Source organism: Dipodomys spectabilis, unplaced genomic scaffold (assembly GCF_019054845.1).
Source record: "Dipodomys spectabilis isolate Male_0828 unplaced genomic scaffold, ASM1905484v1 ptg000002l, whole genome shotgun sequence".
NCBI lineage: Eukaryota > Metazoa > Chordata > Mammalia > Rodentia > Heteromyidae > Dipodomys > Dipodomys spectabilis.
The window spans coordinates 33,606,265-33,678,137 of record NW_024870679.1 but is presented as its reverse complement, the minus strand read 5'-3'; the positions used below and the strand labels follow the sequence as shown (position 1 = coordinate 33,678,137).

At 39.6% G+C, this 71,873-nt stretch overlaps 1 protein-coding gene across 2 annotated transcripts; it reads left to right on the top strand.

The window, feature by feature from the left end:
• The first annotated feature begins 22,502 nt into the window (after positions 1-22,502).
• Positions 22,503-56,098, top strand: Cth (cystathionine gamma-lyase). 2 transcript variants are annotated; one of them, XM_042685215.1, is made up of 12 exons: positions 22,503-22,805; positions 26,391-26,472; positions 27,472-27,567; positions 28,433-28,542; positions 36,804-36,935; positions 38,526-38,583; positions 39,080-39,157; positions 40,743-40,895; positions 44,150-44,274; positions 47,356-47,405; positions 55,142-55,280; positions 55,582-56,098. In XM_042685215.1, the coding sequence occupies exons 1-12, from the start codon at positions 22,638-22,640 to the stop codon at positions 55,588-55,590; spliced, it is 1,200 nt and encodes a 399-aa protein (XP_042541149.1). In that variant the 5' UTR covers positions 22,503-22,637; the 3' UTR covers positions 55,591-56,098. The 2 variants fall into 2 exon arrangements, with proteins under 2 accessions (XP_042541149.1, XP_042541139.1); XM_042685205.1 differs by having other exon boundaries at positions 22,504-22,805; positions 44,150-44,271; positions 47,353-47,405.
• Positions 56,099-71,873: the final 15,775 nt, after the last annotated feature.

Genomic DNA, 71,873 nt, shown 5'->3' with positions numbered 1-71,873 from the left:
GACATATCTACAATATTTGCTATACCCATATATACAACATTTCTCTCTCATGCATACACACACACACACACACACACACACACACACACACACACAAATCAGCACCTCAAAAGAACTTCCTGAGCAATCAAAAGAATGAACACATAGTACCATAATAGCCCATATTTATTGTGAATCTTAAACCTGACAATAGGGTCGACTCTTTTTATTTTTTTTGCTAAAGGCTAGCATTCTACCACTTGGAGCCTCCACTTTCTTGGTGGTTAATTTTGGAAGTAAGTCTTACAGACTTTTCTGCCTGGGATGGCTTGGAACCATCATGCTCAGATCTCAGATCCTGAGTAGCTAAGATTATAGGCCACCAGCAGTGGCAGGGGTTAACTAACACACCTTGTGGTAAGTATTATCTTTACAATTATTGGCTGAAGAATATTATTCAACTTCAAAATTGAAAAATTAAGTCAATTAAAATCTGACTCTAGAGCTACATCCAAATCATGCAGGCTTCTGAATGTCACCATAAAAATTTATAATTGCCTAGCACTGGTGGTTCACACCTATAATCCTAGCTACTCTGGAGGCTGAGATGTGAGGATTGCAGTTCAAAGCCAGACCAAAGAGGAAAGTCCTAGACCCTCTCTAAATCTCCAAGTAATGACCAGAAAACAGGAAATAGTGCAATGGCTCAAAGTGGTAGAGCACTAGCCTTGAGTGAAAGGGCTTAAAGACAGTGTTCAAGCCCCAGGACTGACCAAAAAAAAAAAAAGTCTTATCCTTTAGCCAGGTGCTGGTGGCTCATGCCTATAATCTGAGCTACTCAGGAGACTGAGTAGCCAGGAGAGGTAAGGCCTTGAGATTCTTACCTCCAATTAACCACCAGAAAATCAGAAGTGGTTCTGTGGCTTAAAGATAGCCTTGAGCAAAAGAGCTAAGGAACAGTGTAAAGGCCTCAAGTTCAAGTCTCACACCAAAAAAAAAAAATAAAAGGTTTATACTTTAAATTGGATGTGGCTTTACACACCAAAAATCTAGCTATTCAGGAAGATGAGATTGGATTCCAGCCTTAGGCAGACAAGTTCTTATGAATCTTATCTCCACCTAACCAACAAAAAGCCCAAAGTGAGCCAAGCACAGGTTGTTCATATCTTAAATTTAGTTACTCAGTAGGCTGAGATCTGAGAATCAGGATCAAACCCAGCCTGAGAGAAAAGTCCCTGTGAGACTTTTATCACTCTTATCTCCAGTTAACCACTCAAAAGAAAAATGGAAGTGAAACTGTGGCTCAAGTAGTAGAGGGCTATCCTTGAGTACAAGAGGCTCAGGGACAGTGCCCAGGGCCTGAGTTCAAGCCCCACAACCAGAAGAAAAAGAAAACTGGAAGTAGAGCTGTGGCTCAAAAGTGGTAGATCCCTTGAGCAAAAATTGCTCAGGGATGATACCCAGGCCCTGAGTTCAAGCCCCACAATCAACACACACACACACACACACACACACACACACACACACACACACAGCCCAAAGTGGAAGTGTGTTTCCTCTGGTAAAATGTTAGTTAACCACAAGCCTAAAAAAAGAAAGAAAAAAAAAAAAAGCCTATGCTGACTTCCCTAAAAAGATTTAGACTTTATTCTAAAAAAAAAAAAGAAGAAAAGAAAAAGAAAAAAGATTTTTTTCAGGGATCTTTAAGTTGGGAATATAGCATGTTAATATTTTCCTTTTCAGGAAAACCATACAATTTAGGAACTTATATTATATATATATATATATATATATATATATATATATATATACACATTATATAATATATAGAGAGAACAGATTATAAAGTGAATGACCTGTTCTTCCTTTTCCTTTTTTCTTTCCCACTTTACACACACACACACACACACACACACACACACACACACACTACAGATAAGCCAGATGTTGGCAATTTGCTTGTGATCCCAGCATAAATAGTAGAATTGTACTCTAAGATAGCCAGTGCAAAAAGGGCTGGAGCATAACTTAAATGGTAGAGCACCAGTCTTGTGGGGGTCGAGGCCCTGCTAGGCACTGGTGGCTCATGGCTGTAATCCTAGGTATTCAGGAAGCTGAGATCTGAGGATTTCAGTTCAAAGCCAAGCCAGGGAAATTCTTGAGACTCTTATCTCCCTAAAACCTGGAAGGAGAGCTGTAACTCAAAGAAGTAGAGGATTAATCTTGAATACAAAAGGTTGGTAACAGTGCTCAGACTCTGACTTCAAGCCCCATGACCAGCATCACCGAAAAAAAAAAATCCCAAAGTATGTACAGTGTACCAAACCAACTGTAAACACTCTTAACTGAAATTTTAGCACACTCAGGTTAGCTACTGAACCGGAGTACTCATTTGTTCATTTACAAGGAACAGTAAATTCAACTTACATAACAAAAAAGTGCAGAGGTAAGTCTTCAAGAATGATCTCCAAATCCCTTGTGAGGCTCATGTGACTCCTTCAGCCTAAATTGGCTTTTGGAGCGTCCTCGCGAGCCAGCGTCCCTCAAGGACACATATGGCTGCCAGCCTTACCAGTGGCTTCATGCCAACCGAGACAATACTGTTCAGGCTACGTGTCCAGCAGAACACTGATTAGCTCAGGCATAAGTAACATCAGCCAATCCCTATAAAGGATGGGATAACACTTGTTAGTCCTGGCCAATCAGGACTCATATCTGAGTCCAAGGTGGGACTAAACCTTCCACATAGTAGAACTACTTCATAATGGGGTTTAGGTGGAAAGATAGACAAACGCCATTTCCACCAGCGATGCTGTCGCACCCAGAAGCAGACATCTAAAAAGGAAGGAAACATAACAGGAGTGTTTTGTTTGGGATTAAATATGAAAAAATATGATCATTAATTATCTATATGTAATAAGTGAATAATTTCATGCACGAATAGCATGTTTACACTGTGTGTGTGTGCGTGTGTGTGTGTGTGTGTGTGTGTGTGTGTGTATTTACAGATCTTGGGACTTAAACTCAGGGCCTGGACACCGTAAAAGTAAATGGACATTTACTTTTCATTAAAATATGAACAACACAGAATTCAATCCCAAAACTCAAGAATGTATCTGAGCTATTGAATTTACTAGACAGTACTCAGGTTAGAACATTATATTTCCTCTTGCTATGGTTAAGAATCCAGTATGCCGGGCGCTGGTGGCTCAAGCTTATAATCCTAGTTACTCAGGAAGCTGAGATCTGAGGATCATGGTTTGAAGGCAACCCGGGCAGAAAAGTCTGTGAGACTTTTATCTCAACCACCAGAAGACCGGAAATGGCGCCTTGACCCAAAGTGGTAGGGTCTTGAGTTGGAAAAACTTCAGGGACAGCGCCCAGACAATTCAAACCCCACGATTGACAAAACGAAAAACAAAAACAACAACAAAACATTCATTTAACCTTGATTAGTAGAAAAAAATTCCTTCTACTAAATAGGTATGTTTCAACTTTTAAACAGTTTTATTAGATGCTTTGTCTATTCATTGACTAGACAAGACTAAGAATATGGGTTTGATCAAACAGTATCAGCACAAAAAATTAAAATAACGCCTGGCGCTGGTGGCTCACACCTATAATCCTAGCTACTCAGGAGGCTGAGATTTGAGGATTGCGGTTCAAAGCCAGCCTGGTCAAGAAAGGCCATAAAATTCTTATCTCTAATTAACCACTAGAAAACCTAAAGTGGCACTGTGGGTTAAGTGGTGGAGTTCTAGCCTTGAGCTGAAGAGCTGAGGGGTTAGCGTCTGGGCCCACAGTTCAAGCCCCACGACCAACCAAAAAAAAATAAAAAAATAAAAAATATTAAAACAAATAAGACATTGTCCAAAGGAAATATACTCATTACCTGACTCCATAGTGGTTAATCCATGGCTTAGGAACACTTTGATTCAAAGAGATAGTCTACTTCACACACAAGAGTTCTTTGTCAAATATAAATCACAGGGCATGTAAATCTATCTATCAGTATTTTCTCACACACTTTATTTCCATTTGCATAGGTCTTAGTATTTTTTTTTCACTTCCTTTCTCAGAGGCTGTAGTGGGCACTTTCATTCTCTTTTACTGTTTCTATCCAGTGGTTATTGGTGATTCCCTTGAATTGCTCTTAAATAATCAGGAAAAAAAATAATTCTTCGAAACAGGAGTTGCCAGGGAAACCAAATCCAATATCTGGAAGTTCCTGAAGAAAGCAATTACTCTGAGACAGATAAAACACAGTGACTGATAGAAGAGGAAAAGAAGAGAAGATGCCAGAAGCTTGAGAGCCAGGTCGATGAGATGAAATGAAATAGAAAAGGCACAAATGTCTCTAAATGAAATTATATTTAAATCACCGACAAAGCTTGGAGAAAGAGAATTAAATCATTCATAGGAATGAAGTTTTCAGTAAGTGAAGAGTTTTTAGAACAGCAAAGGTAGTTATGTAAATGACTAAATGGAGTATGTGGATGGATCAATGGGCAGACAGATGGAGAGAGAGAGAGAGATTAGATGGATGGAGGAGAGAGAGATTTTAGTGAACTTGGCTTCTTGGATCTGTTTTATTTTTAAATTAAATTATTTGTTTGCCCAGAATATTTCCTACTCTATTCTCTATTAATTAGCCTAAGAATTCCCCAAGAACATCAGATCAACATGCTCCAAATAGAACTAACCTGCATCAGCAACTCTAGTGACTAAATTTCATTCAAGTCTGTGTTTCACTTTCATATGAAACGCCTGTCTTTCTTTTTGGGCTACATTGAGCCAGTCACCAAATACTGATCTTTCTACCACTTGTACAGCTCTGAAATAAAAATCATTTCTCTGGTTTTTCCAGGTGCCAGGTTTGGGTTCATACTACCACGTCTTAAAACTGCCAACAGACTGTTTTGCCTTTGTTTTGTTTTTCTTTTTGTTTAAATTTCCAACCTGTCCCTACATTAACAACTGGCATTCATTCACCATTTGAATTGCCACTTTATTGAATGAAGACACAAGGCACCCAGCTAACTTTCAATGTCAGGTAAGCAAAGAGCAAAATCTCAAATACTGCATGAATATTTATTTACAATATCTATTCTCCAGATTCACCCTTGACCAGAATTTTGCAGTGGTATAACTCCAGTAAGTATGCAATTAATTAATTAATGATAGACTGCTTTACTGAACATTATTGAGATGTACTGTGACTTATTATTTGACTGTAACTCCATATGTAAAAACAAACAAAATAATGTAAAAACAAACTAAATAATACAACTTTCCTTTATTATGACTTTGCCTATTTGAGTTATTTTATCTCCTTACCTGTTTTTCAGAAATAAGTGTTAACTTTACCAACACTCTTCCTTGGATCCTACTTCTCAGGATTCTTGTCCTGAGCGCTCCCAGACCCTTGATTCACAGCATGTCCTCATTTTCCTTTGAAGAAAAGAAAGTAGAGGCTGAGGGAGAGTTGAGGAATACAGTTTTGTGACACTAATTCTGATTCTCCAACTTTCTCATTCCAGCTCTTAATTCTTTCTCACCCTCACATTCCACTTTTATAACACCCCAAAATAGTATCACTTGGGTCCTTTGGAGGCAATATTGAGAACATAGAAAATAAGAAAAATAAGTCACCCAGGGATCCTGCCTGTAATCTCAACACTTGAGAGGCTGAGGAAAGATCACCAGTTTGAGGCCAGCCCAGGGTACATAGTAACCTCATGTAAGAAGGGAAGGAACAAGGGAGAGTAAAGAGGGATGAACGAAAGGAAGGAGAGGAAGGAGAGGAGGGAACGGCAGGGAAGAAAAGAAAAATAATGCAAGTACTTATTCAACTATTGAGGCCCCTCCAACTGCTAAAATCTAAACTTAATGTGACTCTCTGTCTGAAAGGATCATTTGACTAGAGAATGACAAAGCATTTTGTTTGGAAACTGGTTGGCACTCAAGAGCCTCATATCACAGCACTTCTTTTTTTTTTTTTTGGGTCAGTCGTGGGGCTTGAACTCTGGGCCTGGGCGCTGTCCCTCAGCTCTTCAGCTCTAGGCGAGAGCTCTACCACTTGAGCTACAGCACCACTTCCGGTTTTCTGGTGGTTTATTGGAGATAGGAGTCTCACAGTCTCTCCTGCCTGGGCTGGCTTTGAACCGCGATCCTCAGATCTCAGCCTCCTGAGTAGCTAGGATTACAGGAGTGAGCCACCAGCGCCTGGCTTCAAAGCACTTCTTAAGAGAGAGTCACCACACACTTGTCACTCAGTGTGACAAGTAAAAAAATATCTTTTTCTGATAATGGTCCCATTTTTCAGGATGGATCTGAGATAGGCCAGAATAAAAGACTAATATGTCAACTAGGCATGGCGGTACACACCTATAACCCAACACCAGGGAGACTGAGGCAAGAAAACATCAAGTTTGAGGCCAGCCTGGACCCTGTCTAAAAATTAAAAAGGAGACTAATATGTCATAATTCCAGCCTAAAATTTGTCAACACATCCATGCAGATAAAATACCTTAAAAGCCAAACAAGCAAAGGGCAGCTTGGTAAGCATGGAATCAGAACAATCAGAGTCCGTTATTTGGTTCTAATATTTAATGGCATGGTTCTGGAGCCTAATGTGGGAGGTCCACAGATTTCTGTCTGTGAGACAGATGGAGACTCACAAGACCAGAAGCATACCAAGCCACTCCTCACAAACACCTGCTACAGGATGATCAGTGCCAACTCTTGCCTCTCTAATTCTTCCTTTGCACTCCTTGATGAGGGATACATGCATCTGCTCACCATCCTTCAGCTATAGTAGAACACTCATTGTAGTTATTGCCAAGTCTGATTCAGAAAGCTAATTTGTGCTTTTTGGTTATTTTTCACATTTCTATTTCAATTTATTGTGTGATCATTTCAAAATTTCACTTTCAAATAACTTATTTCTTAGTTTTATGTCTTGGAGAGATACTTCATTGTGGTATCTGTACACTGAAGACATATAAAGCCAGTTACTGGTGGCTCATACTTGTAATCCTAGCTACTCAGGAGGCTGATATCTAAGAATTGAGGTTCAAAGCCAGCCCAGGCAGGAAAGTCTGTCAGACTCTTTTCTCTAATTAACCACCAGTAGAATCTGACAACTGACCAAAAAAAAACAAAAACAAAACCCATAAAATTAAAAGCAAAATGTTTTCAATTTCTCATATCAGGAAGATACTGAGAATGTTCCTAATGGATGTGACCTATTCTTTTTTTTTTTGTCAGTCGTGGGGCTTGAACTCTGGGCCTGGGCGCTGTCCCTCAGCTCTTCAGCTCAAGGTGAGCGCTCTACCACTTGAGCTACAGCGCCACTTCCGGTTTTCTGGTGGTTTATTGGAGATAGGAGTCTCACGGTCTCTCCTGCCCAGGCTGGCTTTGAACCACGATCCTCAGATCTCAGCCTCCTGAGTAGCTAGGATTACAGGTGTGAGCCACCAGCGCCCGGCTTGGATGTGACCTATTAATGAAATACTAGATATTTTAAACTATCCTATGGCTTTTACATGCCTATATATGCACATATACACAATTTACCACAAGTATTCTTAGTTCCTACAGTTTTAGTTATTGTTGAATAACCACAGATAGTAAAAGGAGGAGGAAGAGGACAAAGGGAAACAGAAGAAGGGAAGAAACTTGGTCGTGTAAGTTAATTTTAAACAAAAGCTAGTCAACACATATTCATCTTTATTTTGACAAAACCATCTGTAATTTTTAAACCTTATCCAATTTTTAAACATCATCTTTTCCAAGTTCTCTTTTATACTGTAGGTATACATACACACTCACACTTGTCTACCTAGTCTAGCTTTGAACCTCAATCATCAAATTTCACCTCCTAAATAGCTAGAATTATAGGTGCTAGCTATTGGTTCCCAGGTGATCTAGTTCTTATTTTTTTGTTTCTGCAGCCTCCTTCATCCAGGACTTAGAAATTTAAGGGCTATTTTATTCCATTTCCTATGCTTTTGTAGTCTTAGGTTTCAAATAACACTTTTGTTTTGTCGGTCTTGGGCCTTGAACTCTGGGCCTGGGAGCTGTCCCTCTGCACTTCAGCTCAAGGCTAGCACTCTACCACTTGAGCCACAGCACCACTTAAATCAAATAACACTTCTTGAAGTCTCACCATAGACTTTGAATGTATGAACTCATTTATTCCATATACAAACCCATGAGTTAGATACTAGGATTAGCTTCATTTACAGTTGAATGAATTTCGTTCAGTCATGTGCTTATCACATGCTCACTGGTATAGAAATCCTGAGAGTATAATTTGAAAGTTGAAATAGTTCATAAGGAACTTACCCTAGGCAAGAACAGTTGGATATTGATAATAAAATTATAAAATTGCAAAAGGAAAAGAAAACTACTCTCTCCTCACCCCCTACCACCCACTGGATGCTACACAGACAAGAACACTTTGAGTTCTATTTTAAGAAAGGTAAAACTTGGGGCCTTCAGTTTCCTATATTAGGAACTGTGTTTCCTATATTAGGGAATGTGTTTCTGTAAGGAAAATGAAAAGGAAGTGTAAAGTCTGGCCTTGGTCCCGTGGTAACTTCTCAGAGAGGTGCACAAGCAGCCTTGCTCTACTCTTAGCTGAGAGAAATGTACTTCCCTTTATCCACCTTTGTAACAGCGACTCTATCATTCTAAGCTCATCTTCCATCTACAATGTCTTCATACCACACACTGGCATTTTCACTTCATGGTTTTGTGTATTTTTAGTGTTTCTGAACCAATATCCAGACCTACTAAGCTCCTTTCTGGATTTTCTAAAGCTCTTCTAGAGGCATCAATTTTATTTTGTAGTAGTAGTACTCTAGCCATCTATTTATATAGGTGTGAGTGATCTGCCCCAATTCTCAGTAAGATATATGTTATACATTAGATTATAGCTTCAAATGGGGAAAAATGAAGGAAGGGTGACATTCTCCAAGAAACATTATACTCATTCCTTGACTTATGGAATTGTAACCTCTTTGTACAACAATTAACATTAACAACAACAACAATAAGATTATAGTGTCAACATACCATTCCAAGTTAACGTCATCCCAACATTGAGAGAAAAAGCCAAGTGAGAGGCCAAGTTCCAATCCCAATTCTAGTGTGCATGTGTGCATGTGTGCATGTGTGTGTGCCCTCCTTCATGCCATGCCTCCTGGGTATTAATTTACAAAATAAGGAGAATTCAGAGAGGTTATCTAAATCTATTTTATCCTTTAAAATGGATAACAAACAAACAAACCTGGAAACTCCTTGTTGGTTGAGTAAAGTCAGAAAGAATGAAAGTCCTAGCTGGCAAAGGTTATGGGTTTGGGGAGCCTTACCATTTTACTCTCTCCAAACCATTGTCTAAGAATTAGGAGTTGTTAGATGACATGATTTCCTGTATACATGCAACTCAGAAAGTATTAAAGGTACTGATAGGAATCACCATTTGAAAGTTTTAATTCAGGGGCTGGGAAGGTGGCTCAGTGGTAGAGCACTTGCCTTGCATGCATGAGACTCTGGGTTCGATTCCTCAGCACCATGTAAGAAAAAAGCCGGAAGTGGCACTGTGGCTCAAGTGGTAGAGCGCTAGCCTTGAGCTGAAGAGCTGAGGGACAGTGCCCAGGCCCAGAGTTCAGGCCCCATGACCGGACCACCCCCCCCCCCCAAAAAAAAATGAAAGCTTTAATTCAGGTTTCCTATATGTTCTTAGGAAATACTTTTTTCTTTTTACTATTTCTCCCTACATTAATCCTAGTATGCTAATGTAAGTCCTTGCTAAAAGAGTTCGTCTTGTGAGACTTTTTCTTTATTGGGAGACACTTTTAGGGTATTAAAATCCTGAAGTAATTCAGAAGGTCCATGCTAAACTCTGAGACAAACTTTGAAACCTCTGAGAAGTGAATGAAACAAACCCAATTTGTTTGGCTCCCATTGGAGAATGGAAAAAAATGCCTGTCTCACTTCCCTTTTAGAGAGAAGATAGATGATAATTACAGAGCATACTTGATATTTGCAAAATTTGCTGCTTGCCTTCTCCTTACCCTATTTTATGAAATACTGAGCATTGAACCTAGGGTCTCACACTGTCTAGGCAAATGTTATACCACTTGAGCTAGACATTCCGTCACCTATCTGGTGCCTCTTAATCAATCTATTCATCTCTTCTTACAGGGCAGTAGATAAGAATGTGAGGATCAAAAGTGGTTTTACAAACTCTGTCTCTGTCTCTCAGTTTTTCTGTCTTTTAGTCTCAGTCTCCCGGTTACAGTCCCTTAGCCATACTATATCTTTCTTTTGATATGTTGTTAAAGGCCATTTTAAAATTATATATTATTATCTATAGATTTATTTCTTTATCCTGTCTCCCTTTTCTCTACCCCCAATGAGACTTGAACTCAAGGTTTTGTCCCTGAGCATTTTTGCTCAAAGCTAGCACTCTACCACTTGAGCCACAGCTCCACTTTTGGCTTTTTGTTGCCAATTGGAGATAAGAGTCTCATGGACTTTTATGCTTGGGCTGGATTTGAACCACAATCCTCAGTTCTCAGCCTCTTGCATAGCTAGGATTATAAGGGTGAGCTACTGGTGCTTGGCTTCTTCTTTTTATTTATTTATTTTTTTTGTCGGTCGTGGGGCTTGAACTCTGGGCCTGGGCACTGTCCCTCAGCTCTTCAGCTCAAGGCGAGCGCTCTACCACTTGAGCTACAGCGCCACTTCCGGTTTTCTGGTGGTTTATTGGAGATAAGAGTCTCACAGTCTCTCCTGCCCGGGCTGGCTTTGAACCTCGATCCTCAGACCTCAGCCTCCTGAGTAGCTAGGATTACAGGCGTGAGCCACCAGCGCCCAGCTTCTTCTTTTTATTATCATTATCAAGTTTTCATTTTAAAGCTAGGCTAGCATCACAAATTACTGAAATTTTCATTTTTTTCCTTACAATTGCAATAGTTTAAATTCTTGTTACTCAAAGTGTGAGCTGTGAAGCAACCATACTGGTATAATTTGGCAGCTTAGATACGCATAATCTTTGGCCTAAAATTTGATTTACTAAGCCAGTAACCACATTTTAAAAAGCCCCAAGAAGACAGGTGCTGGTGGCTCACACCTGTAATCCTAGCTACTCAGGAGGCTGAGATCTGAGGACCACAGTTGGAAACCAGGCTTTGGGAAGGAAAATCTGTGAGGCCCTTCCTTATCTCCAATTAATATCAAAACCCTGAAAGTGGAGGTGTGGCTCAATTGGTAGACTACCAACTTCAGATTAAAAAGCTAAGGGAAGCTGGGCTCTAGTGGCACACACCTGTAATCCTAGCTACTCAGGAGGCTGAGATCTAAGTACTGCAGTTCAAAGCCAGCCGGGGAAGGAAAGTCTGTGAGACTCCTATCTCCAATAAACCACTCAGAAAACCAGAAGTGGCACTGTGGCTCAAGTAGTAGAGCGCTAGCCTTGAGCTGAAGAGCTGAGGGACAGCACCCAGGCCCAGAGTTCAAGCCCCATAACCGACAAAAAAAAAAAGCTAAGGGACAACACTCAGTCCCTGTGTTTAAGCTCCCCCGTGTTTAAGCCAAGAAATAAAAAATAAATAAATAAATAAAACATAAGGCCCTAAACACCAATGTTGTGGAAACACTTTTGAAAAATAACATGACATAGGCATGGTGATACATACTGGTGATTAGTAGCACTCTGAGGTGGAAGACTTCCCAGGTTGGGAGCTACACAGTGAGACCTTGTTTAAAAAATTAACTAGTTAACTAACTGAGGGCAAAAATCACATTTTGGGGAAGAAACAGGCTTCGACTTGAAATAGTGTGGTTAGTGTAATGCCCAGGTCGCAGGACTCCCCACAAGAAGACAACCGAGAGTCAGACTCTACAGCTGTTTTATTTATATGGGCTGCAGCTCGGGCCTTGTCCTACACTCTGACACAGCGGAGCCTAGGAGGAAAGCCCAGAGCTAAGGATTTGCAGGTCTTATATAGGCACACAATCAACCAGGTGTTTTGATTACCACCACGTGTTGCTTTGCTAGACAGAAACAAGCAACAAGTGATGGTCACTGCCTCAAACTTTAATCTTTCAGTTAGGATATTTTAATGGAGGCAGAATGACATTTCAGCCAAAATCTGAAGGTGGTAGAGGAATCAGCTTCAGACTATCATTTCTTTCTTTCTTTCTTTCTTTCTTTCTTTCTTTCTTTCTTTCTTTCTTTCTTTCTTTCTTTCTTTCTTTCTTTCTTTCTTTCTTTCTTTCTTTCTTTCTCTCTCTCTCTCTCTCTCTCTTTCTTTCTTCCTTTCCTTCCTTCCTTTCTTTTTTTTTGTCGGTCATGGTGCCTGAACTCTGGACCTAGGCACTGTCCCTCAGCTCTTCAGCTCAAGGCTAGTGCTTTACCACTTGAGCCACAGCACCACTTCCTGCTTTTTCTGCTTATGTGGTGCTGAGGAATCGAACCAAGGGCTTCATGCATGCAAGGCAAGCACTTTACCACTAAGCCACCTTCCCATCCCCACAAGGGCAATTTAAAGACTTTGGTTTTGGGGCTGGGAAGGTGGCTCAGTGGTAGAGCGCTTGCCTTGCATGCATGAGACCCTGGGTTTGAATCCTCAGCACCACATAAGCAAAAAGAAAAAAGCCGGAAGTGGCACTGTGGCTCAAGTGGTAGAGTGCTAGCCTTGAGCTCATAGAGCTGAAGGACAGCGCCCAGGCCCAGAGTTCAGGCCCCATGACCGTACCACAAAAAAAAAAAAAAAAAAAAGACTTCTGTTTCTACTCTAAGTGAGATGAGAAGCCATCAGACAGAGTTCAGGAGTAGTGACAAGATTTGGTTTGCATAGCTAAAAGACCTCTCAGGCTGAGGATGGAGGGAATGGGGAGAGAGGCCAGTTGACTACTAGTGTGGAAATGAAAGAGACAGACAGTGGTCAAGGCCATGGAAAAGCTTGTGCCAAGCAGAACCATGGGTTGTAACCAAATTACAAAATTAATGTTCTCTTTAATTTAGCAAAATAAAAGCGTATAGAATCATTGTTAATGGATGAAATGTCTCAATGAATATATCTAATCACAAAGTTTTGTAAAAATTATAGCCAGAAATAAAGAAATATCATTTCAGACTCATTTATAGTAAAAACTACTACTGGGACTGGGAAGAGTACTTGCCTTGCATGCATGAGGCCCTAGGTTCGATTCCTCAGCACCACATAAGCAGGAAAAACTGGAAGTGGTGCCGTGGCTCAAGTGGTGGAGCGCTAGCCTTGAGCCGAAGAGCTGAGGGACAGCGCACAGGTCCAGAGTTCAGGCCCCACGACCGACAACAAAAAAACAAAAAAACAAAAAAAACAAAAAACACCAAACCTAGTCTACTACTGACTCAATAGTTCTCATATTTAACTGGATAAAATTCCTCAATGACTTTTTCTTTGAATAGTGCTTGGATCTGAACTCTTGGTCTCATACTTGCTTGGTTTGTTTGCTCAGCTGGTTCTCTAAACCAGTTGGCCATGCCTCTAGTCTGACTTTTAGCAGGATATTTTGGATGTGGAAGTTGGGAGAGTTTTCTGCCTGAGCTAGCTTTGAACCTTTTCCTCCAGATCTCAGTCTCCTGTGTAGCCTATAGCTAAGCCTCCAATTCCATTTTTCACTTGTCAGTTGGAGATAAGCGTCTCTGGTACTTCTGTGTGGGTTAGCTTCATCCTCTCTTCTCAGGTCTAAGCTACTTGGAAGTGGCTAGGATTATAGTTGTGATCTTCTGGTGCCTGATTCACTAATCCTTAAAGTTGAATTATTTCATTTATTGTAGATTAAATAAATAAGATAGTCTCAAACTGGACATCAATGGTTCACATTTGTAATCATAGCTACTCAGGAGGCTGAGATATGAGAATTGAGGTTCCAAGCCAGCCCAATCAGCAAAGTTTGTGAGACTATTATCTCCAAAAAAGCACCAAATAAACACAGAAGTGGAGCTGTGGCTTAAGCTGTGGTAGAGCATTATCCTTAAGCACAAACGATCAGGGACAATGCCTAGAACTGATTTCAACTTACAGGCTGGCACAAAAGAAAAAAGAAAAAGGAAAATTCCTCCAAGGGATGATGGACATAAGAACAAAATTTCTGTAATATTCTCATCTATAATTCATTTGGGACCAAAGATGTTTCTTTTTTGTATTAAAAAGGTAGCTTCATTGAAAACATACAGCAGTCAATAATGGGGCAATATCAGTGTGCTTCTACTATTTATTTTTCAGTCTTTTTCAAAGGCAAAGACTAAGTCTTACTGTCCTCTTGATTACATAAGCTTTTTTTTTTTTTTGGGTCGGTCGTGGGGCTTGAACTCTGGGCCTCTGAGCGCTGTCCCTCAGCTCTTCAGCTCAAGGCGAGAGCTCTACCACTTGAGCTACAGCGCCACTTCCGGTTTTCTGGTGGTTTATTGGAGATAGGTGTCTCTCCTTCCCTGGCTGGCTTTGAACCGCGATCCTCAGATCTCAGCCTCCTGAGTAGCTAGGATTACAGGCGTGAGCCACCATCGCCCAGCTAAGTTTTTTTTTGTTTGTTTGTTTTTTATCACTTAGCAAATAGTATTGAATGTTTTCTTTACACCAGAATCAACCATGATGTAAGTGATACTAAGATAAAATTTTGCTCCCTTCTTTACAGGAACACATTAAAGAGGGATATTTAAACAAGCAATTGAGCACTGTAAGAATTATAGAGCCCACATATGATGAAGGGAAGCTAACTTTGGGAAGAGTAGCTTCAGATAAATTTGGCCAGAAGAGGAAAGCTTTGAACTGGGATGTGGAAAGCAGATGAATGTTAGTTAATCTGATGAGGAAGGGGGAGGAGAAAGAAATTGAGGACATTTATAAAGTCCTGTAATCAGATAGGATATTGGCCTATTCAAGAAAATGTATGGCCATTATCAAGAAAATGAATAACAGATGCTGGTAGGGATCTGGCAAAAAGGGAATGCTAATATATTGTTGGTGTGAATGTAAGCTTGTTTATGGAGATTCCTCAAAAGACTAAACATAGAGCTTCCCTATGACCCAGCAATCCTACTCCTGGGCATTTACCCAAATGACCACAAACCAGCTTACACTAAAGCTACCAACACAAACATGTTAATTGCAGTATTATTTACCACAGCTAAGAAATGGGCACAACCCAAATGCCCCTCAGTGGATGAATTGATCAAGAAAACATGGTATATATTCACAATGTAATTCTATGCTTCCATCAGAAAGAATGACATTACCCCCATTCATAAGGGAATGGAAAGACTCGAGGAAAACTATATTAAGCAAAGTAAGCCAGACCCAAAGAAACATATGCTGCATGGTTCCTCCCATTTGTAATAACTAGAATATGTCTATAAATCTACAAGTAAATCCAATGGGTAGTAAAAGACAAATAATTACCCTTGGGCATGATTAATTTAACAGCACTCTGAGTATTCACACAGTGAGAACAAAGGAGGATATTCTTTGGACCAGAGAATCACAATGGCTCAATAGCTATGTGGATATGACCATATAAGCTCCAAGAAATGAAAACAAGAGGTTTTCTTTTTTTTTTAATTGTATTTTTTGCAGTTATTTTTTTCTTTTAGTTTATTTCCTTTTTTCACTGTTTTTTATTTCTGTATCCTTTGTCTTGCATATAAGTTTATCTGATTTGGAGAGAGGAGAGGGAAATCACAGAAACAGTGAGACAAAGAGTTAATCAATTCAGCAGTGATACTCACTGGACACTCTGTTGGAAATTAACTATACAACTTGAGGGGGAAAGGGTCAGGAGGGTAAAAAGTTGGAGAAAATGAGGGAGGGGGTAACACTGTTCAAAAAGAAATCTACTCATTCTTGAATCTCATAGGCTCTCCTGCCACAGCTGGCTTTGAACCTTGATCTTCAGATCTCAACCTCCTAAGTAGCTAGGATTACAGGCATGAGTCACCAGTACCTGAGTTACCCCACCCCCCTTTATAAATTACATTTGTCTTACAACTTTTCATTGTTAGGAAATTGGTAACTTTGCACATGACATTGACAAAATAACTATGATTGAAAGCTGAAGGACATACAACTAAATATATAACAACTTAAGAAAAAAGAAAATAAACCCATCCTTGTCTAAAGACAGAAAATGACTGATTAGAACTAAAAAAAAAAAATCTCAAGGGGCTGGGAAGGTAGCTCAGTGGTAAAGTGCTTGCCTTACATGCATGAGGCCCTGGATTCGATTCCTCAGCATCACATAAGCAAAAAGAAAAAAGCCGGAAGTGGCGCTGTGGCTCAAGTGGTAGAGTGCTAGTCTTGAGCTGAAGGGCTGAGGGACAGCGCTCAGGCCCAGAGTTCAGGCCCCACGACCAGACCAAAAAAAAAAAAAAAAAAATCTCAAGATGATTGTGTGTGTGTGTGTGTGTGTGTGTGTGTGTGTGTGTGTATACACTGATACCAGGTCTTAAACTAGGGGCCACACATTTCATTGTGCTTTCATATTTTATACTGCCACTTTAGTCACACCTCCAGTCCAGCATTTTGCTGGTTAATTGCGAATACAGGCTCAAGATTGTAGCTACAATTGTAGGCATGAATCACCTTATAGGCATTAATTATCTGTATAGCTTTAAAAGGAATTCATTGTAGGAAGGTAAGAAATAAAAGCTAATTAGTTTCTCAAGCACTGTAAAGTAATGAAATTTAAAAGGATTTAAACCATTTAAATTTATTACTTAATATTTTGTATTTAGAGTTTTTGATACAAAGTATGTTGTGCTTTGACTTGCTTTTATTTTAGCTCAGAATCGAATTCTTTTTTTAAAATTTCATTTTATTTTCTGTTCTTTTGTGATGTGTGTGTGTGTGTGTGTGTGTGTGTGTGTGTGTGTGTGTGTGTGTGTGTTTGTCTTGAACTCAAGGCCTTACATTCTTGCTCAGCTTTTTGCTGGTTAATTGGAGATTCGAGTCTCAAAGATTTGTCTGTCTGGGCTGGTTTTGATGTTCTCAGATCTCAGCCTCCTGAATAGCTAGGATTATAAGCTTAAACCACCTGTGTCTGACTCTTTTTCTTTGTATCATTCTCAGCTTTGAACATACGTTTCATGCTTGCTGGGCAGGTGCTCTACACTTGAATTATTCCCTAGCCCTTTTTTTCCTCCTTGTTTCTTTTCTTTTTTTGCTCTTCTCTTTACCTTTTCTCTTCTTTCTTTCTTCCTTTCTTTCTTTCTTCCTTCCTTCCATTCTTTCCTTCCTTCCTTCCTTTCTCTTTGTTTCTTTCTTTTTCTGGTGCAGGGAATGATCCCTAAGCTTTTGTGCTCAAAGCTAGAGCTCTATCATTTGAGCCACAGCTCCACATCTGGCTTTTTAACTGGTGATAAAAGTTTCCTAGACTTTCCTGCCCAGGCAGGCTTCAAATTGTGATCCTAATATCTCAGCCTCCTGAGTAGCTAGGACTACATGTGTAAGCCACAAGGGTTTACCAGTATAAGCCACCTTTTATTTTTTCTGTTTTTTCTTAATTCTTTGTTTCATCCTTTACTTCTCTCTTTCGTTCTTTGTTTCCTTCCTTTTTTTTTTTTGTCGGTCGTGGGGCTTGAACTCTGGGCCTGGGAGCGCTCTACCACTTGAGCTACAGCGCCACTTCCGGTTTTCTGGTGGTTTATTGGAGATAGGAGTCTCACGGTCTCTCCTGCCCGGGCTGGCTTTGAACCGCGATCCTCAGATCTCAGCCTCCTGAGTAGCTAGGATTACAGGCTTCTTTTGTTTCCTTTCTTTCTTTTTTTCTCTTTTCTGACCTGAGCTTATTCTCTATTTTACTGATGAAAAATTATTCTTTCTTTCAAACAGTTAATTAAATTATCACACAAAAACCAAAGCTGCCACTCTTTCAAGTACTGTACTAGCCGATTGTAGTCATGACTGTAATCCCAGCACAGGAAGGCTATATAGCAGGAGCAGTAGGAGAGTTCCAGACCAGACTGGGCAATATAAGAAAACTCTGACTCTTCGGGGCTGGGAAGGTGGCTCAGTGGTAGAGCACTTGCCTTGCATGCTCGAGGCCCTGGGTTCAATTCCTCAGCACCACATAAGAAAAAAGCCGGAAGTGGTGCTGTGGCTCAAGTGGTAGAGCGCTAGCCTTGAGCTGAAAAACTGAGGGACAGTGCCCAGGCCCAGAGTTCAGGTCCCATGACCGGACCCCCCCACCCAAAAAAAAAAAAAAAGAAAACTCTGATTCAAAGCAAAATAAAAACTAAAATACCAAAAGTGTTACCATAAGCTGCTTTTCTTTTGGAGGTCAGGGAAAGCGTCTATGAGAACAAAGTGCTGTGAGGTGTACAGCAGTGGGAAGGTCAATCATTGGACCTTGTGAAGAAAGGGTGAAAAGGTCCTGTGGGGGGTGGGGGGGGGGAAGAGAGCACAGAAATGGAAAGGGCCTAAAATAGGCTTTACAAAAATTATGTTTTGAGCCAGGTACCAGTGGCTCATACTTGTAAGCTGAGCAACTCAGATGGTTGAGATCTGAGACTCACTGTTCAAAGCCAGCCCAGGTAGGAAAGTCAGTGAGACTCCTATAGCTGATTAACCACCAAAAAAACTGAAAGGAGAGCTAGGGCTCAAGTGGTAGAGCTCTAGCCTTGAGCAAAAAAAGCTCAGGCACAGTGCTCAGACTCTGAGTTCAAGCCCTAGGATGTGCTTAAAAAAATCATATTTTGCCTGATGGGGATAGTTCACACCTGTAGTCCTAGCTACTCAGGAGGCTGAGATTTGAAGATCACAGTTTGAAGGAGGATCAGGAAATCCAGTGAGACTCTTATCTCCAATTAGTCAGCAAAAACTTGGAAGGAAGTGGAGCTGTGCCTCAAGTGGTATAGTACTGCCTTGAATGAAAAAGCTAAGAGACAGTGCCCCTTGTTCAAGCCCCAGTACCAGCACAGATACACAATAAACTAATAAATAAATAATAAAAATAAAGGAAATAAAAAATAAGGAAATACAAAGGAATTTACGTTTTTATTGTCAATCTATTGACTTGTCATAATTTATTTTTTTATTTTTTTGCCGGTCTGAACTCAGGGACTGGGCTTTACCCCTGAGCCTCTCTGTGCTCAAGGCTAGCACTCTACCATTTGAGCCATAGCTCCACTTCCAGCCTTTTCTGTTTATGTGGTACTGAGGAATCAAACCTAGGGCTTCATACATGCTAGGCAAGTAGTAAGCCACATTCCCAACCCCAGAATGATTTTTATACACATATGAAAGCATAAATATCTGTTTACAAATAATGTAAGATAACATATAGTCTTTGAAGAACTAAAAGTATGATTAAGGTTGTTTTGTGACTTGCTTTACTGTCTTAGAAACAAGAAACCAGGATATACTAGTGCCTGTTCTTTCTGCTTCTTCATGTAAAGTAATCTTCACAGAGCTGTCCCATATTGCCTGACCAGTCATGGGTAGGTGATTAGGTTGCTTCCCATTCTTTTGCTGTTAAACATAGCTAATAACATAGAAAACATTCCTAATCATCTCTTCATGTGTGTTGAAGGGTCAGTTCCTGAGTTAATCCCTCAAGAAAAATTGTGGGCCACTCATGTGAATATTTTCAATTCACAATAGAAAATATTAACCCCTACTTATTAAAGTCTTTACTTTTTTGACTCCCAAGTACTATATCATGTCACACAAATATGAATTTATGCATTGTTGTAAGAGGCAATTTAACAGCTGCTTTTGCTGGTTTACGCAAATTAACTGAAAGTCCCACAACTTTGTACCTGTGTCCTTTGATCTCAGCTACAATCAGTCCCCATGCAATCAGTCACCTTGGGTTCCAGGAAACAGAAAAATCACTGACAAGTATTGACACCAGATGCAGGTGAAATCTTAGCTCTAATCACTTGTGGTGTTACACTTTCTGAGTTCCTAGATATTTTGGGCATCCCTTCCAGGTAAGAATGTCTCCTGCCATAAAACACACACTTACTTATCCTTGAGATAAAGAAGGCAATCTCTTTTAGAAGCAAAAATAGTGCTTCTGTGTTTCTATGTTCCTTGTTTCTGAGTTGCCTTCACCAGGCCTTATTTTCCCTAACTTATCCTGCCTCAGTATCTCATGTAGAAGGAAAACCCCCCTCAAACAGGCAGAGCTCTTTCTTAGCACCATCATATTAAAATGAATAGACAAAGACTCAGGACACCACTTTGTTCCTATTCTAGTAATAAAGTCATAACTTCTCCAGAACTTCTCCAATGACCAAGACTGGGACAATGGTCACCAAGCCATGCTGGAGACATGGACTATTTTAACTATTCATACATTTCTCACACCCTACCCCAAATTCTCCCTGTTTTAACCTGAACCAATGTCTACACCAGGAAAATGGCTGAAGATGTACTTAAGTGCTATCTTCCCATGGGTGCCTTGTAACAAATCTTTCTCTATCCTTCACCATGCCTCTTTTTTTTTTTGCATAAGGGAGCAAGTAGTGGATCTAATTTGAGACTCCTGGCCTTTTGGCTTGGGGTCTAAAAATCCAATTTCACAGTTACACATACAAACTTGATAGTTTGGAATGCTTTGTAATTGACAACCGGCCATATTTTAAAAAGAAAAAAATGTATGTATCAACATCTATTAGTGTTTATGGACAATTCATCCCTCCCACATATAAAAATTGAGTGGGTTTCTGGAACCTCCTGTGCCCATAGGTATTGCTCTTCTAGTGTTCAGTGGGTAAGTGTCCTTGAAGCTAATCTGAAAAGCAAATTGACTCTTTCCCTCTCTTCACATTTTTCTCTCAAACTGCACATTTTGAAGAGTTGGAATTTTCCTTCTTTCTAAATTCACTTGATAACATTCAGATTTTCAGGTAATAATTCTAGGAACAGAAATACTCTTAAATTTTCTAGTGTCAGTCCCTGAAAATAGTCACAATAGTAATTAGGTCAATTGTTTGGGGAGCAAGATTTCTGTTTGTTTTAAATGCCTATTATCACAAGAGGACTCCGGGGCTCAGGTGAGTGGGAAATGTAATGATAGGAAGCTTCATCTTTCCTACAAGGATGTTGCTGTTAATTGTGTAACAATAAAAGCATTTTGTGTAAGGATCTGAGGTTTCAAGAGGTTTCTCAAAGCCACAATATCTGTCTCATCTGGGATTTCCTCAAAGTACTTCAAAGAAAAATAATGATGCTTAGAAAAGCTCGTTTGGGTAGCTTTTAGTAAGCTACTGAAGTTCTACTTAGGCATCCTTATGAGAGGTACTTAAAAACTGCTTTTTTTTTTTTCTTTTGGTGCAAAGCATTGACTCTTTACTTGGGCCTATGAATTAACTGAAAGCAGATTAAACACTAGGTAGCTAGGTATCAGACTCCATTTAGCAAGTAGGTCCTTTGTCCTGAGTCTTTCTCCCTTGTAGTCACTTTGCAGTATCCAAGAAAGGCTGGACCACTTGCCAGGCTTCCGTGACTTTTTGGAACAGGGAGGGCCTCAGCGGAGCAATCCTGAGACTGTGGATTACCAGATTGCCTGAAGCCACTTCTACTCACCTCTGAACACAGCTGTTGAAATGGGATTTAAAAAAACAAAAACAAAAACAAAACCTTTTGTTTCTTTTTTTTTGGAGTTCATTTCGATAAAGAAATGGGACTCTTCTACTCACACCTTTAACTATTCACTCCCTGCTCCCAATTCTCCCCCATTTAACTTTAACCCATTAAACCAATGTGTGTACCTCTGAAGAATGCTGAAGATGTCCCAAAGTCCTCTCCTCCCATGCCTGCCAAGTAATAAATCTCCTTTCTCTGCCCTGAACCCTCGTCTTTATAATGGAGGAGAATAACCAGGCCTGGGATCTAAAGCTCTGATTTCAACTTCATTGCAGTAGCTTCTCTATTATTTAAAAATGTGCCCCTCACTCCCGTCTGAAGCACTGTAAACACTGGGAATTTATAAAGTTCAGTGTACCTTAAAAGACTTGCACTGTGCGTAAAGGTTCAATTTGCCAATTCTGCTAAGGCCACAGTTTTTCTAATGAATCTTCACGCAATCCTTTACGTCTTTCAACCTTACCATCAGGACAAAGGGTGAGGTCAAGGGCACAGGCTGGCTGAAGGAGGAGGTTATTGGTGCAATCTGTGTACAGGTTTTTACTTTTCCACACTCAGCAAGCTTATCTCCACTCCGTGTGAACCTCTGTCCTGGCGTCACACAGACGCCTAGTTTACAGGAGCTGGCCTTGGCCAGTGGTCAGGATTAACGCCCGCAGAGACCAGCACCCACAGGACGCAGGCACCCTGCAGCACCACATTTTCTGCACGGGGAAGGGGTGGGTCGGCGACGCGCCAGGCAACGCCTCAACTTCCAGCCAATGAGGATCGAGAGATTCATCAGGGGCTTCGTTCATTGGGCAGAACTGCCCCCGCCCCGCGGAGATGGCAAACCCTTTTCGGTGACTGATAAATACCTTAGAACCCCGAGTTTGTCTGGGGTTTGGCTTTTGAGTTGGGTCAGCCACACTCCTTGAGCTCTATTTCTCTGGATTTTTCTGTCTCTAGTCCTGATTTCCCAGTTACACCTTTTCTGCTTTTTTCACCTTTCTCCTTCCTTCGCTGCTCAGCATGCAGAAACAAGAGGAGTCCGCGCACGGGTTTCAGCCCAGCTTCCAACATTTCGCCACGCAGGCCATCCACGTGGGCCAGGAACCCGAGCAATGGAACTCCCGCGCGGTGGTGCCCCTCATCTCAATGTCCACCACGTTCAAGCAAGGGTCACCCGGCCAGCACTCGGTGAGCTGGGGGTTGTGGTCTGCTGGCTGTCCTAGCAGGGCTGGGTGGGAAAAATACAATCAATACAGCATGTATTGATTGATAAGATTTACAAATGGGGAAAACACTTGAAAGCATGTTTCTAGACCACAAAGCAATTTGTAGCTGTTAGGTTTTTACAAAGAGATAAGTGAGTAAGAACAGCACCACGCACGTGGTATTCAGGTAAGGGGTAGGTTTATTCATCGTTCTGGCTGGCACCAGGCCATCTTGGTCCTCCACGCCGTGGGGAAAGGCCTGGGAAAGAGAGCTGGGAGAGCTAGGAAAGAGAGAGAAAAGAGCTAGAAAAGAAAAGAGAGAGCTGGGAAAGAGAGAAAGCTGGGAAAGAGAAAAGAACTAGAAAAGAGAGAAGAGCTAGAAAAGAGAGCGTCTGGGAAAGGTGGGAAAGAGAGAGCTAGGAAAGAGAAGGGAGCTGGGAAAGAGAAGAGAAGGAAAGAGCTGAGAAAGAGCTAGAAAAGAGCAGAGAGTGCAAAGCATGTTTCTACACTGTCTCTGTGGATCAACCGACCTAGTGCGGGTATTTCTTTGGATAAGCAGGACTAGAAGAAGCAGGTTATCCAACTTGCTGTTATAGATTTGGGTTGAAATTCTTGTGATTTTGGAAAAATTTTTGTCTTGAAAAATGAGTCATAACTTCTTTGATTACCTTTAGCAGAATGGTCAGATATCTAATAAAGAGTCAGCTTAAAAAGGTAATAACAAACATTAAGATTATTCCCAGTGTCTGCGTTATTAGTTATGGAGTATCTACATACGCCAAATATATACATACATATTATTACTAGTATTATATGCAGTTATTATTAGTATTATATACAGTGACTATCCAATCCTAATAGCAGCCTAAAGCATATTACTGGTAGAGTTGAGTTGCAAAAATCTCCTGAACCTAACCAGTATGGTACATTGTACTGTATTCTAACAATGCTAGTAACAATTTAATCCATTGCATCACTTACTTATGCACTGTGGCTTAGTGATTAAGAGCACAAGTCATATAGTTAAAGCACATAGGTTTAAACAATGTCATCACCCTTTCTGAGGTGGATAACCTTCAGGAAGTTATTGAACCTATCCAAACCTCAAGTTGATTTTACATGCATAGGATAATAATAGTACCTACCACATAGATTGTTAATGTTTGTAGTATGGTACACAATGATTACTCACTGAGTTTTCATCTACACTGTTCTATTTGGTCATCATAACACCTGGGTTAGAGGGTAGGACAGTTTACTTTTTATAGAAAAAGAATTGACCCAGACTCATGCATAAATGGCTTTTATGTAGATGAGAAAGGCTTCTTTTATCTTCTTTGGTGGTATGCTGCATAGGTCTTAGAATATTTAAAAGTTGCTGAGTCTCAGAACAAATTCATTTAATAAACTTTTTATAGTTACCAAACATTGATTATGCTTTCAAAACCACTTCTGTGTGTTATGTAAATTAAGAAAATATTCTTAAAGAGTTAGCCCTCTGTATTATGTGGTAAGCTTCTAAGGATGTTTCCACAATTGGTTGGGATATTCCCAGCTACTGCATTATGGAGTACAGATGTGTAGACAATCACTTTTCCAAGCTTGTAGCTTGTTCCCAATATAAATTTACTGGATGTATGGCTCCCCGAGCTTTGGAACCTAGTGCATATCACTCAGGTATGGTATGAATAATGAAAGGTTTTCAGAAAGCAAGCAGGAATGTGTAAGTTGATAATATTCTGCTTAGTACCTTTAAACAACATCAGGTAAAAGCATAAAGAGAATTTGAAAAGTTGAATGAGAAGTTTCTAATTCTTTTGTTCCGTTTGAAAGGCCACTGAACATAAGAGGCAATTTGCCACCAAAATGTAGTGCTTTTCCTCTCACTAGTGAATGTTTATAGAAAGATGGGGTTCCTTTTTGTGGCTACTGTCATAAAATTTCACGCTTTTAAAAAAATTTGGCCTGGTGGGTACAGCTACAAGTGACACTAAGAAGGTTGGTGAAGTGTGGTGGGAATATTCTTAAGCCTTATAATCTCTGTCTGCTCAGTGTGTCCAAAATGGGGAAACAACACAACAAAACTTAGAAATTACTATTACTAATACTGGGCACTCCAGAATCAGAAACAAAGATGTCAATAATAGTTGTATTTTGGTATGTGCTGTATTAGTCAGGAGAAAATTATAAGACTTTTCTTTTTCTTGACCCAGTCCTGAAGCTTGAACTCAGAACTCTGAGCTGCTTTTTTCTCAAGACTAGCACTCTACCACTTCAGCCACAGCTCCATTTTGGTTTTCTGGTGATTAATTGGGAAGGAATTAAGAGTCTCATAGACTTTCCTGACCCGGTTGGCTTCAAACAGCCATCTTCAGCCTTATGAGTAGCTAGGATTACAGGTGTGAGCTGCTGGTGCCTGGTTTAAGACTTTTAATTAATGTTCAGGTCCTACATTTGAACTTCTGGCTCTGACACCTCTCAGGCCTCATAACATTTGGCTTCATTTTCCTTGAAGCAGATCATGAGGTTCAATAAAATGACAAGATGAATGTAGATATTATAGTATCATAGCAGAAAAAGAAGCAACGCAACTATTTAGAAAGTATTGCATAGAAGGGCTGTGCCAAGAATTACTTTCCATTTTTGGAATCATTTTTTTTTTCTTCCCTTTTGCTGGTTCTAGGCTTGAACTCAGGAACTGAGTTTTGCCTCTGAGCTTTTTTTGGCTTGAAGCTGGTACTCTGCCATGTGAGTCACAGCTTCACTTCTGGATTTTTGTTTTTGTTTTTAGTAGTTTATTGGAGACAAGAATATCATGGACTTCCTGCCATAGCTGGCTATTAACCATGACCCTCAGATCTCAGTCTCCTGAATAGGTAGTATTACAAGCATGAGCCACCAGGTCCAGCTTGGAATCACTTTTATAGGGCAAATATTTTTAAAAATTTTTATTTTATTGTAAAGATGCTGTTCAATTACCTTACATGAGCCAGGTAATTGAGTACATATTTTGTAGAGCATTGATGTTGGGCAAATCTTTCCCTAACTTGCATTGCTATTTCTTAGGAAATGAAATGCAGGTTAGAGTGAAGTTGCTCTGTGGCTTCATGTAATTCCCTTTTCCTAATGGCTCCAGAATAATAGATAAAGTTGACTCTAACATAATAATAATACTATACTGGTATTAAGAATTGCCATTTGCCTACTGGTTAACAGGTACCAGGAAACGAGCAGCGATAGTCACCACAGTTTTATGAACTAGGTAGCTGTAATTTCCTCCCATGGTACAGATAATTAAGATTACTCTTGTGTTATTTACCTAGCGTTATTTACCTAGACACAATCTGCTCATATGTGGTAGACACATAAATCTGGCTCAGTTTGGCTACCATAAGAGCCTCTCTATATCACCACAGCCACGACTCTGTCATCTTTCTCTCTAACACTAAAACACATTAGACTTATTTTGGTTGACTTAGATTGAACACATAGTTATGGAGTTATCTTCATTAAAACGCTGATAATAAACTTAATGTCCTTAGATGAACTCTTACTTCATTTTTTTCAGGGATTTCAATACAGCCGTTCTGGAAATCCCACTAGAAATTGCTTGGAAAAAGCTGTGGCAGCACTGGATGGAGCTAAGTATAGTAAGTGACTAATACTTTACAGGAGAGATTTTTAAATGTATAGAGACCATCACAGAGGCACAGAATGTACAACTAGAAAGAAATAAGAGATTTGCTGGCTCAAAACTCCTATTTTACTAAGACTTGGACTCTGACAAGGATATTTCAATGGGTCTGATATACACATGTGGAGTCAGCTAGAAATAAATATGTATAGTGTCAAAATTCGAATGTTTATTATTTAGTATTCATGGGACTACATTTTTCATCGAAAGCTGTTGGTGTACTTTAAAAAATACAGTTTGTAACTCTAGTTATGAAGATATAAACTTTCTTATATTCTGTTTCATTCACTTAATAATTTGTGCTTGAGAATAGCACAAGAGTTCTTTGTAAAAATGAGTTAATCTTGATAATGTGCTCTCAGAGTCTAGGAATTAACTCCTTGGACATTTTTTTTTTTGGCCAGTCTTCAGGCTTAACTCAGGGCCTGGGCTCTGTCCCTGAGCTTCTCCGTGCTCAAGGCTGGTGCTCTACCACTTGAACCACAGTGCCACTTCTGGCTTTTTCTTTTTATGTGATCCTTAGGAATCAAATCCAGGACTTCATACATGCTAGGCAAGCACTCTACCACTAAACCACATTCCCAGCCCCCTCCTTGAACTTTTTTATTGTCACTATTGTTTGTTCATGTTGTGAAGTCATCTTTGTAGTTTTCATATAGATGATACTGAATAAGGGCAGAATAATGAATAGAAAATAAAAGTCTATTTATCTGTCATATACATGCATATATATACATATTATTTTAAAACTATCTTATTCTTGAATTATAAACAGAGGTTTTGTTATGACCTTAATTAGGACACCTCTGGCAACTCAACAATGATGGCTGACTCATCAGCTATCACCAGGCAGTGAGTGACATAAAGTAAACAAGTAAACACTGTGGGTGTTTATTTGTTTGGTTTTATTTGCTTCAAATCTGTCTTTTTGGCTTACTCTTGATTTTTATATTAGGTTTGGCCTTTGCTTCCGGGTTAGCAGCTGCTATGACGATTACCCAGCTTTTAAAAGCAGGAGATGAAATTATTTGCATGGACGATGTGTATGGTGGTAGGTAACCTCTCTCATTCATGCGTTGGTTGATATTCTAAATATAATAACATGAGCTTTGAATTATATTAATAATATTGCTCTATTTATGATCATTTATTTTCTTTGAAAGATATGAGAGGTTCAAGAGAAGTAAAGTCTAGGCTCTGAAACTGCTAATGAAGAGATTGTTTAGTATTAATTATATTAATTTAAACTGCTAGAATGAGAATGTAGCCCTTGATCAACTCTCAAACATATTCTGGTCTATAGAAGAAGATAGTGGGTAGAGAGAATATATTCTAGTACTCTTTTTTGTACTGGTCTTGGGCTTGAACTCTGGGCCTAGGCACTGTCTTTGAACTTTTGTGCTCAGGGCTAGTGTTCTACCACTTGAGCCACAGTTAGACTTTTGGCTGTTTGATGGTTAGTTAGTGATAAAAGTATCACAAGCTTTCCTGGCTGGGCTGGCTTTGAACTTCAATTCTCAGATCTCAGCCTCCTGAATAAGTAGGATTACGAGTGTGAGTCATCACCTCCTGACTACTTTAATCATTCAATACATATATATATATACTTATGTATTGTATTTTACATATAATGTATATAATATATAAATAATATGTAGTACATATAACATATACTATATATTAAAGTATACATATATGACCTTGTTTGTGTTTATATATATATATATGTTTTAGGTGCAATGTCTTCATATAAGAGTAAACATGTACCCTTTCTCTTTCTAATCCTGGCTTATTTCACTGAATATGATAAGAACAAATTTTTCTTAATATGATGTTCTTTTCTTACTATTTTAAGTGTTGTAAAGAACATACATTTCTTAATACAATGTTCTTTTTATTTTATCTGATTATCTTAGGTATGAATAGATACCTCAGGAACGTGGCAGTTAAATTTGGATTAAAGGTTTCTTTTGTCGATTGTACAAAACCCAAATTGCTAGAGGCAGCAATTACACCAAAAACCAAGGTAATTTACTAGTTTTTAGTTTAGTCTTTTTGTTGTTGTTGTTGGTGGTGGCCGTGGGGCCTGAACTCTGGGCCTGGGCGATGTCTCTCAGCTCTTCAGCTCAAGGCTAATGCTCTACCACTTGAGCCACCTTGCCACTTCCAGCCTTATGTGGTCCTGAGGAATCAAACTCAGGGCCTCAAGCATGCAAAACAAGCACTCTACTACTGAGCCACCTTCCCAGCCCCCTTGTCTTTTCTTGTGATACCTGTTTTCATAATTTCTGGGTAGCAGAGGATATAATTTTTTTTGGTTGTTGTTGGTGGTGATCATGGGGCTTGAACTCTGGGCCTGGGCACTGTCCCTCAACTCTTTAGCTCAAGGCTCGTGCTCTACCACTTGAGCCACAGCTCCACTTCCAGTTTTCTGATGGTTTATTGGAGATAAGAGTCTCACAGAGCCGGGCGCTGGTGGCTCACGCCTGTAATCCTAGCTACTCAGGAGGCTGAGATCTGAGGATCGCGGTTCAAAGCCAGCCCGGGCAGGAGAGACCGTGAGACTCCTATCTCCAATAAACCACCAGAAAACCGGAAGTGGCGCTGTAGCTCAAGTGGTAGAGTGCTCGCCTTGAGCTGAAGAGCTGAGGGACAGCGCCCAGGCCCAGAGTTCAAGCCCCACGACCGACAAAAAAAAAAAAAAAAGAGTCTCACAGACTTTCCTGTCTGGGCTGGCTTTGAAACTGGAGCCTCAGATCTCATCCTTCTGAGTAGCTAGGATTACAGGCATGAGCCACTGACACCGAGCCTGAATAAAAAAGTTTTTAGAAGCCATTGGAAATACATATTATATATATGCATAGGCTGATATCTCACAAGATTATAACCTATTATAAATTCATACAAGAATTTCTGAATGAATTCAATTTCTGGTTCTGTGTCATAGTTGATCTATTGTTTTGTTTTCTTTAAACAAACTCTGCAATGTGTGTGTGTGTGTGTGTGTGTGTGTGTGTGTGTGTGTGTGTGTGTGTGTATGCCAGTACTGGAGTTTGAACTCAAGGCTTGGACACTGTTCTTTAGCTTTTTCACTTAAGACTGGCTCTCTATCTCTAACTCTTGGTGGTTAATTGGAAAAAAGAGACTCATAGACTTTTGTGCCTAGCCTGGCTTTGAACTACAACATTCAGATCCCAGTCTCCTGAATAGCTAGGATTACAGGTATGACCACTAGTGCCTGAGTTCAATTTCCTCATTTGTAAAAAGTAATTGTTCCTTCTTCATGGAAAAGTAGTTGTGATTAAATGAGATAATGCATAAGAACTGCTTGTTATAAGTGTCTGATATGGTAACTGTTAGAAATGTTCAGTTGAAATTGTTAAAAACAAAAATGGGATGGTGTAACATAATGGTAGAGCCTTTGGCCAGCATGTGAGAGGCACTGGGTTTGATTTTTCCGCACTACACAATTATTTATTTATTTAGTATTCAGTAGCACTCAATTCTTAACTGTCTCACCAAGCTAGTATTAGTAACAAGTCATCACAGAGACTAGAATGTACAGAAGTTTGCTAAACTGCAAAACCCTAAGCATGATGACTCAGGACTCTGAAGGATATTGCAGCAAATAATAGAAATAAAGAATGAACACCTCCTCCTAGCCCCTTCCCCCACTCCCACTCCTGGGAAGCTTGTATGCCACCAGAAGGTGTTTTGTGCCTGAGTGAATGGCAGGTGTGCTATTCTTTCTTGGGATCACATTTAAATTCTGTGGTTGTCAAAGGAGCAGTATCTTTTGTAAAAAGTCAGCCTTTCTCAGCTTTTTGCTAAGATCGAAGATTATGTTCAAATGAATGTTATAAAATTAAAATCTTTTCTTATACAAACAACTTCTTTGTAAATTAACATAGTAGTGGGGGCTGGGAAGGTGGCTCATTGGTAGAATGCTTGCCCTGGGTTTGATTCCTCAGCACCACATAAGCAGAAAAAGCTGGAAGTGGCGCTGTGGTAGAGCACTAGCCTTGAGCTGAAAAGCTGAAGGACATCGCCCAGGCCCAGAGTTCAGGCCCCAGGACCGACAAAAACAAAACAAAACAACAACAACAAAAAATGGTAGTGGGTGAGCTTTCACTATTTATATTTTCAAAGGTTTTGTTATTTTATTTAATCTTACTTGGGGGAAAGGATGCTTAATAAAATAGCAGGTCTTTCTATGGGGAGAAAATAAACTGTGAGTAAATTAAATTTTGTACAAAGAATTTTAGATAATTACTCTTTGCTGACTTGATTTAATGGAATTTTTCTTCTGAAGTACCAGACTTGGCATTGTAAGGCAAATATTTTACTGTTATTTTTAAGGCGTTTACAAAGGAGTAACAATTTTATAAGTTACGTTATGAGTAGAATGTGGGAGACATTTTTATTTTTATTTTATTTTTACAGTCCTGGGGCTTGAACTCAGGGCCTGGGGACTGTTCCTGAGCTTCTTTTGCTCAAGGTTAGCACTTTATACCACTTCAGCCACGGCACTACTTCCAGCTTTTTCTGTTTATGTGTTATTAAGGAATTGAACCCAGAGTTTCATGATGCTAGGCAAGCCACAATCTACCACTAAGCCACATTCCCAGCCCTTAATTTTTATTTTATTTTATTTTTTGTAAAGATTCTGTACAGAGGGGTTCAGCTATGTGAGTGAGGCAATGAATACATTACTTATCCATCATTGTTTCCCCTTCCCTTCTTTGTTGTTGTCTCCCACCATCCCTTCCCTTCCCCACCTCCCACACTCCTCCTAACCCCCTCATCCCTCCCACCCGAGCTTGTAAAGTTTGTTTCCAATATGCTGTCTTGTGGGTATGCTTGTTGCAATGCGTCATCCCGTGTCCTTCAGTGTTTTGTTATTCCCCTTCCTCTCCCCAGATTAGACAAATGTATGTACAAGATGCAGGATACCAAAATCTAGTACAGTGACAACAGGGGATGTGCCATAGGGGAAAGAACATACAAAGGAAACAACAGCAGCAACAAAAAATAAAATCACGAGGTACATTTAAAAAATAACAATGAAGACAGACCTCTTGTGTCCATATCTTGGGGTTCATTTCACTTAGCATCATCTTATATGGTAATCTGTACATGGCTTTTGAACTTTTCAGCTCATCTGATAAGATTATCCTATATGCATACTAATTATTGCAAATAAGGGAAAGTTGAAGAGGAGTAGAGAATGGACATCCTTGTCTCATTCCTGAGTTTAGATGAAATGGTTTTAGCTTTTCGCCATTAAGAATAATGCTGGACAATGAGATGTACAAGTTGTTATGTCGAAAAACGAACTTTACAACTTTGGTGGGGGGAATGGGGGCAGGGAGGATGGGAAGGGATGGGAAGGGGAAACAAAGCAGGAGGCTACAATGCTTGATAAGAAATGTGCTCATTATCTTACCCATGTAATTGTAACCCCTCTGTACTGTATTTTCACAATAAAAATATATTTAAAAAAAAAAGAATAATGCTGGGTGTAGGTTTCTCACTCATGGTATTTATTGTATTGAGAAATGTTCCCTGGATTCCTAGCTTCTCCAGAGCTTTCATCATAAAGGGGTGTTGGATCTTGTCAAATGCTTTTTCTGCATCTATTGAGATAATCATGTGGTTCTTATCCTTACTCTTGTTGATGTGATATATTACATTAATTGATGTGTGTATATTGAACCAGCTTTGCATTTCTGAAATGAATCCTATTTGACCATGGTGAATGATTATTTTGATGAGTTGTTGAAGTCAGTTGGCCAAAATTTTGTTGAGAAGTTTTGCATCGATGTTCATCAAAGAAATGGATTCTCTTTCTTTGATGAGTCCTTGTCTGGTTTTGGGATGAGGGTTATGATGGCTTCATAGAAGGAGTTTGGTAGTGAACTTTCACTTTCAATTTCAGTGAAAAGTTGGAGGAGTATTGGTGTGAGCTCTGCTTTGAAAGCCTTGTGGAATTCAACAGTGAACCCATCTGGTCCTGGGCTTCTCTTGGTTGGAAGGTCTCTTATTGCTGTTTCTATTTTGATGCTTGATATGGGTCTGTTAAGTTGGTTTGACTCATCTTGGTTTACTTTGGGCATATCAAGATTTGCTAGAAATTCTTCCATTTCATCCAGGTTCTCAGACTTATTAGCATAAAGGTTTGAGAAATATTCTCTTACAATGTTCAGAATCTTCATTGTTCCTGTAGTGATGTTTCCATTCTCATCTCTGAGTTTGTTTATTTGGGTGTATTCTCTTCTTTTTCTGGTAAGATTTGGTAAGGGTCTGTCAAGTTCGTTAATTTTTATTTATTTATTTATTTATTTTTTATTGTGAAAATACTGTACAGAGGGGTTACAATTGCATGGGCAAAGTTCGTTAATTTTTTTAAGAACCAACTCTTTGTTTTGTTGATTCTAGGTTTTTTTGGATTCTAATTCATTTAATTCTGATGTAATTTTATTTATTTGTTTCTGTCTATTGGATTGGGATTTGGCTTGTTGCTCTTTTTCAAGGAACTTCAGGCACATCATTAAATTGTTAGTTTGAGATCTCCAATTTGTTGATGTAAGAACTCAAAGCTCTGAATTTTCCTGTGAGTACTGCCTTTGCCGTGTCCCAGAGGAGCTGGTAATTTGTATGCTCATATTTGTTAAATATTATGAACATTTGAATTTCCTTTTTATCTTTTTGGTGGTTGTGGGGCTTGAACTCTGGGCTTGGGCACTATCCCTCAGCTCTTCAGCTCAAGGCCAGCACTCTACTGCTTAAACCACAGCGCCACTTCCGGTTTTCTAGTGGCTTATTAGAGATAAGAGTCTCACGGACTTTCCTGACCGGGCTGGATTTGAACCGTGATCCTCAGATCTCAGCTTCCTTAGTAGCTAGGATTACAGGTGTGAGCCACCAGCGCCCAGCAGCCTCTGTCTTTTAGGATTTTCTTTGGTGGCATTTGATGTTGAGTTCTAATTTTATTACCTTGTAGTCTGAGAGCATTCAGGGCATAATTTCAATGTTTCTGAATTTGGACAGATTTTATTTGTGACTTAAAATGCAGTCCATTTTGGAGAATGTTCCATGTGCTGCTGAGAAGAATGCATAATCTGTTGCTGATAGGTGAAATATTCTATAGAGGTCTGTTAAGTCTAGTTGGTCTATCCCATCCCTTAAATTTTGAAATTGTTATTTTAAAAGTGATATACAGAGAGGTTACACTTTCATAAGTCAGATAATGATACATTTATTTTTGACAATGTCATCCCTTCCTTTGTTCTCTCCCAATCTTACCTTCCTGTCCCCACCCATTCATTTCATTTCATGTTCATTTTCAACATAATGTCTACTGAGTACCACTGTGTATTTGTTCACTCTTTGTGGAAGGCAAATTTTTAAGTTAATGTAAAACTTATTTTTAACTTATTTCTCATTTTTTTTAATTATCTGTAGGAGCAATTTCTTAGCCAGGAATAACTCTTTATAAAGATTCTTATAGAATAAGCACTATTTTAACCACCTCACTTTTTAAAAATAGTGAATTAAGAAGTGTGAAGTGTATTAAACTATATTGCTTGTCCACTTTACTAAAAAACGATAATCCTACTAACGAAAAAGCTGTAGATGGTGTATTTCAGTACACGGGCACCTGTATTGAATTCTCTTCTGTTCTATGGTCTTTTCAGTAATTGTTACTTGAATTGTAGGTAGGGTTTGGATTCTATGGGTAAACATTATATTTCTTAAGTGAATTATAATCAGGCTTTCTGCTGTTTGTCACTTCTTTCTTTAATTAAGCCTAATTGTTATAATTTAAGCCCTAAGTGTAAAATTTTAAACTTTCTAGTGCATCTGGTAAAAACTATTTTAGTATCATATGTATAATTATCTGAAAGGTCTAAGGTATGTTCTTTCTTTAACAAGATAATTGGTTATTTATTTGTTTATTTTTGTTGGTCTTGGGAGCTTGAATACAGGGTCTGGACATTTACTGTCCCTGGGCTTTTTTGCTCAAAGCCAGCACTTTACCACTTTGAGACACAGGGCTACTTCTGGTTTTCGGTGGTTAATTGGAATAAGAGTCTCTTGAACTTTCCTTCCCAGGATGCCTTCGAAACACCATCCTCAAATCACAGCCTCCTGAGTAGCTAGGATTACAGGCTGACACTTGATTTCTTTAATTTCAACTTTCTGTCTCCAATAAAGTGAATAGTGCTCCAAGCTTCTAGAAGTGTCTGGCATTCTTTTTTTGTCAGTGTGAATTTTTTTTACAACTTAAAAAAAATTGTTCTTTTAAAGGTGATGTAGAGATGCATACAGTTACTAAGTCAGGTAAAGAGTACATTTCTTTTTGGACAATGTCGCCCCTTCCCTCCTTCTCTCCCAGTTTTTCCCTCCTGTCCCCACTCACAAGTTGCATAGTTCATTTTCAACAAAATGGCTAGTGAGTACCACTACTGCATTTGTTCACCTTTTATCCCTCTGTTTCTGTGCTCCTTCAAGTCCTCCCTGCAAAGACAGATAATCAAGCAAACAAGGGGGAAAAAAATCCCAAAAACCTCTTGCTTCTATTTCCTGGAATTCATTTTGAAAAAAGTTATTTTATATGATCAGATGCACAGAGGCATTGCACCTTTGTGTTCCTCCTCTAAGCACATCTTTCTTTGGTCTCACTGTATGTGAATGTTTAGAATTCTGTGTAATTTATAATGTCTCAGTGTATTTTAGATCTAGCTTCCCCATATGAGAAAAAAATGTATGCCATTGTCTCTCTGAGCTTGAATTACTTCACTCAACATGATTTGTTCCAGGTCTATCTATTTCCCTGCAGATGACATAATATTATTCTTCCTAATGGCTGTGTAAAATTCCATTGTGTAGAAGTATAACATATTTTTGACCCACTCATTTATTGTAAGGCATCTAAGCTTTTTCCATAACTTGGGTATTGTGAATAGTGCAGCAATGAACATGGATGTGTAAGTGTCTTTACAATATCCTGCCTTAGCCGGGCGCTGGTGGCTCACGCCTGTAATCCTAGCTACTCAGGAGGCTGAGATCTGAGGATCGTGATTCAAAGCCAGCCCGGGCAGGAAAGACTGTGAGACTCCTATCTCCAATAAACCACCAGAAAACTGGAAGTGGCGCTGTAGCTCAAGTGGTAGAGCGCTCGCCTTGAGCTGAAGAGCTGAGGGACAGAGCCCAGGCCCAGAGTTCAAGCCCCATGACCGTCAAAACAAAAAAAACCAAAAAAACCCAAAAAAACAATATCCTGCCTTATGGTATTCTGGGTAGATGCCCAGGAATGATATGGCTAGGTTGTAGGAAAGATCTATGCTTCATTTGTTGAGGAACCTCTAGACTACTGTTGATAGTGGTTGTACTAGTTTACATTCCCACCAACATTGTAATCAAGTCCTTCTTCCACACATCCCTGCCAACATTTGTTGTTGGCCAATCTAACTGGGGTGAGATGGAATCTTAAAGTTGTTGTGATTTGCATTTCTTTTATGACCAAGAATGTTGATCATTTTCTCATATGTTTCTTGCCATTCTTACCTCTTCCTCAAGGATATATTCTTACACAATCTGTATTATTTATTTTTGAGGAAAAAAATCCTGACTGAACTATGACTCTGGAATATTTGTCTTTTTTATGGAAAATATTTATGCTAATTAACTTTGGTATTTTTCTGCTTAGTTATACATTATCTCATTGGTCATTACAAAAGCTCTACCATGTAAATATTGCCTACTCTCATTATTCAGGTGAAGAAATGGAGGAAGGTAAAAGATAATTTATTTAGCTATGATGTCTCAGAAATATTTAGGAGTAGACAGGATTTACATTTGAGCTTTCCAATTTCATTGTTCATATGTTTCAATAATATAATGTCAAAGCCTCCTAGGTTGTTACATATATGAGCTGTCCTGGCTGTTGGTGGCACACACTGATAATCCTAGCTACTCAAGGGGCTATAATCTGAGGATCATGTTTTGAAGCCAGCCTCGGCAGCCGATCCATCCAATTAACCAGTAAAAGCTGGAAATGAAGGTGTGTGTGCGGGTCAAATGATAGAGAACTAGCCCTAAGTGGAAAAAGCTAAGCAAGAGAAGAAGGTCCTGAGTTCAAGCCCCATTACAGACAGACAGACCCCCCTACACACACACACACACACACACACACACACACACGAAAGAGAAAGAGAGAGATTTGTATGTTTTATTTCTTTGTGTAGTTTTTACAAACTGCTGTCATTTGTTGAATTATTATAGCTCGTTTGGATTGAAACTCCCACAAACCCTAATTTGAAGATAACTGACATTGAAGCTTGTGCACATATTGCCCACAAACATGGAGACATTATTTTGGTTGTGGATAACTCTTTTATGTCTGCGTATTTCCAGGTAAATGACAGTAGTACTTTTGTTTGTTCTTTTAGTTATGATTAATAGACTACATGGGTTAGATGTAATTAAGAAATGAATGACTGTTTGCATTAACATTATCAAACACCTGAAATCCGATCTCTGTTATTGATTAGAAGAAAATTAAATTTGAATATTTTGTTCTATTAGTTAATACCTTTTTAAACCTATGAAACCATGTAATACTTGTATTTTTATTTATTATTTTTTAAAAGTTATTTTCTTTTAGTGCAGGTCCTGCCACTTGAACTAGGGTCTGAGTGCTGTCACTGAGCTCTTTTGCTCAAGGCTAGCACTTGAGCCACAACTCCACTCTCAGCTATTTGCTGGTTAATTGGAGATAAAGAGTCTCATAGACTTTTCTGTGTGGGTGGCTTCAAACTATGATCCTCAGGTCTCAGCTTCCTGAGTAGCTAGGATTACAGCTGTGAGCTACTGGTGCTAACTGACTTAAAAATCTAAACAGATTAGTTTATATGTATTTGATGTAAAAATCACTGAATGCTTTTATAAATTACTGTATGTGTTTAATGAGTTGTAAAATGCCAGAATCCCTGATGTTTGTGACATGTTTAGATACCATTCATCGAACTGCTATAAAGAAACAGGTTTCAGAGATGACTTGACCATGGAACTTGTAACTTTAAATTCCACATTAGAGTCTTAGATTTCTTTTTTTCCTTTCTTCCTTCCTTCCTTTCTTCCTTCCTTCTTTCCTTCCTTCCTTCTTTCCTTCCTTCCTTCCTTTCTTTCTCTCTCTCTTTTTCTCTTTCTTTCTTTCTTTTTTTTTGTTTTTTGGTCCAGTTGTGGGGCCTGAACTCTGGGCCTGGCCGCTGTCCCTCAGCTCTTCAGCTCAAGGCTAGCGCTCTACCACTTGAGCCACAGAGCCACTTCTGGCTTTTTTCTTTTTGCTTATGTGGTGCTGAGGAATCGAACCCAGGGCCTCATGCATGCAAGGCAAGCGCTCTACCACTGAGCCACCTTCCCAGCCCTCTTTCTTTTTTCTCTCTTCTTTCTCTCTTTTGTTCTTTCTTTCTCTTTTTCTGTTTCTTTCTTTTTCTGTTTCTTTCTCTCTTTTTCTTTCTTTCTTTCCTCCTTTCTTTCTGTTTCTCTCTTTCCTTCTTTCTTTCTCTCTTTCTCTCTTTCTTTCTGTATTTGTTGTGAAGCTTGAATGTGGGGTCTGGGCTTTGTTCCTGAGCTCTTTTGCTCAAGGCTAGTGTTGTACCATTATAAGCCACAGCATCATTTCCAGTTTTCTGGTGGTTCATTGGAGATAAGAGTCTCATGGCCTTTCCTGCACAGGCCAGCTTCAAGCCATGATCCTCAGATCTCAGCTTCCTAAGTAGCTAGAATTACAGGTGTGAACCACTGGTAGCTGGCTTCTAGTTTTATTTTTCATGTGAATTTGTTGGGAGGGAGTCGAGGAGAAAATAATATCAAACATGGTGGAAAATTTAAGATGTATATGCTTTTGCAAAGTTAGTATTGATGAAAACAAGAGTGGAATTGAAAAGCAAAACTTTAATAAATATGAATTTAAATAAATGATGAAACATTTGTGTCTTTCAGCGACCTTTGGCTTTGGGAGCTGATATTTGTATGTGTTCTGCAACAAAATACATGAATGGTAAGATATACACAGTCTACACAGAATCTTCTTTTTCCATGATGAATGAAAAATTACGTAGAGCTTGATATTTTATGCCATTTTCTACTACTACAGGATTTTCCCCTATGACTCCTGTAGAAATTTTTTTTCAAAAAATTCACACTTTGATTAAATGTTTGACTTCATTTATAGTAGACAGAATGATGTTCATTCATGATTCATAAGAAAGGACTCAAGTTTATTATAAAGATTTTTTTATTCAGTGATTTTTATTTTACTGCTATTTATGTATAGTATTATTTCTGTTAAGCTAAATCATTTAAACATATTTTCTAGGATTTTCTTAAGTAGTTCACTCCACCCCAAGTTATGAAATGAAGAACAAACATAAATTGTTTTAAATATATTTTTACCTTCCATGTTGGGGATGGAACCCAGGGCTTTGTGCATGTTATGCAAGTACTCTACCTTGGAATGATACCTCAATCCCTGTCAATGTTTTGCTTTGTTTTAGGTCACAGTGATGTTGTCATGGGCTTAGTTTCTGTTAATTCTGAAGACCTCCATGACAGGCTTCGCTTCTTGCAGAACAGTAAGTAAATAGTCTGGATTTCCTTTTAGGCCACTAGTGACTCCATTTGAAATTTGTATCTACATGAATGTTACAAAACATTTAGAGAAAAGAAAACTCTGGCTTTTGGAGGAACTGAAAAAATAGTTATAAAATATTACAGTTTATATATCATCTGAAGCTTTATGACATGATACAAGAAGTAAATTTTGTATCATTTTTAATTTAATTTAGTGGTACTGGGGTTTGAACTCAGAGCCTCAGGCTTGCTAAGCTGGTGCTCTGCCACGTGAGCCACATCTCTAGCTCTGCTTCTTGATGGTTATTTTGGAGATGAGTTTGGTCAACTTTTCTGCTGAGGCTGATTTTAAACTTTTATTATCTAAACCTCAACTTCCTGAGTTAAGATTACAAGTGTCTAGTTTTCTGTATTAATTCTTTTTTTTTTTTTTTTTTGTGCCAGTCCTGAGACTTGAGTTTGGGTCCTGGGTGCTGTCCCTAAGCATTTTTAATCAAAGATAGAACAACTACCACTTGAGCCACAGCTCCACTTCTGGCTTTTTTGATAATTAATTGGAGATAACAGTTTCACAGACTTTCTTGCCTAGATTGGCTTTGAACCATGACCCTCAGATCTCAGTCTCTTGAGTACTAGAATTTCAGGTGTTTAATACCACCTGCTCCTGGCCTTTCATATTATTATTAATCATGATTTGTTTAAGCCTAAATGAATTTTCAGTTTTAAGACTTACTAGATTTTCTCTGTGTAGTATTAGAATTTTTCAAAGAAATGCAAAGTTAAGTAATGGGCAGTATATCATGTCACTGAACTCATACAAAGGACTAATTACTTTATATTTGAAAAGTTCATCTTATGTGGGAAAAGTTTTTTTTTTTTTTTTTTGTATGTATGCTCCTGGGGTTTGAACTCAGGGTTTTGCACTTACCTAGGCAGGTATTCTACCACTTGAGCCACTTTACCAGCTCTGGATTTTTACTTCATTTATGGATATTTTAGAGCACATTTATCTTTTTTTTTTTCTTTACAAAGTTTTACATCTATGTTTATTTTTTAAAAAAATAAGGTTTCAATTGTGAAAATACTGTACAGAGGGGTTACAATCACATGAGAAAGGTAATAAGTACATTTCTTTTTTTTTTTTTTCACATTTTAGAGTCCCTTTATTTGTCTTGGCTGTGCTGCCAATCTTTAAGAGATGACCTTCTTTCACTCATGTATGTCTTTTTTTTTTTTTTTTTTAATTTAATTTTATTTTATTTGAGAACATACTATACAGAGGGGTTACAATTACATGGGCAGGATAATGCATACATTTCTTACCAAGCATTGCAGCCTCCTCCTTTGTTTACCCTTCACCTCCCTTCCCAGCCTCCCCCCTCCCCCCCCACCCAATCATACCCCCCCTCCCCCCAGCACATTTATCTTAAGCGTGTTTCAGGAGTGACTTTATAAATCAGCTTCCCTCCTAAAACTGAAGCATTGAGCCTCACTGTTACTACCATGTATTATGAAAAAAAGAATCAGAGATAATTTTCTGGTCTTCACAATGCCTTCAAATTAACCCAGGATGTATTTATTTCTCAGCTCTTGGAGCTGTTCCGTCTCCCATGGACTGTTACCTCTGTAATCGAGGTCTGAAGACACTACAACTTCGAATGGAGAAGCATTTCAAAACTGGAATGGCTGTGGCCCGGTTCCTGGAAGCTAATCCTGTGGTAGAAAAGGTTATTTATCCTGGTATGATCATTTAACTTCTAAGCAGATGTTGTATATGCCACAACTTTTTAAAGAGTTATCCTGAGCATTTGTTCATGTAATTTGTAAACTAGGTACTTTCATATGTTTATGCTTTATTATTATTATTGTTTATTATTTAGGTGTCAGACCGTACTAGGTCTGGCAAAAAGTGACATTGTGGCTATGGCATTGTATTCCTTATAGTAATATGGATGTTAAAAAAAATTGTCTTGGCCTGAGCATGGTAGTACATGTCTATAATCCCACCAGTTGGAAGAGAGAGACAGGCGGAATTTGAGTCAGAGGCCTGCCTGAGTTACAAAACAAAACTTTCTCAAAAAAAAAAACAAACCAAACCAAATGAAACATTAGTCTTAAATGGTAAATATTCCAGTGGCAGTACTTAGCTGTAAGGGATTTATGCACGCCTATTCCAAGATTGCAGCACTGTTGTTGAGAGTTGATTTGTTTGTAATTTTTTTTTTTTTTTTTTTTGCCAGTACTGGGGCTTGAACTCAGGGCCCTGGCACTGTCCCTGAGCTTTTTTTGCTCAAGTCTAGCACTCTACCACTTGAGCCACAGCGCAACTTCTGTTTTATTTTCTGTTTATGTGGTACTGAGGAACCGAACTCAGAGTTTCCTGCATGCTGGGCAAGCACTATACCATGAAACCACATTCCCAGCCCTTGAGAGGATCTTTTTTTTTTCTTTTCTTTCTTTTTTTTTTTTTTTTGGTGAGGATCAGTTGTGGGGCTTGAACTCAGGGCCTAAGTGCTATCCCTGAGCTTTTTTGCTCAAAGCTAGTGCTCTACCACTTTGAGCCATAGCTCTACTTCTTTGTTTATAATCTTGTCAGTCTTATGTTCAGCATAACTCTGACTTTAATATGAAAAGTTTGTCCCATTGAAACCTGACTATTAGGTACCAAATTCTCACTTTTTTTTTGGTCATGGAGCTTGAACTCAGGGCTTGAGCTCAGGGCTTGGGTGCTGTCTATGAGCTCTGTCACTCAAGGCTAGTGCTCTACCTCTTTGAGTCATAGCACCACTTCTGATTTTCTGGTGGTTAATTGGAGATATGAATCGCATGGGCTTTCTTACCTGGGATGACTTTTAACTTAATCCTGAGAGCTCAGTAACTAGGATTACAGGTATGAGCCACCAAAGCCCAGCTCAAATTCTCAGTTTTTATTTCAGTTTGGTGAAGAAAATGCTCATGTGAAGTTTAACAAGTAAAGTAATGTTACTCTGTGTGTGTGTGTGTGTGTGTGTGTGTACTTGAACTCAGGGCTTGACATACTACCTTAGCTTTTCTGTTGACTCAAGGATGGTATTCTATTACTTGAGCTTCATGCTTCCACTTTGAGCTTTTTGCTGGTTAATAACTAGACATAAGATTCTCTTGGATATGTCCTACCTGGGCTGGCATTGAACCTAGATCCTCAGATTGTAGGCCTCTAAGTAACTAAGATTATAGGCATGAGCCAGCAGCATCCAACCTACTTTACTCATCTTTAAATTATGGTGCTTTTAAGTGCGTTTAGAACCTTTTAAGATAGTAGTTTTGAGTATCATTGAGGACACAGGATAGTCAAGACTGTGCCAAGTAGCAGGCTGGCCTGGGCCAGCCATCGGCTCACTGTGTAGCACCAACTAGGTCATCCTGCTTCAGCCTACCAAGTGCTAGGATTATAGGTACAACACTCTGCCTGGCAAAACTTGTGGCTCTTATCATAGTATGGTAATGTTTTGAATATATATTATATATAAAATAGGGTTTTTTCTTAAAACAAAGGACTGTGTCAGGGAAATTAGATAAGCCAAGGTAGAAATAGATAAGACTAAAATGTCTTGCATATAGTTTAGTAAAGAGCCGGGTAGAGGGAGAAGCATCTTGAACTATGTCCTGAAAATGTAACACTTGTTAAAAAACATTGGATGAGGCATTTCACCCTCATTCAATACATGCATACTAATTACCAACAGTTTTAATAGGAATCAGAACCCAATATTAACAAGGGAAATAAACTTTCCTCGTGGAACTAGTCTGTTGGATAAGACAAAATAAACAAGAAATTATAGAACGATATACATGAACAAAAGGGGAGTCCAGGGTAATATGACAGCATGTGCGGAGGTCCTTCAAGAGAACAAGCCCCATGGTTTCCATTTGCAATATCTAGTATAGGTCTGGAACAAGCAGAAACGGTCAGATAAGATGATGTTAAGCAAAATGAACCCCAAGATAGAGACACAAGTGGTTTGTTGATTCCTTGCTATTGTTTCTAACACATTTATTTATAAGATACCATGTGATTTTTTTTGTTGCTTTGTATATCCCTCCCCCACAGTATAACCCCTGTTTTCACTGTATTTGATGTTGGTATAATTTGGGGAGGGGAAGGGAAAAAACAAATTGTTTAAATAGGGATACAGATTGACCCATTGCAACAATGAGATGTGCAATATGCTATGTCGAAAAACAAACTTTACAATTTAGGTGGGAGGGGTGGTAGGGGGAGTAGGGAGGGTAGCCTAGGAGATGGGAGAGTTGGGATGGTAGGGAAAAAACAAAGGAGGAGGCAACGATGCTGGATAAGAAATGTACTCATTACCTTGCTCATGTAACTGTAACCCCTTTGTACAGTATTTTCACAATAAAAGACTTAAAAAAAGAGAGAGAAGGGAGCTCAGTTCTCCTGGTGGAAAGGACATTGATGTATGGAGATGACAGGAATGATAAATTGGTATAACTTAGAAAGGTAGCCAGGTGCTGGTAGCTCCACCTGTCATCTTAGATGGGAAGATTCAGGTTCAAAGCCAGCCCATGCACAAAAGTGTAAAAGATTCTCCTAAATTAGCAAAAAGCTGGAAGTGGAGGTGAAGCTCAAGTGTTGGAATGAAAAAGCCAAGTAAGAGCATAAGTCAAACCCTAGTACTAACACACACACACACACACACACACACACACACACACACACTCACACATGATAAAATAAATAAAACTGGAAAGTAGGGGCTTGGAAGGTGGCTCAGTGGTAGAGTGCTTGCCTTGCATGCATGAGGCCCTGGGTTTGATTCCTGAGCCCGACATAAGCAGAAAAAGCTGGAAGTGGAGCTGTGGCTCAAGCAGTAGAGTGCTAGCCTTGAGCTGACGAGCTGAGGGACAGTGCCCAGGCACAGAGTTCAGGCTCCACGACCAACAATTGCATGTTTGATGTTAAAACAGTCTTTCCTTGCCCTTTGTGATTACAGGGCTGCCCTCTCATCCACAGCATGAGCTGGCAAAACGTCAGTGCACAGGCTGCCCCGGGATGATCACCTTTTACATTAAGGGCACTCTTCAGCATGCCAAGACTTTCTTCAAGAACCTGAAGGTAAGCTTTCAAAACAGGTTTTAAACTGTAGGGGTCAGACTTCCATACCTCTCACTGTAGGTTTCATACTTTCAGGTCAGACCTATAAACTTCATCATGAAAGCATTGGGTGAAAAATGATGCAAACTAGAATGGCTGCGCAGCAGACATCTGAGTTTGTTCCTTTGCTTAGCTTTCCATTTCCTGCAATTGATTTGAGAAGGACACATCCTTGTAAGGCATAGGTTTGCAAACCTTCTTAAAAGAGAGTACTTTTTCAAAGGAAGGTGTGAGACCTCAGAATCCTATGCAGTGTAGTTCACAAGTCCTTCTTACAAATGGCTTTCTAAACTCTGCACCTCCCAGCCTGCCTCAGGTGATAGAGAGGAAAGGTGTTAGGGAAGAGGATGCCTAACAGTGAAGGAAGAAAGGCCTTTGTCTTAATTTTCAAAAGGCAGTAAGTTCTCAGTAGTCTTGCATGACAGGCCTGTAGAACACCACTGATTGTGCTTATTTGACCTCTTGGAGCAGATGAGAGTTAAATATGACAGCCATTAGACTATATCAAAGTCAGATTAATCAAAGCTCTCCTATCTCAGGACTGCCCACCTCTAAAATTAGAAAGAAAGGTTTAATTTAATACAGCTATATGAGGATTTTTTTTAATGTTTTATAACATTAAACCAAGCATGGTTGCACACACTTATAGTCGTAATTACTGGGAGACTGAAGCAGGAGGACCACTTGACTCCATGAGTTTGAGACAAGCTTGGGCAATGTAGCAAGATCCTAGCTCAAAAGAAAAAAAAAAGCTTGGCGCTGATGGCTCATGCTTGTAACCCTGGCTACTCAGGAGGCTGAGATCTGAGGATCATGGTTCAAAGCCAGCATGGGCAGGAAGGACTATGAGACTTCCATCTCCAGTTATCACAGAAGAAGCTGGAAGTGGCGCTGTAGCTCAAGTGGTAGAGCTTTGAGCAAAACGAGCTCAGGGACAGAGTGCAGAGCTCTAAAAACAAATCAGAATTCTTTGGTAATATACCATCTTGGTCAAGTTCATCAGTTTATGTTACTATTACAAAATACTCAAAGATGGATAGATAAGTTTGCTTTTCATTACTATCCCAAAATACCTGAGATGGGCTACTCTGTAAAGAATTTTATTTAGCTCTCAGTTTTGGAGGTTAAGAGCATATACATTGGGTGTCCCTATCAATTTGGTGTCTGGAGAGGGCCTAGTAGCAGATAGCATCACAAATGGGAATGAAAGAAGGTTTCAGGGGTCTGATGTGCTCTTGGATCAGTTCACTCTTATGAGAACTCAAGAGCTATCTAGGTTAGTCATGTCTCCAATGACCTAACCTCCCCCTAGACCCTCTCTTAATGGCCCAACCTTCAGTTGGTTGCTGGTGGCTCAGGCCCATCATCCTAGCTACTCAAGAGGTTGAGGTGTGAGACTTTATTTCCATTTAACCAGCAAAACAATGGAAGAGGCTGGGCACCAATGGCTCATGCCTGTTATCCTAACTACTCAGGAGGCTGAAATCTGAAGATCACAGTTCAAAGCCAGCCCTGGCAGGAAAGTCTGTAAGACTACAATTAACCACCAGAAAACTTGAAGTGGCGCTGTGGCTCATGTGGTACTTGAGCTCACCTTGAGCGCCCAGGCCCAGTTCAAGCCCCACAACCAAATAAAAAAGAAGGGGAGACATGAGTTTAATGGTAAAGCAACAGTCTTGAGTGTAAAAACCAAATGAGAGAGAGCAAGGCCCTGAATTCAAACTTCAGTACATATATACACACATATATTCACACACACACACACACACACACACACACACACACACACACACACACACACTATCATCCTGAAGATCAGGCCACCAACCATAGCTTATAAAAAGGCTAGTTAGGTCACAATGGTTGTGGTTAAATGGTTTAAACCAAATGATATTGAAGCTGGTGAGAGTCCTGTCTGTATCACATCATGGCAGAAAATGACATGCAGAGGGACACATGTGAACAAGGAATCAAGACACCAGAAGTGCCCTAACTCAATGTTTACAATACTTACTTGCTTTCTTGGAAATTAATCCAAGACACCTGACTTACTCCTAGTACAGTACCACAGGTCCACTTATCATGATAGTGCTCTTTCTCTAGACCTCACTTCTAAAGGCTTCCCTAACACAATCCCTCAGGAGGCCAAGGCTCTGTGAGGCATGTGCCTCTTTGGGGCCAGACTATACGGAATACTAAATACAAAACTGACTATTTTGCTAAAACCATTTAGTGTTTTTTGTTTTTGTTTTTGTTTTGTTGGTTGTGGAGCTTGAACTTGGCCATGGCACTGTCCCTCAGCTCTTCAGCTCAAAGTGAGTGCTCTACCACTTGAGCCACATTGCCATTTCCAGTTTCCTGAGTGGTTTATTGGAGATAAGACTCTCCCAGGCTTTCCTGCCCAGGCTGGCTTTGAACCGTGATCCTCAGCTCTCAGCCTCCTGAATAGCAAGGATTACAGGCATGAGCCACCAACGCCTTGCAAAACCATTTACTTTTAATCAGGCGCTGCAGACTGGCACCAGTGACTCACGCTTATAATCCTAGCTACTAAGGAAGGTGAAATCTGAGGATTGTGGTTCAAAGGTAGGCCAGGCAGAAAAGTCCATTAGACTCTTATCTCCAATAAAACTACTCAGAAAAACCTGGAAGTGCTGCTGTGGCTCAAGTAGTACAGTGCTAGCCTTGAGCACAAAGAGGCTCAGGGTTAGCACCCAGATCTTGAGTTTAAACCTCAGGACCAGCAAGAGAGATAGAAGAAAAAAAAAATCAGGTGTTGGTAGCTCATACTCATGGAGCTGAGATCTAAGGATAACGGTTTTAAGCCAGCCTGAACACAAAAGTCTATGAGACTCTTATTTCCAATTAATCAGCAAAGAGTCAGAAATGAAGTTGTGGCTCAAGCTGTAGAGCACTCTCTTTCAACAGAAAAGCTCAGAAAGAGTGCTTACGCTTTGAGTTCAAGCTCCAGGGCTGGCACACCCACACACAAAACAATTTCAGAATTTGCTGGAAGTTCTAAATTTATTTTTTCTTTGCTAGTTGTTTGCTCTGGCTGAGAGCTTGGGAGGATATGAAAGTCTCATTGAGCTTCCGTAAGTATCTGTATATTTTTCTTTATTATTATTTTTGTTGTTGTCGAGACTGGGACTCCAATTTGCTTTCTGATGCTTCCTTTCACTCATTTGCTGGCACTCTACCATCTGAGCCACATCACTAACACCTTTAATAATTTTCTTTTAAATTAACTAACTCTCCCTTTTCTGTCTTTCTTCTTTTCCTCTCTACTCCTCCATTTTGTTGCCCAGGTTGGTCCCAAATTCCTGTGTTCAAGTGATTCTACCTCTTCAGATTCCTAAGTGCTAAGATGTAAGCCAGGACCATCACACCCACCTGTCAGTCTTAGGTTAGTTTTACTGGTTGTCTGAAAAGAAAATGTGACAAAATTGCGCTATAACTGAAGTTATTTCACAATAAAAACAGCATGACACTAGGTGATGGATCAGAATGTACTGTAACTCAGGATGGAGATCCTGTTTGTGGCTAGTGGTGGTTACTTATTAGACAGCTGTACCCTATACCTTCACAAATGTTGTATCCTTCTCTTTTCTGCCTGAAAGAAATGCCAGCTGTAATTATATTCTAGGATCTCTACCTTCTGCCTCAGTGCTACTTGGACTTGGAAGGAAGGCTGGAAAAGCTCTTTTCATGGCTTTTTGGGAAATAAGAAAATGTGTCTTTGGTGGTGAATCTCTTCTATGCCCCAGTGGAGAGAGAAAAACCATTACTAGATACTGCCAATCTCTGTAGGATAAATATATCATGGCTCCATGTAGTCTGAAAATTACATTGAAACTCTACTTTTGTGTTCTAGACTATTCTCTATCTGACCCAATCAGTTCATCTATTTTATTAAAGCACCAGAAGATATTAGAGCCAGAAACAACATAAAGTCAAGCAGTTTATTTGATAGAAAAGGAAACAATGATCCAGAAGGTTTAGCTGATCCACTCAAATGTCACAGAGAATATGTTGGCCCTTTTACTCTTGAGGCTTTGAGTATACCAAAAATAGTGATTGGAGGTAAAAGGACTCTAGATATAGAGTTGAGATGCATTTGTGCCATTTACTCAATCATTGCACTTCACTTTTTAAAATCCATACAATGGGATTAACAATTAAAGTATTGATGATTATTTATTACCTGTCCCACCAAGCATTCCTGAACTCTATGTGGCTATGACCAGATATTGTACTTATTATACTAAGATAAGTCAATAATATTACTTAATAATTTTCAACTGCTCTAAATGCACATGATTTTTTGTTTTAATTTTCATACGCATTGATGAAACAGCTCTGTCTTAGAAGCATTGTATTGAGTAATGTCAGGGATGTTAGAGGATATTTCCTGCCTTCTCACCGTAGTTTGTAGTTATAGAATAGTCAAATAATCTTACAAAGTTAAACTACATGGTGTCCAAATAATGATTTGAAATGGTTCAGACAATAGAGTGTTCGTGGCTTTCAAGATGCCTGCTAAGAATTGTGGATGCACAAGAGGGCACACTGAGCATATGAAATTGTTTTGTTTTTCACAGTAATGAAAGGTGTATGGCTTTAAAGATCCTTCCTTAAAAATGATGTGTCCTGATTTATTTAGGCTTTAGTGTAAAGTTTCTTGGCCCTCAGATTATCCAGTGTAGGCTATAACCCTAATGCCAGGGGACGAGCGAATTTAGGTCAGGACCTAGCTATTCTGTCAGCCTTCATTCTTCACCTCCCATCTCTGCTGTAAGTCATCCAAGAACTGCAGTCAGGAAGGGAGGAAGTGGAGCCAATGTACTGGGTTAAGTTTAACACCACAGGTTATCTCTGTGGCCCCTTAACAGTTACTATCTTCTCTAGATCGTAATTTCCTATCTCTTTGGATTATTTTGAGAACACAGGGCAAAAACCCTAAGCTAATGTTTTGGTTTATATTGTCATCATAAACGTTTACTACTGTGAATTATTATTTATTAGGCATCTAGTACATTCTAGTGCTTGCTTTTTATTTTTTAATAAGCTTTTTTATTGTAAACACATTGTACAGAGGAGTTACAGTTACATGAGCAAGGTAATGAGTACATTTCCTAACAAGCATTGCTGCCTCCTCCTTTGTTTTTCCCCTCCATTCCTTCCCTCCCACCTCCACAATTACACCCCCCCCATTGTAAAGTTCATTTTTCAACATAGTGTCTTGTACATCTCATTATTACAATGGGTCAATCTATATCCCCATTTAAACATTTTGTTTTTTTTTCCCTTCCCCTCCCCAAATTATACCTACACCAAAACAGTGAAGACAGGGGTTATTCCGTGAGGGAGGGACATATAAAGCAACAAAGAAATATCTTATGGGAGGCTGGGAAGGGATGGGAAGGGGAAACAAAGGAGGAGGCTACAATGCTTGATAAGAAATGTACTCATTATATTGCCCATGTAATTGTAACCCCTCTGTACAGTATTTTCACAATAAAAAATAAATAAAAAAAGAAATATCTTATAAATATATTAGAAACAATAGCAAGAAGAAAAAAACATTTGAGTCCTTATCTTGAGGTTCATCAATTTAAACCATTTCTGCTTGTCTCAGACATATACTGGTAATTGCAAATAAGGGAAACCATGGGACCTATATTTCTTTGGGCCTGGCTTACTTCACTTAATATAATTTTTTCCAAGTCTTTCCATTTCCTAACAAATGGGGCAATGTCATTCTTTCTGATGGAGGCATAGAATTCCATTGTGTATATAGACCACATTTTCTTTTTTTTTTTTTTTTAATTTAATTTAATTTTATTTGTGAACATACTGTACAGAGGAGTTACAGTTACATGGGCAGGATAATGCGTACATTTCTTACCAAGCATTGCAGCCTCCTCCTTTGTTTACCCTTCACCTCCCTTCCCAGCCTCCTCCCTCCCCCCAATCCCAATCCTTCTCCTTCCCCCCCCCCCCCCGCCCCCCCCCCTTGCACCAACGTTGTAAAGCTCGTTTTGGACATGACAACTTGTACTTCTCATTGTTGCAACAGGTCCACCTGTATCCTTAAACAACTGGTTTTTCCCCATCTCCTCCACAAGTTATACTGACATCAAATATAGTGAAAGCAGGGGTTATACTGTGGGGGAGGGACATACAAAGCAACAAAGAGATAATCTTATAAATGTGTTAGAAACACATGCATGAAAGAAAAAAACATTAAAATACACATCTAAGGGTTCATTTTCCTGACATCACATTATCTGACCTTTTCCGCTTGACTCATACATATACTAGATATTACAAATAAGGGAAACCATGGGACCTACGTTTCTTTGGGCCTGGCTTACTTCACTTAATATTTTTTCCAAGTTTTTCCATTTCCTAACAAATGGGGCAATGTCATTCTTTCTGATGGAGGCATAGAATTCCATTGTGTATATATACCACATTTTCTTGATCCATTCATCTACTGAGGGGCATCTGGGTTTAGACCACATTTTCTTGATCCATTCATTTACTGAGGGGCATCCGGGTTGGTTCCATATCTTAGCTATGGTAAATAATGCTGCAATAAACATAGTTGTGCTGGTAGTTTTAGTATGGCCTTGTTTGTGATCATTTGGGTAAATGCCCAAAAGTGGGATTGCTGGGTCATAGGGGAGCTCTATGTGGAGTCTTTTGAGGAACCTTCATACTATTTTCCAGAGTGGTTGAACAAGTTTACACTCCCACCAACAATGCAGTAGGGTTCCTCTCTGTCCACATCCCCTCCAGCATCTGTTGTTATTAGAGTTCTTGATTATAGCCATTCTAACTGGAGTGAGGTGGTATCTCAATGTTGTTTTGATTTGCATTTCTTTTATGGCTAGGGAGGTTGAGCATATCTTCATGTGTCTATTGGCCATCCTTCTTTCCTCTTCAGAGTTTTTCTGTAAGTCTTTAGTTCACTTATTTATTGGGCAGTTGTTTCTTTGAGGATTTTGTTGTTGGGGGATTTAATTGTTTGAGTTCCAGATATATTTTAGATATGAGACCATTGTCCATTGTATGGCTAGTGAAGATCTTCTCCCAATCCATGGTCTTTCTATTGATCTTGCTAGCTATGTCCTTTGCCATGCAGAAGCTCTGCAATTTCATGCAATCCCATTTGTCAAACCTTTCTTTGATTTGTTGTGTTTCTGGGTTTCTATTAAGAAAATTTCATCTTGTGCCAAGGAGACCTATCCTGTCCTGTAATGTTTTCAGGATGTCTGCTTTGACTCTGAGGTCTTTGATTCATTTGGAGTTGATTCTGGTGCAGGGTGATATATAAGGATCTAGCTTTAGTTTTCTGCAAATGATTAACCAATTTTGCCAGCACCATTTACTGAAGAGGCTATCTTTCTTCCATTCTATTTTTTTGGCTCCCTTATGGAGGATTAGATAGTTATAGGTCTGTGTTCATTTCTGGGTTTCAATTCTATTCTATTGGTCCTGAGGTCCGTTCTTGTGCCAGTACCAAACTGTTTTGATTACCATGGCTTTGTAGTAGAGTTTGAAATTTGGTATTGATATTCCTCCAGCACTATTCTTTCTGTTAAGGATCGTTTTTGCCATTCGGGGTCTTTTATTGTTCCATATGAATTTTTGGATTGCCTCTTCTATTTCCTTGAAGAATGAGGCTGGAATATTGATAGCTATCACATTGAATTTGTAGATAGCCTTGGGAAATATTGCCATTTTCATGATGTTGAACCTTCCAATCCAGGAGCATGGGAGTTTTTGCCACTTCCTAATTTCTGTTTTGATTTCCTTTTTCAGGTTTTTAAAGTTTTCATCATAGAAGTCCTTCATTTCTTTGGTTAAGTTAATTCCCAGGTATTTTATTTTTTGTGGGGCTATTACAAATGGAGTTGCTTTCCTGATTTCAGCCACACTTTTCTCATTGTTGGCATACAGAAAAGCCATTGATTTTTGAGGGTTAGTTTTATACCCTACTACTTTGCCAAAGTTTTGAATCAGCTTGCATAATTTGGGAGTGGAGTCCGTGGGATTCTTTAAATACAAGATCATGTCATCTGCAACGAGGGAGACTTTTACTGCATCTTTCCCTATTTGGATCCCTTTTGTGTTTGCATCTTGTCTTATAAAGCAGAACATTTTAAAGGAACATTTTATGTGTAAAAACTTCATTAGAGGGGCTGGGAAGTTGGCTCAGTGGTAGAGCGCTTGCCTTGCATGCATGAGGCCCTGGGTTCGATTCTTCAGCAACACATAAGCAGGAAAAAAAGCCCTAAGTGGCGCTGTGGCTCAAGTGGTAGAGCGCTAGCCTTGAGCTGAAGAGCTGAGGGACAGCGCCCAGGCCCAGAGTTCAGGCCCCACAACCGGACCAAAAAAAAAAAAACTTCATTAGACTGGTAAGCAAGATTCCTACCAATTTACTCAGACCAAAACTAAAGGGTTTTTCCATGAGTCTGAAGTGAGCTACAAGAACGCAGCTTAAATAGATTTCATAGGTGTTGTACAGTGAGAGGATGAGTGTTGATGTTGGAAATACGTGCACTGGGGCTACACAGGACTGGAAATATGCCCTCCTGTATGCTGCCTCAATTTGCCAAGATGTGTCATCTCAACTCTGGTAATCCTTTTTGTCCACACTTGTTTGACATTCTATGTAGGTTGTTATTTTGCCTTAAAAGTACCCAGGCTTTAGCTTTTATTTCATTATCCAAGGGAGAGAAAATACTTTTTTGTTTTTACTACAATGCCTGATACATATCAGTGGTGTACTTAAAAACATTAATGTACTGTATTGTTATCACTCAGGTGATGCACAGAGGGATTACATGAGTCAGGTAACGAGTACATATCCTTTCCTCAGCATCTTCTGTTCTAGTGGTGTACTTTTAAACACATGGATAATGATAAGTTTCTAATTCAAGGCCTCTACATTGTGGCTTATAAGATGGATTCTTGATACTTTATGGTTGCTAATTGTGGTCCTGCATTTTCTTGATCTGTCCCAGAAGGGGTAGTTCTAGAGTAATCCATGACTCATACTAAATTAGTTCCAAAAAATCTTGGTCCAACAGGCATTGGCCCAACATGCATTTTATATATGCCCAGCATACTGGTAATTTGGTTTCTGACCAAAGCTTCATTTAGGCAGGTAGTGAAATGTACATTTTTAAAGATAGCTTGTCTCTCCTGTAATAGTAACAGGTATCTTCAGTGTCTGTGTTTTTTTGTTTGTTTTGTTTTGTTTTTGGTCAGTCTGGGCCTGGCACTGTCCCTGAGCTCTTCGGCTCAAGGTGAGCACTCTGCCTCTTGAGCCACAGCACCACTTCCTATTTTCTGGTGGTTAATTGGAGATAAGAGTCTCATAGACTTTCCTGCCCAGGCTGGCTTTGAACTGTGATCCTCAGATCTCAGCCTCCTGAGTAGTTAGGATTACAGGCGTGAGCCACCAGCACCTGGCTTGGTGTCTGTTTTTTAAGTATTACTAACAAATAGTATAAGTAGGTTTTAAAAATTGTCATTTTCACTTCAAATTCTGATTAGAAGAGATAAATTTGATCTTCCTTTTCTTTTTCTTTCTTTTTTTTTTTTTTTTTGGTCAGTCATGCGGCCTGAACTCTGGGCCTGGGTGCTGCCCTTCAGCTCTTCAGCTCAAGGCTAAGCACTCTACCACTTGAGCCACAGCGCCGCTTCTGGCTTCTTCTGCTTATGTGGTGCTGAGGAATTGAACCCAGGGCCTCATGCATGCGAGGCAAGGACTCTACCACTGAGCCACCTTCCCAGCCCCCCTTCCCTTCCTCTTTCCCCTCTTCTTCCTTCTTTTCTTTCTTTCTTTTTTTGGGTCTGGTTGTGGGGCCTGAACTCTGGGCCTGGGCACTGTCCCTCAGCTCTTCAGCTCAAGGCTAGCACTCTATCACTTGAGCCACACGCCACTTCCGGCTTTTTTCTTTTTGCTTATGTGGTGCTGAGGAATTGAACCCAGGGCCTCATGCATGCAAGGCAAGCGCTCTACCACTGAGCCACCTTCTCAGCCCCTTTTCCTTCTTTTTCTTTCCTTCCTTCCTTCCTTCCTTCCTCCCTTCCTTCCTTCCTTCCTTCCTTCCTTCCTTCCTCTTTCTTTCTTTCTCTCTTTCTCTCTTTCTCCCTTCCTTCCTTCCTTTCTTTCTTCCTTTCTTCCTTTCTTTCTTTCTTTCTTTCTTTCTTTCTTTCTTTCTTTCTTTCTTTCTTTCTTTCTTTCTTTCTTTCTTTCTTTCTTTCTTTCTTTCTTTCTTTCTTTCTTTCTTTCTTTCTTTCTTTCTTTCTTTCTTTCTTTCCTACATAGCCCTGGCTGGCCTTGAACTCAATCCTCTGCCTTAGCTTCCCAAGTGTTGGGATTCCAGGTATGTGCTACCATGGTTGGCTGATTTTTTTTTTTTTTTTTTTTTTGCCAGTCCTGGGGCTTGGACTCAGGACCTGGGCACTGTCACTGAGCCCCTATTGCTCAAGGCTAGTGCTCTACCACTTGAGCCACAGTGCCACTTCTAGTTTTCTGGTGGTTTATTGGAGAAAAGTGTCTCATGGACTTACCTTCCCGGGCTGACTTTGAACCATGATCCTCAGATCTCAGCCTCCTGAGTAGCTAGGATTACAGGCAGGAGCCACCAGTGCCTGGCCCAAATATCTTTTCCCTGAGAAAAAATTATAAGGGCATAAAAAAAATGATGTTTGGAGCAGAAAAAAAGTGAAGTTAATAGAAAAAAAAATGGGACAGACATATACTTCCAATAACACAATATGGAGATAAAAATTTATTCATATCTTCCAGGGCAATCATGACCCATGCATCAGTGCCTAAGAGTGACAGAGAGAACCTTGGAATTACTGACACATTGATTCGACTCTCTGTGGGCTTAGAAGATGAAAAAGACCTGCTGGATGATCTCGATCAAGCCTTGAAAGCAGCAGTAAGTTGTTTTTTGGTGGTGGTGGTGGTGGTGGTGGTGGTATGTGTGTGTGTGTGTGTGTGTGTGTGTGCTTGTGTGCCCATGTGCCTGTCTGTGCTTACCCTTGGGGAAGGGAGTAGTCATATGTTTATACAGTGGTCTCACTGTGAACTCTAAAGGTTTTTGCCTTCCTACAGTAGACATGGTGGATACATGTGCAGGAAACTCAAATGTAGATTTAAAGGGTGGAAGTATTCTGATGGGGAAGGTAAAGTCTTTGCCTCAGATTTAATATTGTATTTTTCTTGTGCACTCTCTATAGCATGCTTAAGTGAAGATTACAACTAGCAATCCATACTGCTGTTAGAAGCTGCTTCTCAAGAAGATGGGGAATCTTCTGAATAATTGAAGGGACCACTAATGAGCCTTTGCAGAATTTTCAAATGGGAATTGGAAGGCACTGTATGCCTTTTCACAACTATAATCATGTAGAGATTTTCCCCAATGTAAAGTTTCTACTATCTTTTTGCTAATTTCTTACACCTGTGAGATTTGTGGTGCTTTCTGGGATCATGTTGTTTTCATTGCCTAAGATTTAAGTTTAGAGTATACCGTTAATTAATCTTTGGTGTGTTGTGTGAAGCTACATTATTAAACGAATGTTCTTAAACTGAATGTGGTTTGTACACATTGTTGAAAAACATGATTCCAAGTGGTGGTTTACACTCAATTACCATAAGCCAAAAAATCATTTTTGAAAAGTCTACTTGAAATTTTACTGACTTAATGTTGTACTTATTCCATGTTACTATTTTAAATAAATATAATTATCAAATGTATCCTGTTGTGATGTTTCTTGATCAAAGATGATTCTTTTTGTGAACTCAGAGCCTCATGAAAGTGTTCTCCCATTTGAGACATACTTTAAGCTTCTATTGTGATATTCCTATATCATATAACAGTATCCTGTATTCTTGGGTCCTTTTTGCGGGGGAGGGGGAAGTCAGTAACTTGGCTTGAACTCAGAGCCTGAGCACTGTCTCTTGGCTTTGTTTGCTCATGGCTCTATTTCTTGAGCTGCACATGGCTTTTTTGTTGGTTAATTAATGGTAAGAGTCTCACAGACTTTACTGCCTGGGCTGGCTTTGAACTGAGATCCTCAGATCTTCAGATCTCAAGTAAGTCAGATTCTAGCATGAGCCACTGGTGCCAGGCTCTTGACTCCTTTTTAATACCAATGACTACTCTTAGAGGTCTCAGCCAAATATTAATTTTTATAAATGTAAATGACTATTAGCATCAAAGCTTAATATTTTCAGATTAGTCATAAATTATATACATGGTAGGTTAAAGTCTACTATTATATTTTTTACATATTTATCTGAAGTAGTAAATTTATTTGTTTATTTGTTTTTTTGGGGGGGGGGGTCCGGTCGTGGGGCCTGAACTCTGGGCCTGGGCACTGTCCCACAGCTCTTCAGCTCAAGGCTAGCGCTCTACCACTTGAGCCACAGAGCCACTTCCCGCTTTTTTCTTTTTGCTTATGTGGTGCTGAGGAATCAAACCCAGGGCCTCAAGCATGCAAGGCAAGCGCTCTACCACTGAGCTATCTTCCCAGCCCCATGAAGTAGTAAATTTATTGAACTAAAGAAAGAATATTTAAATAGAATCTTAGCTGGATGCCGGTATCTCACATCGGTGATCATAGCTACTCAGGAGATGGAGATCTGAGGATCCTGGTTGAAAGCCAATTGGGTCAGGAAAATTCATAAGACTCTTCTAGCATTTTGCTGGTTTATTGGATATAAGTTGATCTGTGACACAAATGTTAGAGAGTACCTTTGAGTGAAAAAGCTAAGGGACAGTACCAACCCTTAGTTCAAGTACTGGTATAAAAACAAAAGAGCAAAACAGGTCCTTTTATAGTTAATGGGTATGTTAATGTCAATAGTCCTTAAGTCAAAAATATAATATTGGGTTTTTTTTTTGGTGCTGGTACCTCTGCAATAGTGCTTTTTTCTTGTTGTTTTTCTACAAAATTAACCTTAATTTTTTTTCATGGAGAATTTAGGAAGTTAGAGGGAAAATAAAAACTTTTTACAGATTTCCATTATAGAAAAGTAGAAATCAGACATTTGACCTTCATTTGAGCAGCTTAAACTGTCCAGCTAGAATACTTTACCTCATACTACAGTGAGGATACTAATGATGTTGCTTCATGGACCTTTATGAAATCAAGTGACATACATGCATTGGTTTGTTACTCAGAAAAAAACCTCTCTCCAGTGTCAATTTTTTGGGGGTGCATGCTGTCACTAAGTTATATGGATAAGGTTTTGAATTTTGAAGTCATGCCAAATAAAACTATCCATCCCACTCTGTTACAATTTAGATTCAGAGCAGTCTGTTGCTGCTACTAAGAAACAGACTAGTTATTCATTTGATTATTCATTGTTCAGGTTGGAGAGAGGGTGGTTCTCATTTTATCTCTACAAGCTGTCTTAACCAACTGGTTTGAGAATTAACAACAACAAAGAAATGTGAATGTTAGAGAAAAACTGCTAGAAGAACTGTCCAAATATGTAGCTGAAGGACTGACCTCCATCCTGTTTTCCCAGGTGCATACAGATAGCAGGCAAACCACCAAAGATATGCACAGAATGTCTGACACAGGCAATCTGACCTGAGCCTGGGTGTAAACATTCCATGGTAGGCCTAGCCTGTAAGGTTCAGAGGCCAAGCTGTGAGGCCAGGAAAGGGTTAAGAGGCTGGAAGACTAAAACCTGTATCCTGTGAAGGTCAAAGTGACAAGGCAAGACAGATGTAGAGCAGTTTGAACATTAAAAAAGCTTGAGACCTTGGATAGGGGAATACTTACCCTATTCTCTGCCTGCACCTGCAGTCACAGCCCCCGCCCCCCGCCCCCCACTAAACTCATGTAACCTCTGTCTCCTTGCTCAGACTCCATAAAAACCCAACTCTTGTCCCAGCTCTTCACACAGTTTCCAAGCCCGCGGGAAGGCTGTGCCCCTCTCTGCCATATCTCAAGAAACAGTCTTTGCTGGTCGAAGATGGAGTCTGGCTTGTTTTCTTTCTTTCTCCAGACAGCAGTTAATACATACATACATACTTACCTATATATGTAGTATTGTCTGGTTCTAGGGCTTGAATTCAGGACCTGTTTTGGGCTCAAGGCTAGTGTTCTACAACTTGAACCACAGCTCTACTTCTGGCTTTTTTGGTAGTTAATTGGAGACAAAATTCTCATGGATTTTCCTGCCCAGGTTGACTTCCAATCATGATGCTTACAGCTCAGCCTTCTGAGTAGTTGGGATCATAGGCATGAGCCACTGATACCCAACAATAAAATATTTTTTACACATGACAAAGATTTACTTTTAAATAATTAAGAGTACACCAAATAACATGTAATAAGTTCTTAAGTCCTATATCATCTAGTAATTTTGATTCAGGTAAACTAACATCAGCCCAAATAAGTACCTTAGTATTTGTTGCTCTAGCACATAGCCAGAGTGGACTCTTTTAAGGCTGGTTGCTGTTTGTATAAGTTACAAATCACTACTTACTACTTTTTCATAGATAAAGTTCCTGACCTTTAAGAAGTGTAAGGAAAGAATTATTTAATCCTTTTTTTTCTTTAAAGTATTATAATTTTTTTGGTTTGATCCTATAAGATCTAAGAAAGAAAAAGGTGTAACAGGTTGCTTGAGCTAAAAGGCATAGGAAAAGACAACATATACTCATTAAATCCTTAAGAAATAGGAGGTCTAAATAGGATAAACACTAAATTTATATAAAGAAGCTAGACTGGCTACTCTGCAAAAAGTGAAGGGACCTACTACCGCTACAGAAATAATTTAACGTGAAGTAAGGAGGTCAGGTCTGGCAGGCGCCATATTGGCCATGCGGTGATGGTAGGGCCTGGCATCTTGTCTTCATGCTGGGGGAAGGAAACACCCTCACCCATCACCTGTCTCCCACGAGTCAGGGGCAGGAACTTGGCTGATAGGTTACTGAATCTGTCAGTTCAGTGCCTGGGACTGGGAATTTCCTGTAGATCTGACTCCTGCTTGGACCATATTTAGATCCGGGCCAGCCTAGCTGCCATTAGGCCATGCCATGGGTCTCCTGGCTTGGTCTCCAATCATCATGGTGTCTCAATTTAGCCTTCCATTGGAGCGGAATTGGTTTGTTGGTATATTTTTTGTTCTTTCTTTCTCTCTAGCCTGTTTCCTAATCATGTTAAGTGTATTTGCATGCTGAAGACTTTTGTAACAACTATCTGCCTGCAACCTGCTGTGTAATAGACTCCAATATTCCATCTTTTAAAATGTGGCTTCTGGAATAATGCACCTTACAACAAATGTCTTTCACAGATCAGAGCTGGAGCTTTGCCAACACTCCATATTCCGTGAGAATGTCGGCTACACCAACCCATGGAAAAGCACTTCTCTTGTCTTATCTGCAGTAAGTCTCATGAATTTCTGGCTGGATTGTTTCTAGAACTTCCTCCTTGTTGTGCCAGAAGTAGTTCTGGAGGATGGTCATCGTTTCCTTGGTCTCCTTCTCCACCTCACCACTGCAACTTCCATGGGATCCCAGTGTGCCTTGCAGGCCTCGGACACCTAGGCAGCATGCTCCTCCACCTGTAGCAGCTGCTAGATTCACTGCGACTAACCATGGCCTAGCCATGGTGGCTGAGACACAGAGGCTGAGGAGAGGGAGTCTCAAAATGTTTCAAAAATATAAAACAGGCTTAAAAGTTCAATCACAATCAGAAAGCAATAATTATCACTATAATATTATGCAAAAGTTTGAAATTAATCTTGCTATAAAGGGACCAGAAAAAGAAAATTTGCTGGAAGCTGGGCGCCGGTGGCTCACGTCTATAATCCTAGCTACACAGGAGGGTGAGATCTGAGGATTGCAGTTCAAAGCCAGCCCAGGCAGGAAAGTCTGTGAGACTTTTTTTTTTTTTGTCAGTCATGTGGCTTGAACTCTGGGCCTGGGCGCTGTCCCTCAGCTCTTCAGCTCAAGGCTAGCGCTCTACTGCTTGAGCCACAGCGCCACTTCCAGTTTTCTAGTGGTTTATTGGAGATAAGAGTCTTACAGAGTTTCCTACCTAGGCTGGCTTTGAACCATGATCTTCTGATCTCAGCCTCTTGAGTAGCTTGGCTTACAGGTGTGAGCCACCAGCTCCCTGTGGTGAGAATCTTATCTCCAATAAACCACAAGAAAACCGGAAGTGTCACTGTAGCTCAAGTGGTAGAGTGCTAGCCTTGAGCTGAAGAGCTGAGGGACAGCACCCAGGCCCAGAGTTCAAGTCCCATAACCCACAAAAAAAGAAAAAGAAAATTTGCTGGAAGAGAAAGATGAAAAAGAATGACATTGATCAAGATGCATTGTCCTTACAAACTTCCATGTGGAATTAAAACACCTGTGTACAACTACTTAAAGATAATATTAAAAAAGATCAATAGATTAGAAGAAAAGATTTTAAGCCAAACAAATTGCTGTTATGAAGATTTTACATTTGCTAGGAAACCTGAGGGGTTAGGATGGGGGCAGATTATGAAAGGGGTGACACAGACCAAGATTCATTATATGCGCTAATTGCCATGAGAATGTGAAGCGCTGTACAATTATTTCATCCATAAAGGATGACAGTCATCAAAATTGTGCTGTTGCCTTGAAAAGGTGACATGAGGACTCATTATTGAGAGAGAATTGTTAAAAAGGACATTGAAAGTGGGCACTGAGCTCATTACAGCAGGTCAAACAACAGAGCTCATTTCTGGCTGGATCCTAACCTAAGCTCTCAGTTCTGTGAGAACAGCACAACAGAGCTAGCTCATTTCTGGCTGGATCCTAATCTAAGCTCTCAGTTCTGTGAGAACAGCAATGTAGGATGATCCATTCCACCATCCTCTGCATGCTGTCTTAGGGAAAATAAGAGAAGTATTTATTTTGACTGCCTCTGTGCTCAATATGTTGCAATCAAATCTGGTCTTGCTTTGTTAAAGCAAATGACACTTTGAAATTCCTTGCCTGATTTTTTTCCCCCAATTTACTTTATTGTTTTAGAGGTGATATACAGCTGGGCTAACTTTACCTACATCTGGAATGAGGACATTTCCTTTCGCATAGTGTCATCTGCTCCCCCATTCTCTCCCATTCCCTTCCTCCCATCTTTACCCACCAGTTTCATCAACGTCCGGTGCAGACATTGTGCTCCACTGCTGTACTTTTTCACCTTTTGTTCTCTGTTGTGTTTAGTTTGGAGACAAACTCACATAAAGAAAGAAAGGATGAGTTTTGTGTTGAATGTAGTGGGTAAAGCAGAAGGGATTCATAAGTTATAGTCACTTAATGAGCTAATGTGCTTGCCTGATGCTTGTTGAATATTTTTGTTGTTGGAAGATGAACTTTCTAGCCTCAGAGCATAATTTCTTACCTCAATGATCAGATGCTCAGAGAATGGATCACCTGGAGTTTATGACATGAACATCTGCTGCCACTCCCAGTGAAGTCGCATTGTTTGTACTTTATTATTATGTCTGTATGCTGGAAGATAAAATTGATGCGGAAGAGACTCCATGAGACAGTTTACTGAGAAAGGCAAACTATGTAACTGGCAGGAAGAGTGATACATGATTGAAATTAGATGAAAGCATTTGAGCTGTTTTTAAAAACCATATTATTAGCTGAGTGCTGGTGGCTTATACCTGTAACCTTAGCTACTCAGTAAAATATTCTGAGAGTCAAGAAGTCCACGGACGGGGCTGGGAAGGTGACTCAGTGGTAGAGTGCCTGCCTTGTATGCCTGAGGACTTGGGTTCGATTCCTCACCACCACATTAGCACAAAAACTGGAAGTGGCTCAAGTGGTAGAGTGCTAGCCTTGAGCTGAAGAGCTGACCCAGAGTTCAAAGCCCCACTACTGACAAAAAAAAAAAAAATCCCCGGAGGCACAGTTAAAGATGACAAAGGAGTTTTATTAGCCAGCCAAGGCTGTGCTGTCCTGGATTCCGGGTTTTCAGAACAAAGAGCAGCCTTGGCCCACCTCTAGTAGGGTAGGGTTTATAAAGGCAAAAGCCACACACAGGTGGTGATGTGGTTTTGCAAGCAAACAAACTGATTCATAGAAGCGAAATTTGCAGTTAGCCTTATCATAAGCAATTAAAAATAATTTTTTTGCAAATTCTTTATTGTGATCAAGTAATTACACAATTTCACAAATTTCACAGTATTGTGAAATAGTGATGCTTAAAGTCACAAACACGTTCTAACTTTCATGGGGCAAGTTGTCTATCGTGGTCTATAAAGTTTATGAGTTCTATGAGCTTTGACAATACAGTTATTTCTTCCACATTGGGTGATGTGTACATTTCTTTTGTTTTGCATAGCATCAGCTGGTCCCTCTTTGCCACTTGTTCCCTCCCTCCCATCGCTGCTATTAAGATGCGTAGTTCATTATCAATGTCCAGTGCAGCTAATGGGTCCCGCTGTTGTATGTTTTTCCCTGATTCCCTCTAGTTCTGTGTCCTCCTCCTAGTTTCCCTTTGGTGTGCACATATATACCATACATGTGATCAGCTGCATGGGGTTATTTAGTAGTGATTCGACCACATGAGTGGAGGTTCTTTGTTTCTCAAGTCTTGTTAACTTTGTCATATCACCTTACATTTTGGATTTAACATCCACTTATCAGGGACACCATGTGCCATTTGTCTCTTTGCTCTTGGCTTACCTCACTCAACATGATTTCTTCTAGTTCCATTTCCCTGCAAATGCCATTATTTTGTCCTTTCTAATGGCTGCATAATATTCCATTGTGTGTAGATAGCACAATTTTCAGATCCGTTCATCTGTGGTGGGGCATCTGAATTGTTTCCATATCCTGATTATTGTGAACAGTGCACAAGCAATTAAAAAAATTTTTTTTGGCTGTCATGGGGCTTGAACTCAGGGCCTGGGCACTGTCTCTGAGCTTCTTTGGCTCCAGACTAGCACTCTACCACTTGAGCCACAGCTCAACTTCTGACTTTTTCTCCTTATGTGGTACTGAGGAATTAAACCCAGGGCTTCATGCATGCTTCAAGCACTCTACCACTAACCCACATTGCCAGCCCATCATGAACAATTTCATAAGCAATTTTTGAAAACAATTTCATGAGGTCACATCTTGGAGCCATTTGGGGCAGGGAGCATTTCTGCAGCTCTCCCTGGACATCAGAAATAACACATAGCCCTGGGCAGGGGGAAGGAGAGCAACAGTTGTGATCAGACCCAGGTGGACAGCACTCTGCTGGTGCTGCTGGAGGCCAGAGGTACCTGCAGTTTCAGTGCCCAGGGCTAACACAAGCTACATCATCTAATTTGGGGAAAAGGTTGAGTGTCTTAAAAAAGAGCATATCTAAAACTGGGTCTTACATTCAGGAGGCTGAGATCTAAGGATAGGGGTTGGAAACCAGCCTGATCAAGACAGTCCCTGAAACTCTTACCTAAAATTAACTGTCAACAGATGCAGGTGAAGGGTTGTGAAATTTTCCTCTAAAAGTAGGAAACTTCATTTAAGGTCCTTGACTTCAATTGCAGAATAAAAATTTCTGGACAAGTCATAATGGTAAGAAAACTTGGTGGAGCTTTTATTGAGTAAGGAAGCAAGCAGGCAAGCAGAAAGGCAGGGCCACACTCTTAACAGAATGTGGGTGCTCTCAAAGGGAGAGAGACACACAGCGCTTTGGCATCAGGATATTTATATGATAAAGGCAGGGGACCTGACTTCCAACTTATGAAAAAGTAAGAGTTCACCTTTGCTGTCAATCACTCTTGATGTCGTTGCACTTTCTAAGTTCCTGGCTCTTGTTTACCATTCTGGTTATTTATATCTTGGGTCTATCCTTTTATTACTTTGGGGGAGCATTTCTCTTAGGAAGGGTTACATCTTGCCAAGCATTTGTTAATTCCTGGGGTGAGAAATGCATCTCTCAGGAAGGAATGCATCCTGTTGTCTCTCTTTGACATGCAGATAGTGATTCTGTTTCTAATTACCTTGCTCCTGAGATGCCTTCTCTAGGCCTCATTCTCCCAAGTCTACCCAGCTTCAGGATTACTTTGAACATTATTTGTAAATAAAAAACATAACTAGATGCTATGTTTTGTTTTTTGTTGTGGTGGTGAAAATTGATCTAGAACCTTAAATAAGGTAAGCATGTGTCCCAATCCGCAGGTGCTATATTTTTATGAACTCATATTTTTGCATTTCTTTACCTTCTAATAGAAAGGGGTTCTCAAAATTGAAATACCTCTTGACCTGCAAAAAAAGCATTGCATTTCTTTGAACCAGAATTTCCATTCCCTGTTTCTATTACTACCCATGAAAACCAATTTCATCCTTTCCTAGCATGAAATGTAATTTTTGCTTCAAAACATTTTTTGGTCTTCCAAGTTAGGAAAAATCTCTTTCCTCTGTTTTCCAGTATTATTGGTATGTACCTCTCAATGTCTTTATCCTAGGCTGTAGTTTTCATATGAGCAAGGCCCTTTTCTTATTCTTCTGTAGCTGATATCTTTTAGAAATGAAATTTTTTAATGAAGTCTTTTGATTACTGGCTTATTTATTTGTTTGCTTTTTTATTGTGCTAGAACTGGCACTTAAACTCAAGACCTTGAGTTCTCCCTTGGCTTTTTTACCCAATGCTGGTACTTTACCATTTGAACCATTTCTCTAGTCCCAGTTTTTTGTTAATTAAGTGGGCTATTTTGCTCACAGCTGGTGCTCTACCATTCAAGCCATGCCCCAGGTAACTTTTTGGTAGACTAACTGGAAATAAGAGTCTCACTGACTTTTCTATCTGGGCTGGCTCCAACCACAATCCTTAGATCTGAGCCTTCTGAGTAGCTTGGCTATAGTACTTTCTGTTTGGGGGGAGGGAAGGAGGTGAAGGATGGTGAGAGTCGTTCATGGGGCTTGAACTCAAGGTCTGGGTGCAGTCCATGACCTCTTTTTGCTCAAGGCTAGCACTCTACCACTTTGAGTCACAGAACTACTTCTGGTTTTCTGGTGGTTATTGGAGATAAGAGTCTCATGGACTTTATTTCCTGGGCTGACTTCAAACCATGATCCTCAAATCTTAGCCTCCTGGGTAGCTAGGATTACTGGCACGAGCCACCAGCGCATGGTTTATGATTACTTTCATGAGAGGCATTTTTTATTAAATTTTATGATTCCCTTTCTCTCTCTTCTCTTATTCTCTTCTCTAGGTCATGTTGATAGACTACAGAAAAGTCTAAGGGACTTTGTTGCTGGGGTTAGCTTTGAGCCAAACATGGGAAAGGGTGACATTGTCCAAAAAGGTATGTACTTAATTATCTGACTTCTGTATATAACCTTTGTAATAACAACAAAAAATAAAATTAAATAGCACTAGCTTTTTGAGGAAAGTTTTCAGTTGGAGACATACAGAATTACAGACTTCTGGGAGAAAAATAAATCACTGGAGGAAAGAGATGATACTGAGAGCAAAAGAAATATAACTAGTCATTATACTTAGATAAAAATCATTATCCTTAATCAAGAGCCGTATGCTATAAATGGGAACAATCAAATTATAAAAGAACTTCAAGAAATTAAAGCAATGACTGCTAAATTAAAACAAATTCAGAATGAGGCAGGATAAACTGAGGAAAATGAAGAATCCTACTTTTAGAGGGAAATTTCACAACCCTTCACTTGCATCTGTTGACAGTTAATTTTAGGTAAGAGTTTCAGGGACTGTCTTGATCAGGCTGGCTTCCAACCCCTATCCTCAGATCTCAGCTTCCTGAATGAAGAAAAGCAACAGGATGCATTCCTCCCTTAGGGGAATGCTCCCCTAAAACGTAAGCAACCTCTTACCCAAAATGTAGACAACAGGATGCCTTCCTTATCTCAAGAATAAGCATGTATTTTATGGAAGGATGCATTCTTACCTAAAGGAAATGCCCCAAACATCCAGGAACTCAGAAAGTGTAACACCAAGAGTAATGAGAGCAAAGATAAAACACCTATTTTTGCATACTTTTGAAGTCAGACCCCTGCCTTTACCATAAATACTTCTGTTGCCAAAAGAGTCATGTCTCTCTTCCTTTGAGAACACCCACATTCTGTTAAGAGTATGCCTCCTGAGCTGGGAATGTAGCTTAGCAGTGGAGTGCTTGCCTAGCATGCATGAAGTCCTGAGTTTGATTCTCTCAGTACTACATAAACAGAAAAAGCTGTAACTGGTGCTGTGGCTCAAGTGGTAGAAAGCTAGCCTTGAGCACAAAGAGGCTCAGGGACAGTGCTCAGGCCCGGGAGTTCAGCCCCAGGACTGGCAAAAAAAAAAAAAAAAAAAAGTACCTCCTCTTTACTGCTTGTCTGTTAGTCTGCTTTTTGCCTGTTTGCTTACTTGCTTGCTTCCTTCCTCAATAAAGCTCCACCAGGTTTTCTTACCATTATGACATGTCCAGAAATTCTTATTCTGTGATTGAAGTCAAGTACCCTAAGTGAAGAGTCCCTACTTTTAGAGGAAAACTTTCATCTGCCTCTGGTGACAAGATCAGCAGGATACATTAAGAAAAATAACAAGGGGCTGGGAAAGTGGCTCAGTGGTAGAGCGCTTGCCTTGCATGCCTGAGGCCTGGGTTCGATTCCTCAGCACCACATAAGCAAAAAGAAAAAAAAAGCCGGAAGTGGCACTGTGGCTCAAGTGGTAGAGCGCTAGCCTTGAGCTGAAGAGCTGAGGGACAGCACTCAGGCCCAGAGTTCAGGCCCCACGACTGGACCCAAAAAAAAAAAAAAAGAAAAATAACAAGGCGATTGGGGCTGGGAAGGTAGCTCAGTGGTAGAGTGCTTGCCTTGCATGCCTGATGCCCTGGGTTCGATTCCTCAGCACCACATAAGCAAAAAAAGAAAAAAGCCGGAAGTGGCACTGTGGCTCAAGTGGTAGAGCGCTAGCCTTGAGCTGAAGAGCTGAGGGACAGTGCCCAGGCCCAGAGTTCAGGCCCCATGACCGGACCCCCCCCCCAAAAAAAAAGAAAGATAGAAAAATAACAAGGCGAACAAATACATAATAAGAGACAAAAGGATAAAGGTTTAACCTTGGAGGGCTCTATATTCTGCTAATAGAAGCTCCAACAGTAGAGAAAAAAGTAAAGAGAAGGGAAGAAATTTCCAGTTTAAAAAGCACCAACAAACTTCCCAGAATTGCAACACTTGAAATTGCCCATAAAATTCCCAGTGTTTAAAAAAAAATAAAAAGCTCTTTCCAAGGTTAATCATGACATTTTAAATACCAGGGGAAAAAAAAAACCACTCCAAAATATTTCCAAAAGAGAGTTGATTTACAGAAGATAATGTATAGGAAACACAGGGAAGCAGCAGATGGCTCAACAGGATATTTGAAAACTGGAATACACAATTTCCTGTGTCACAGATCATCTGTCAGCGATTCCAGTGGCACAGGAACTGGCGTCAGACAGGAAACTCCCAAAATGTTACCTGCTGTCTATCTGCGATCAAGAATATAATGACAAAGATGTTCTACAAAATGATAAACAATTTTGGATTTAATTTTGACCTAAAAGAATAGTTTGTCTGGATTGGAGTGGAAGGAGAGGGGTCAGTAGGAAGGTAGTTTCTAGTTAAACTGACAGAACTGATGTTATCTATCAGGTTTGATGTGCGTTCATTTTCTAGTGCTTCAGGAACATATAGAAAATGAAACAAATTAAAAATAACTGTATGAAAGTAATGTAATCACAATACTTGACTCGTGATCAATATTTTCATAATTGTTTGTTTTATAGAACATCATTTATTGACTTCAAGTATAAGAAAAGAGAATAATATCAGAAATTAAGTTCTTGAGTAGCCAAGTCAGAAATAAATACAGTACCTAAGTATAGACTATAATTCAATTTAGAAGACATCCATGATAATATAAAGTTAAAGTAAAATATAAAATGATACATGTAGATTATGGTTGTATGAAATTTTTATTTCTTCTATTTGACCATATAAACAGTTGTTAAATGAGCTATTTGATGTTAGCTATCTAATCTATCCCTACCAAACTGTCTTCTGCCTTGGTTATTTCCATCTCATACTCTGTTAACAATAACAGAATCATTTTATAATAGAGGAGAAAGTAGAAAATATAAATGCCTATTTTCAGGTCTTGTTAGAAAAGCACTCTACAATTGAGCTACACACAGCCCCAAACAATGCATTTTAATGGGTTCCAGGCAGCTCTAATTCTTATTAGGGTGGCTTTTTAATCCTTAAATGCCTAAGAATATATATTAGTATAGAAAGTCAAGTCATCAAAACTATTTTAACTTTTGTGGTGTAAAACGAATTCTAAATATATATATTTATCCTATCTACTGTTTTTTCTTTACTTGAGTCTGCTGTAAACGTATCATTTCTTTTTCAATTTTTTTATTTTATTTTATTTTATTTGAGAACATACTGTACAGAGGGGTTACAATTACATGGGCAGGATAATGCATACATTTCTTACCAAGCATTGCAGCCTCCTCCTTTGTTTACCCTTCACCTCCCTTCCCAGCCTCTCCCCTCCCCCCCTTCAATTTTTTTTTTTTTTTTGATAGAACTGGGGTTTTGAACTTAGAGCTTCATGCTTAGCAGGCAAGAGTTCTACCATTTGGACCTCACTCATAGTCCTTTTCGTTTTAGCTTGTTTCTTGCATAGGGTCTTGTGCTTTTGTCCAAATCAGCCTACAACTACAATCCTATTTTCATCTCACACAGAACTGAGGTCACAGGAGCACAACACACCCACCTTTTTTTTTTTTTGTCGGTCCTGGGGCTTGAACTCTGGGCTTGGGTGCTGTCCCTGCACTCTTCATCTCAAGGCTAGCGCTCTACCACTTGAGCCGCAGCGCCACTTCCGATTTTTCTAGTGGTTTATTGGAGGTAAGAGTCTCATGGATGTTCCTGCCCGGGCTGGCTTTGATCCTCGATCCTCAGATCTCAGCTTCCTGAGTAGCTAGGATTACTGGCGTGAGCCACCAGCGCCCGGCTGACACCCACCTTTTCTTTGTTAAAAGTCTTGCTCCTATCCTCCTATCCTTTTCCACCCAAGTTGACCTTGGACATTGATTCTCCTATCTCTGCCTCCCAAGAAGTTGTGATTACAGATGGGAGCAATTATGCCTGGATTCCCTAAAGTTTTGTATCATAATAACACAAAGACACCTGTTTCACAATTTCTTTCCTGGACATTTGTTGCCAACCCCAAAGAACTTTTCTGTAAATATGTTTCGTTTGGTAGAAAAATAGTTTGTTCTCATAAAATTACTATATTTTAACATCACTAAGATTTGGAAAGCATTTTATTTTGGCAAAGTGTTCTTTTCTGGCTGCCAACATTACATTACAGAAGATGCTGCAAACCACATAAATTGCAAAAATAATAGCAGTGAGGAGACAATTATTTGAGAAACTCATGTTTTCTGAGGGATTGAATATATTGACAAATGCTTTCTAGCCTGCCCATCTTCCCTACTTTCCAGAATTTGAATTAATTACAAATGTCAGAACCCAGGACTCAATTGGGTTTAAGGTCATATTATTTCAGCTTTTCTTTTGTTCCCCCAGAGATTTCTTTATTGAGATTAAATAACTACATATATTCCCCAGTACTGTGGCCTAGTTATACTTAGCTAAAGTCACAAACACATTTTAACAATGATAATCATCATTCTAATCTGCAAAGCTTATGAACTCTACGAACATTAACAATAAAATTATTTCTTCCAGATTGGGTGATATGTACATTTCTTTCTGTTTGCTTAGTATCAGCTGTTCCCTCTTTCTCTCTCTCATTCCTTCCCTCCCATCATGACCCTTAAGTCGCTTAGTTCACTTTCATCAATGGCCAGTGCAGCTGATGGGTGCCTTGCTGTACTTTTGCATGTACTTTCCATTGATTCTGTGCCCTCCTCTCACCGTCCCTCAGATATGCACATGTATACACCATATATGAGATAAAAAATATAGAATCATCTAAAAAGGATAAAGCAAATTAAGAAGAGGTCTTTGTTTCCTTGTCTTTGGAGTTCTTTTCAGTCTGTATATTATTATATGTACATATGAAGAGGTACTTGGGTATTACAATTTGGTGCTTTTCTCCCAAGACTGTCCTCTTTTGGTCTTACTGTGTATGAGTATCTTGAATCCTGTTTACTTTGCCATATCTCTTTGCATTTTGAATCTAACATCTGCATTATCAGGGAGACCATATGCCATTTCTCTCTCTGATTTTGACTTATCTCATTCAACATGATTTGTTCTAGTTCCATCCATTTCCCTGCAAATGCCATTATTTTATAATTTTTGATGGCTGTGTAAAAATTCCATTGTACCACATTTTTGGATCCATTCATGTGTAGTGGGGCATCTGAGTTGTTTCCATATGTTGACTATTGTGAATAGTGCAGCTATAAACATGGAAGTACAGGTGTCCTTGTACCCTGGTTCCTATTACTCAGGGTAGATGCCTAGGAGTGGTATGGCTGTGTTGTAGGATAAGTCTATGCTTAGTTTTTTGAGGAACCCAGACTGCTTTACAGAGTGGTTATATTAGTTTACGTTCCCACCAGCAGTACAGTAGGGTTCCTCTTTCTCAGCATCCCCACCAGCATTTGTTGTTGTCTGAATTCAGACTATAGGCCTTTCTGACTGGGGTAAGGTAGTATCTCAGGGTTGTTTTCATTTGCATTTCTTTTACAGCAGGGATGGTGAACATTTCCTCATGTGTTTCTTTGCCATTCTTAGCCCTTCTTCTGAGAAGTCTCTCTTTAGCTCCCTTGTCCATTTAGTGATTGTTTTATTAGGTTTGGGAGGGATTAGTTTCTTGAGCTCTTTTCCCAATTGGTTGGCTGTCTTTTTAGTTTAGTAGCTACGTCTTTAGCTGTGTAGAAACTTTTTATTTTAAAATAGTCCCATTTGTTGAGTCTCTCTCCAATCTGTCGTGCCCCTGAGACTGTTCAGGAAGTTCCTGCCTGTGCCTAGAAGTTCTAGTGTCTTCCTACTCTGTCCTGCAGTAGTTTCAGAGTTTCAGGTCTGAATTTTCATAATTATAAGAATAACATTCCTGGGGCTGGGAAGGTGGCTCAGTGGTAGAGTGCTTGCCTTGAATGCATGAGGCCCTGGGTTCGATTCCTCAGTAACACATAAGCAGAAAAAGCCAAAAATGGTGCTGTGGCTCATAGTAGAGCACTAGTCTTGAGGTGAAGAGCTCAGGGACATTTGTGGCCCAGAGTTCAAGCCCCATGACTCACACACTCACACACACACACACACACACACACACAGAATAAAATTTCTGTATTTAGGTTTGAAAGAGAGAGAGAGAGAGAGAGACAAAGAGGTAGAGATAATAGGGGAATTGTATTGGAAGGAATAGGAGGATAAACATAGTGAAATAATATATATATAGTTAGGAAATAACTAAAATATGAGTTGAAAAAATAATATTACTTTCAACATAGTGTCACAGTGTAACTGAAATACGGTTGCACAAATCACTACTTTATGAACTCA

Coding starts and splice junctions, on each gene's coding strand:
- Cth (XM_042685215.1), top strand. CDS start 22,638: ATGCAGAAACAAGAGGAGTCCGCGCACGGGTTTCAGCCCAGCTTCCAA. Junction 38,584..39,079: donor TGCAACAAAATACATGAATG/GTAAGATATACA, acceptor GCTTTGTTTTAG/GTCACAGTGATGTTGTCATG. Junction 47,406..55,141: donor GAAAGTCTCATTGAGCTTCC/GTAAGTATCTGT, acceptor CATATCTTCCAG/GGCAATCATGACCCATGCAT.